At 44.5% G+C, this 72089-nt stretch overlaps 1 protein-coding gene across 1 annotated transcript; it reads left to right on the top strand.

Moving 5' to 3' along the window:
* Nucleotides 1-29244: 29244 nt before the first annotated feature.
* On the top strand, nt 29245-57686 carry LOC144483282 (adhesion G-protein coupled receptor G7-like). The gene is made up of 10 exons (XM_078202030.1): nt 29245-29370; nt 31570-31677; nt 34809-34972; nt 37583-37744; nt 41206-41312; nt 42230-42549; nt 47351-47420; nt 50493-50666; nt 54661-54811; nt 56654-57686. The coding sequence occupies exons 1-10, from the start codon at nt 29262-29264 to the stop codon at nt 56786-56788; spliced, it is 1500 nt and encodes a 499-aa protein (XP_078058156.1). The 5' UTR covers nt 29245-29261; the 3' UTR covers nt 56789-57686.
* The last annotated feature ends 14403 nt before the right edge of the window (nt 57687-72089 follow it).

Below are 72089 nucleotides of genomic sequence, written 5' to 3'. Positions count from 1 at the left end.
AGTATGAAGCCACAAACAGGCCATTCAGTGAAACCAATTCTGAACTGTTTGTGCTCCACATACGCTTCCTCCCACTCAACATCTTCTCCCTTTATCAGCATATCCTTCTCTTCCTTTCTCCCTCATGTACTCATCTAGTTTCTCTTAAACGCATCAATGTTATTCACCTGATCTCCCTCATGTGGTAATTAGTTCTAAATTCCCATTGCTCTCTGGGTAAAGAAGTATCTCCTGAATAACTTATTGGATTTTTAGTGTCCATCTTATATTTAAGTCCTCAGGTTTTATACTCCTTCATAAGTAAAACTATACTACTTTATCAAACCCCTTTATAATTTTAAAGACCTCTATTAGGTATTCCCTCAGCCTTCTCTTTTCTGGAGAAAATGCACTAGCCTGTTCAGTCTTTCCTTTCTGTTCAGACATCATCCAGTTCTCTGGCTCCTTTACCTTGGTCTTGTGGTACCAAGACCAATAATATGCACTGTACTTCAAGTACGGTCTGCCCAAGGTTCTATGTAAGTTTAACACCGTAAGAAGTCTCACAACACCAGGTTAAAGTCCAACAGGTTTATCTGGAATCACAAGCTTTCAGAGCACTGCTCCAGTCGCAGGTGAGTCTCATCTGATTAAGGAGCAGTGCTCCGAAAGCTCGCGATTCTAAATAAACCTGTTGGACTTTAACCTGGTGGTGTGAGTCTTCTTACTGTGTCCACCCCAGTCCAATGCTGGCATCTCCACTTCATAAGTTTAACACAACTAGCCTGCTTTCCAATTCTATTCCTCTTGAAATTAAAACCAGTGCTTTGTTTGTGTTATCACTCTGTCTGCCTGCTTTGCTACTTTAAGTGATTGGTGTATCTGAATCTTTAGATCCTTCAACCAAATTTAGGCTCTTATTTGCCAAGGAGAATATTGCCTCTACGTTCATCATACCAAAATGTATGATTTCGTACTTACTGAAATTGAAATTAAATTGTCATTCTACAATGACAAACCCATTCTATAATGTGGGTACCTAATTAGTGATCTTTTGAAATCCACTTCATCTGCTCCAGTATACAGGTCCACTATATCTGTTCCCTCTTAAAAACATTCGATAAGTTTGGTCAAGTATAATCTTCATTTTTGGAATCCATGCTGACTATTCTTTCTTCATTTTTTCCATAACTGCTTTGAAAGTTGTGTGTGTTATAATGATATAAGTGCACCAATCGCTCATAAGGGATTATGCAAAAGGTTTGTGGGTTCATTTATTAATTTGAGACACATGTGAACAGATGGATAGAAGGACATGGACAGAAAGCTTGAGGACATCAGAGCTGTGTGCATGTGCTCTGCTCCAGGCCAAAGTGAAACTGAAGCTGAATTACATGAAAGTGATTTCATGCTGCTATCCCTTAAAGGCATGTTTATAACATTGAGTAAATCTATAATTATATTTTCTACCACTAATATTAATCTAACTAGTTTATAATTCCCTGGACTTGTTTTATTTCCCTTTTTAAATATAGGAATAAGATTAACTGTCCTTTGACAATATTCCTTTTTCTAATGAACTAACACCTCTGCTATCTTTTCCTTGACATATTTGAAAGAATTGGCCATGCACCCATTCACTATTGTTCAACATTTGGTTCCATTCTTATTTATTCAGTCATATCCAAAGGGTCATTTGCAATGGTTTCTCTTTCTGCTCCCACGCCGTTACTTCTGACATTCCCAACGATCTTTTCTTATTCATGGCGAGAGGATTCAAGTACAGGAGCAAGGATGTATTGCTGCAATTATAGATGGCCACACCTGGAATATTGTGTGAAGATTTGGTCACTTTATCTGAGGAAATATGTTCTTGAACTAGAGGGAGTGCAGAGAAGGTTTACCAGACTGATTCCTGGGATGGCAGGACTGACGTATGAGGAGAGATTGAGTTAGTTTGGATTATATTCCCTGGAATTTAGAAGGGGGTGGGGGATCATTGAAAACAAAAACTTCCAACAGGCCTAGACAGGGTAGTTGCAGGAAGCATGTTCCCAATGGTGGGGGTGTCCAGAACCAATGACCACAGTCTGAGGATACTTAGAAAATAGGAGCAGGAAATGGCATTGAAATACCTCCAGAAACACAATGCTGATTCTACCTGTGGCGAGCCATAGCCTACTAACACCAAAGCTTTGTCATCTCCTACAGCTCTCTTCGTTTCATTATTTGTAGAACTCCATCTCCTTGCAAGCTCAGGATTTTCAGCATTACTGTCCCTCCCATAGTCACATTCCTTTCACAATATTTTTGATTTTTCCATGGTATAACTGGCAACATTTATTTCCCATCCATATCATCTTTGAGAGGCTGGTGGTGAGCTCCATTCTATGTGATGTAGGTACACCCACAGTGCTGGCAGGGAGCCTGTTCCAGGATGTGTATCCAGTGCCTTGGTCCATCGAGGGTGTTTTATCCATTCAGAAGGCAATTAAGAGTCAGCCACATTGCTGTGGATCAGGGAGTCAGGTGTAGGTAAGGTCAGTAAGGATTATAGATTTCCAACCCCAAAGGACATTAGTGAACTTATAGCAACATAGTAATTTAATGAGATTTCGCCAGCTGCCTTGGTGGCATTTGAACTCATGTCTCTGGAGTATTATTCTGACCCCTTGGATTATTAATTCAGTAAAATTACCACCATCCAATATTCCTGTTACTGGTTATGCATGACTTCTTAATTTACAAGTACAGAACACAATATTAAAGAACTTGCAATCAGGTGGATGTTACTTTTTCCTAAATGACTGCATGTACTTCACAATGATAAGATCTGAGGGTGCACTGACCCTTTAAATCAAATATTCTCCACTACCCAAACTCTTTATAGTTTGAGTTCTTGCAGTGCTAATGAGTTAACATGGTAGTCACTCTTGAGAGGGCATTGAATCTTATCCTGAACTGCGATAGTTCTTGGATTTGTGGAGATTTCATGAAGTCTCTCTTCAGATGCCTGAACCTCCCTCTCATGGGTCTTTCTGCTCTCATCGAGCTAGTTATTGTTTCCTTTTGGCCAATAACATCCATAGATGATCGGAGAATCTGGAAGCCCTTTGTGTTGTAGAACCTCCATGGCTGCTGATTCTTTGGAATTTCTTCATTGCGTCTAATGTTCTCAAAAATGGCACATCCCCGAGGAGCAGTAAATTGATTGAGTTTATTATTGCTCCTAAACCATCTCACTTACAAATTAGAATCACTGGTGGATAAATTGATGCTTTGCTCCGGAGTCATGTGGCCAGTTGTAAGTTGCTGATATCTTGGCGGCTGAAGGAAAATCCAGCCCCCTATCTCCTCTGAAGTGAACCGAGTTCACTTCTTTAGCATTGCTGCTGAGATTCGATATAAGTAAGCTTCAATGTGCAACATGCATTACAATTGGACAGACCATCGGAATATTGAATATTACAGAGTGCTGCAATACACAACAGGAGGATATTATGCACAATTGTCATTTGGTGCATGCTGCATCATTTTGCATTTTGGAAGCGACTCACAGTTGATGCACAGGAGAAGGATGAAGAAAAGGAAAGTAAAGAAAAGTAGCAGTTTTTTAAGCAGCTACTGGAGGTCCTGCCTCATGCAGAAGCCAATCCAGGGGAAGCCACTGGAAGCTGCCAGACAGTGGTATGAGCAGCAATAAGAAACAGACTCCCAAACAAAAGCTCTTTGCTCACCTGCAAATTAATCTGACTATCATGTTCCTCTTTTGATTATCTGTCAAGCTCTTAACAGAATTTCTCCTCCGCTCATCTTTCCTGTATACTTTTCCCCAGCCTGACCTAATTCAATGCACACATATTGAATCAATGTTAAACAGAATTTGATGACAGTATTTGTTAGATTATTGATTCAGAAGAGGTGATTGGAGAGATACAGTGAATGCAGGCAGATGTAATGTATGTGAAATTTAAGAAGGTGTTTGATAATAAATATTTTCTTCATCCCCGAAGTTTCGTTAAAAATTGCAAGAGTATTCATAAAGCTAATCAGTATCCCAATTATCAGAGGCTTATTATAGAAATACTTTAAAAACTTAGCCCAGCAATAGGAAGGAAACACTTGTCAAGTACAGTAACTTATTTAAAAACCATTAGTAGCTTCAGGTAAAGTTGCTGAAGAAACCACATGCAAGTTTACAGACTATGAAATGGAGACAGAAATACCTAGGCATTGGTTCAGTAATAAACTTAAGGGTAGATTTTAATATCTTCCTTCCCTGCCACCCATCTCATCTCCACACATATGATTGGGCAGGCGATGTCCTAGTGGTATTATCGGTGGACTGTTAATCCAGAAACTCAGCTTCTGTTCTGGGGACCTGGGTTTGAATCCGGCCATGGCAGGTGGTGGAGCTTGAATTCAATAAAAAAATCTGGAATTAAGAATCTACTGTTGACCATGAAAACATTGTCGATTGTCAGAAAAATCCATCTGGTTCACTAATGTCCTTTAGGGAAGGAAATCTGTCGTCCTAACCTGGTCTGGTCTACATGTGACTCCAGAGCCACAGAAATGTGGTTGACTCGCAACTACCCTTAGGCAACCAGGGATGGGCAATAAACGCTGGCCAGCCAGTGATGCGCATGTCCCATGAATGAATAAAAACAAAAGTGGAGTGAAAGAGGAATTAAAATGGCAGAGGTGGAATGGCGGGCAACTACTCAGTTATTCATTATGCTCAGTAATCCTTACATTTTTCCATGTTGTCTTCTAGAGGCTACATCAGCACAAGCTCCTACAATAATGACAACTCCAAGGCTCGCAGCTCCAACGTCAACAACTCCAAAGCCAACAATTATAAAGGCAACAACTCCAACTCCAGCAAGAACTCCATGGCCAGAAATTACAACAACATCTCCAAATGCAGCAACTCCATGGAGAGCAACTATAACAACAACTCCGTGGCCAGGAATTACAAGAACCCCTAATACCCCAACTCCATGGCCAGCAAATACAACAACAACTCCAAATACAACAACTCCATGGCCAGCAAATACAACAACAACTCCATGGCCAGCAAATACAACAACAACAACTCCATGGCCAGCAAATACAACAACAACAACTCCATGGCCAGCAAATATAACAACAACTCCAAATACAACAATTCCATGGCCAGCAAATACAACAACAACAACTCGATGGCCAGCAAATACAACAACAACAACTCGATGGCCAGCAAATACAACAACAACAACTCGATGGCCAGCAAATACAACAACAACAACTCGATGGCCAGCAAATACAACAACAACAACTCCATGGCCAGCAAATACAACAACAACAACTCCATGGCCAGCAAATACAACAACAACAACTCGATGGCCAGCAAATACAACAACAACAACTCCATGGCCAGCAAATACAACAACAACAACTCCATGGCCAGCAAAAACAACAACAACAACTCCATGGCCAGCAAATACAACAACAACAACTCCATGGCCAGCAAATACAACAACAACAACTCCATGGCCAGCAAATACAACAACAACAACTCCATGGCCAGCAAATACAACAACAACAACTCCATGGCCAATAATTACAACAACAACTCCAAATCCAACAACTCCATGGCCAACAACTCCAACGACGACTCCTCCAATGACAACAACTAAAAGTGATCCATGTGACTCTAATCCATGCAAAAATAACGGGAGATGCATGCAGACGACGTATGATTATGTTTGCATTTGCCTTTCAAATTGGACAGGAAAAGACTGCAGTGAAAGTAAGTGTATGAACCAATGGCTGGGATTCTCCCAAATAAAATCTAAATTCCCAATGTGCGGGAAGATGGGAGTAATTCCTGTCGTTTTCTTTAGCATACTTACCAGAGCGAATGACTGACAGTCTGTGCATTGCAGAATGCCTCAGCGAGATTCACTCTAGAAAGTAGGGAGTGGGGCCTGTTCCCACGTGAGAGGCTGACAGCATAGGGCTGAGCGAACCACTGCGCATACGCTGATATGTCAGAGTGGAGATTGGCGCATGCGCAGTGGCCCCCCATTGCTGGCCTCCTGATCGCTGGCCTCCAATCGGTGGCCTCCCCAACCTTCCTGGGTGAGCCACTATGTTCCTACCTCCCCGGCCAGCCCTAAACTTTACGAACCCCTCACCCCGGACAGTTCCGACCCCCCCCCCCCTCCCCCCCCGACCGACCCTGATAACCAGCCCCGATATCCCCACCTGCAACCAGCCCCAATTTTCACCCAACAGTGCTTGCCCCCTCCCCCACCGATGACCAGCCCTGACCTCTTTCCCCGGCAGCCCCCACATCCTCCACCCTAATGACCAGGCTCAATTGCCCTCACTCCCCTCCTCCCACACCGGACATAGTTATAGAGGTTTACAGCATGGAAACAGGCCCTTTGGCCCAACTTGTCCATGCCGCCCTTTCTTTTTTAAAACCCCTAAGCTAATCCCAATTGCCTGCATTTGGCCCATATCCCTCTATACCCATCGTACCCATGTAACTATCTAAATGCTTTTTAAAAGACAAAATTGTACCCGCCTCTACTACTACCTCTGGCAGCTTGTTCCAGACACTCACCACCCTCTGTGTGAAAAAAATTGCCCCTCTGGACACTTGTATCTCTCCCCTCTCACCTTAAACCTATGCCCTCTAGTTTTAGACTCCCCTACCTTTGGGAAAAGATATTGACTATCAGCTGATCTGTGTCCCTCATTATTTTATAGACCTCTATAAGATCACCCCTCAGCCTCCTATGCTCCAGAGAAAAAAGTCCCAGTCTATCCAGCCTCTCCTTATAACTCAATCCATCAAGTCCCGGTAGCATCCCCTAGTAAATCTTTTCTGCACTCTTTCTAGTTTAATAATATCCTTTCTATAATAGGGTGACCAGAATTACACACAGTATTCCAAGTGTGGCCTTACCAATGTCTTATACAACTTCAACAAGACATTCCAACTCCTGTATTCAATGTTCTGACTGATGAAACCAAGCATGCCGAATGCCTTCTTCACCACTCTGTTCACCTGTGACTCCACTTTCAAGGAGCTATGAAATGTATCCCTAGATTTCTTTGTTCTGTAACTCTCCCCAATGCCCTACCATTAACTGAGTAAGTCCTGCCCTGGTTCAATCTATCAAAATGCATCACCTCGCATTTATCTAAATTAAACTCCATCTGCCATTTGTCAGCCCACTGGCCCAATTGATCAAGATCCTGTTGCAATCGGAGATAACTTTCTTCACTATCCACTATGCCACCCATCTTGGTATCATCTGCAAACTTACTAACCATGCCTCCTATATTCTCATCCAAATAATTAATATGAATGACAAATAACAGTGGACCCAGCACTGATCCCTGAGGCACAACGCTGGTCACATGCCTCCAGTTTGAAAAACAACTCTCTACAACCACCCTCTGGCTTCTGTCAAGAAACCAATTTTGTATCCATTTAGATACCTCACCCTGGATCCCGTGAGATTTAACCTGATGTAACAACCTACCATGCGGTACCTTGTCAAAGGCCTTGCTAAAGTCCATGTAGATAACATCAACTGTACTGCCCTCATCTACTTTCTTGGTTACCCCTTTAAAAAACTCAATCAAATTTGTGAGACATGATTTTCCACTCACAAAGCCATGTCCCTAATCAGTCCTTGCCTCTCTAAATGCCTGCAGATCCTGTCTCTCAAAATACCTTCCACAATTTACCCACCACAGATGTGAGGCTCACTGGCCTGTAGTTCCCAGGCTTTTCCCTGCAGCCCTTTTTTAAACAAAGGCACAACATTTGCCACTCTCCAATCTTCAGGCACCTCACCCGTGAGTATCGATGATTCAAATATCTCGGCTCGGGGACCCGCAATATCCTCCCGAGCCTCCCACAATGTTCTGGGATACACTTCATCAGGTCCCCGGGGTTTATCTACCTTGATGCGCTTTAAGACTTCCAGCACCTCCTTCTCTGCCATATGTACACTCCTCAAGACATCACTATTTATTTCCCCAAGTTCCCTAACATCCATGCTCTTCTCAACAGTAAATACTGATGAGAAATATTCATTTAGGATCTCACCCATCTCTTGTGGATCTGCACATTGATGACCTTGTTGATCCTTAAGAGGCCCTACTCTCTCCATTGTTACTCTTTTGCCCTTTATGTATTTAGAACATAGAACATAGAACAGTACAGCACAGAACAGGCCCTTCGGTCGACGATGTTGTGCCGAGCTTTATCTGAAACCAAGATCAAGCTATCCCACTCCCTATCATCCTGGTGTGCTCCATGTGCCTATCCAATAACCGCTTAAATGTTCCTAAAGTGTCTGACTCCACTATCACTGCAGGCAGTCCATTCCACACCCCAACCACTCTCTGCGTAAAGAACCTACCTCTGATATCCTTCCTATATCTCCCACCATGAACCCTATAGTTATGCCCCCTTGTAATAGCTCCATCCACCCGAGGAAATAGTCTTTGAACGTTCACTCTATCTATCCCCTTCATCATTTTATAAACCTCTATTAAGTCTCCCCTCAGCCTTCTCTGCTCCAGAGAGAGCATTCCTAGCTCCCTCAACCTTTCCTCATAAGACCTACCCTCCAAACCAGGCAGCATCCTGGTAAATCTCCTCTGCACTCTTTCCAACGCTTCCACATCCTTCTTATAGTGAGGTGACCAGAACTGCACACAATATTCCAATTGTGGTCTCACCAAGGTCCTGTACAGTTGCAGCATAACCCCATGGCTCTTAAACTCCAACCCCCTGTTAATAAAAGCTAACACACTATAGGCCTTCTTCACAGCTCTATCCACTTGAGTGGCAACCTTTAGAGATCTGTGGATACAGACCCCAAGATCTCTCTGTTCCTCCACAGTCTTCAGAACCCTTCCTTTGACCCTGTAATCCACATTTAAATTAGTCCTACCAAAATGAATCACCTCACATTTATCAGGGTTAAACTCCATTTGCCATTTTTCAGCCCAGCTTTGCATCCTATCTATATCTCTTTGCAGCCTACAACAGCCCTCCACCTCATCCACTACTCCACCAATCTTGGTGTCATCAGCAAATTTACTGATCCACCCTTCAGCCCCCTCCTCTCAGTCATTAATAAAAATCACAAAGAGCAGAGGACCAAGCACTGATCCCTGTGGCACTCCGCTAGCAACCTGCCTCCAATCCGAAAATTTTCCATCCACCACCCTCTGTCTTCGATCAGACAGCCAGTTACCTATCCAATCGGCCAACTTTCCATCTATCCCACTCCTCCTCACTTTCATCATAAGCCGACCATGGGGGACCTTATCAAACGCCTTACTAAAATCCATGTATATGACATCAACTGCCCTACCTTTATCAACACACTTAGTTACCTCCTCAAAAAATTCTTTCAAATTTGTGAGGCACGACTTACCCTTCACGAATCCGTGCTGACTATCCCGGATTAATCCGCATCTTTCTAAATGGTCGTAAATCCCATCCCTAAGGACCTTTTCCATCAATTTACCAACCACCGAAGTAAGACTAACCGGTCTATAATTACCAGGGTCATTTCTATTCCCTTTCTTAAACAGAGGAACAACATTCGCCATTCTCCAGTCCTCTGGCACCATTCCCGTGGACAGCGAGGACCCAAAGATCAAAGCCAAAGGCTCTGCAATCTCATCCCTTGCCTCCCAAAGAATCCTAGGATACATTTCATCAGACCCAGGGGACTTATCAACCTTCAGTTTATTCAAAACTGCCAGGACATCCTCCCTCCGAACATCTATTTCCTCCAGCCTATTAGCCTGTAACACCTTCTCTTCCTCAAAAACATGGTCCTTCCTCAAAAACATGGCCCTGTAGAAGCTCTTTGAATTCTCCTTTGCCTTATCTGCCAAAACAATCTCGTGTCCCCTTTTGCCCTCCTGATTTCTCTCTTAACTCTACTCCTACACCCCCTATACTCTTCAAGGTATTCACTTGATCCCAGCTGCCTATGCATGCCATATGCCTCTTTCTTCTTCTTGACCAGGGCCTCAATATCCCGAGTCATCCAGGGTTCCCTACTTCTGCCAGCCTTGCCCTTCACTCTAAGAGGAATGTGTTTACCTTGAACCCTGGCTAACACACTTTTTTGAAAACGTGACACTTACCAGACGTCCCTTTGCCTTCCCACAGACTCCCCCAATTAACTTTTGAAAGTTCCTGCCTGATACCATCAAAATTGGCCTTGCCCCAATTTAGAATTTTAACTTTTGGGCCAGACCTATCATTCTCCATGGCTATCTTAAAACTAATAGAATTATGGTCACTGGTCCCAAAGTGATCCCTCACTAACACTTTTGTCACCTGCCCTTTCTTATTTCCCAAGAGGAGGTCAAGTTTTGCCCCCTCTCTAGTCGGGCCATCCACATACTGAATGAGAAATTCCTCCTGAATACACTCAACAAATTTCTCTCCATCCAACCCTTTAATACTATGGCTGTCCCAGTCAATGTTGGGAAAATTAAAATCGCTGACTATTCCCACCCTATTATTCTTGGAGCTATCTGTAATCTCCTTACATATTTGCTTCTCAATTTCCCGCCGACTATTTGGGGGCCGATAGTACAATCCTATCAGTGATTTCCCCTTTCTTATTTCTCAGTTCTACCCATATAGACTCAGTGGCCGAATCCTCGGATATATCCCCTCTCAGTACGGCCGTGATGCTTTCCCTGATCAAAAGTGCAACTCCCCCTCCTCTCTTACCCCCTGTTCTATCTTTCCTATAGCATCTGTACCCTGGAACATTGAGCTGCCAGTCCTGTCCCTCCCTTAGCCATGTTTCCGTAATTGCTATAATATCCCAGTCCCATGTACCCATCCATGCCCTGAGTTCATCTGCCTTGCCCGTCAGGCCTCTTGCATTGAAATAAATGCAGTTTAATCTGGATTTCCTTGCTCTCTGTCTTGCTTTTGCCTGATCTGTCTGGTACTAGGATTACTGACACTGCCTTTACTACTTAACGTGCTCTCTCTAACTTCTGTGCTGTCCTCACACTTCTCTTCTGTCTCCCTACTGCTTTGGGTCCCACCCCCTGCCAAACTAGTTTAAACCCTCCCGAGTGGCTCTAACAAATCTCCCTGCCAGGATGTTAGTCCCCCTCCAGTTCAGGTGCAACCCCTCCCTCTTGAACAGGTCAGCCCTTGCTGAGAAAAGATCCCAATGATCCAAAAATCTAAATCCCTTCCCCCTGCACAAGCTCTCAAGCCTGGCATTCATCTGCCTAATCCTCCTATTCATACACTCACTCTCCTTTTGCAGAGTCCCCTCCCCCTTGGCACTGCCCGGTGCCCAGTGGGCTGTGCCAGTTTTCCCCTTGGGCAGTGCTAGGGTGCCAGGCTGGCACTGCCCAAGGGTGTGGTGAACCATAGATGGTTACCACTATGGATACTTGTACATATGTTACTCTTGTTACTGTTGGGGTTAGGGTTGGGGTGTTCCACCTGTTATCATTGGTTATGTGGTACACTCCGTTCGGCTCCGCCTTCTTACAGGAGTATAAAGGTCACTGCTACTTCCTAGTAGCCCTTAGTCTGGGATAGTATTGTTAAGTAGTGTGCTCCAATCTTGTTGTGAATAAAAGCCTTTATTTCCGGGGTGTTCCACCTGTTGGTATTGTTCTGTGGTACACTCCGGTTGGCTCCGCCTTCCTATAGGAGGATAAAGGTCACTGCACTTCCTAGTGACCCTTTAGTCTGGGATTGTATTGTTAAGCAGTATGCTCCATTCTTGTTGCTAATAAAAGCCTTTATTTCCCGGGTACGTCCTAGCCTCCCGTGTGAATCAATCGCGCATCAAAGGGGCATCCTCCTTACCCCCGACCTCTCTGGGGGGGCCTCAATGGCCTCTGTTCCCTTCAGCGGGGTCAGGTGCCTGTTCCCTGTTCGTGGGAACACTGGAGGGAACCACTCCTGGCGGGGGGGTGGGGAGAGACACTAGCAGGCCTGGAGAATACCGTCCCAGGCCCCCTAATCCTATTGAAATGCTGATTTCAATATGATAATCAGCTCCGTGCCGATTTCTGACACAGAGGCCGTAGCGTCCAATGTGAATCTGCTGTGCTACTCGAGCAGCGCGGCAGGCTGGGAGAATCACCCCCAATATGTTTCATCAAGAAGACAGGTTTTGTGATCGCTTGCATTTAAATTGTTTTGCTCTTTCAGGTAAGTTGATTTCAATTTGTAAATGTATTCCTAACAATTCCACTGTTAAAGCTAGAACCATGACCTACATCTTTTGGAAGAAAATGAATGACATATTATTGAAAACATTAATCCTTATGTTAATAACAAAAAGTCTCATCCTGTAAATTTCTCTCATTCCTCTCTGCTCTCCGAATTTGTTCTTGGCTGCTCTCTTTTCATCTTCCCATTTGCCATTCTCTTGGGAGGCCCCTTGCAGTTTTCTCATTGTGATGTTTCTCTGCTTGTCTCTGACTGTTTTCCCATTTTGTTCTCTTAGTCTTTGTGTCATTTTACTTCTCTCTTCTTCCATCGAATGCAGGACTGCAGTCTCCACAGTGCACTGTGACAAAATCGCCTGCATACTATGCATTGTCTCCCTATACGGCTGCCCTGTGACAAACATACCTGTGCTATCAATTCAATACCCATGCCAGGCAATGATTACCAGTGTGTTGCAAAAATTGTACTTGGTATAATGAATTAACCAGATCTCCAAGAGTGTCAAACAAGTTACAAGCACATTTGTTTGAGAGCTTTGCTTGTTTCATACTTAGATCTAACAGCCCTGAGATTTTGATGGTTTGATTGGATGTAAATTCTAAAGTTGTTTGGAATTTTGAGTTACTCAGGTTATGACAGTTTTATACTTCATTTAATAACACCCCAAATATGAGGGAGAACGTAAGGAATGGCCATACAGATTCACTTTTTAAAATTCATTCGTGGTTCACGGGTGTTGCTGGCTGGCCAGCATTTATTGCCCATCTCTAGTTGCCCTTGGAGGGCAGTTGAGAATCAACCATATTGCTGTGGCTCTGGAGTCACACGTAGGCCAGACCAGGTAAGGACGGTAGATTTCCTTCCCTAAGGGACGTTAGTGAACAGATGGGTTTTTCTGACAATCGACAATGGTTTCATAGCCATCAATAGATTCTTTATTCCAGTTATTTTTTATTGAATTCAAATTCCATCATCTGCCGCGGCGGGATTCGAACCTCGGTCCCCAGAACATTAGCTGCGTTTCTGGATTAATAGTCTAAAGTTAGTACCACTAGGCCATTGCCTCCCCTCTAGGATATTATAATCTAAAATGTCATTATTACCCTCTGTGGGCACTGAACCATAGATGGTTATCACTATGGGTACTTGTACATATGTTACTCTTGTTACTGTTGGGGTTAGGGTTGGGGTGTTCCACCTGTTGGTATTGTTCTGTGGTACACTCCGGTTGGCTCCGCCTTCCTATAGGAGTATAAAGGTCACTGCACTTCCTAGTGACCCTTTAGTCTGGGATTGTATTGTTAAGCAGTATGCTCCATTCTTGTTGCTAATAAAAGCCTTTATTTCCTGGGTACGATCCAGCCTCCCGAGTGAATTAATCGCGCATCACCCTCCTAGGATTTGATCATTTTATGTGAAAGGGAGATTGGGACCAGAGTGAGGGAATTATCGTATTTGGGATAAGATTTGAACAAGACAGATAAATGCCTCCTGCCATTGGCTGTTACAAGAGTGGCTGTTTAGAACTTCCTTCCTGCCCCCTCTGCTGGGTGCCTCACTCATGCCCAGTGTAACACAGACACCCACCACACTCAGTTCAGGCGATCTCTCCCTGATATTGGGCAGGATCAGAAGTGAACGTCACCAGTATTCACTTTGCCAAGGTTTCACCAGATGATGCGGCTTTGGAGTTTTGGACCCATCCCCTTTTACTTCATGACGTGGAGTTGCTGGCGTTGGACTGGGGTGTGCACAGTAAGTAGTCTTACAACACCAGGTTAAAATCCAATAGGTTTATTTGGTGGAATGAGCTTTCAGAGCGTTGCCCCTTCTCCTGATGAGGGGCAAGGTTCAATACAGATATGCAGGGGACGTATTTTACACAGACGGTGGTGGGGGCCTGGAATGCACTACCAAGCAAGGTGGTTGAGGCAGACATGCTAGGATCATTTAAGACTTATTTAGATAGCCACATGAACAGACTGGGAATAGAGGAATACATATGGATGGTCTAGTTAGGAACACATGATCGGTGCAGGCTTGGAGGGCTGAAGGGCCTGTTCCTGTGCTGTATTGTTCTTTGTAAGATCTCAGTTAAATGTATAGACTGTGAAGCATAAAATAGTCCATTAACATTTACTTTCTAGATTCCCATTTCAGCAATACCCACTTGGTATTGAGGGGCAGCTGCTGCCCATGGCAACATACCACAGAATGAATTTGTACCTTCAGCAGAAGGAAGCAAAGGTGATGAGAGTAAAACCTATTTAATTCTCATCCAGCACGATCGAAGATATAGGTCAGAAATTACTGAAAATCTTACTGAGGAATTATCTTCTCTCCCCAGATGCAGTCTGCAATCAATCTGTATATCAATTTAATGGTGATAGTAAAGTGACATTTGACAAAATTAATTTGGGATCAATTGGATTTTCAAATGAGAAGTGTAAGGGAAACACTTCAAATGGTATGTAAATTGAATTCATTACCATTTATCCTTCACAGTATTTATTACTTTCTTCTATACTGTGTACAATTATCTATTTACTTGATTGCTGTATAACTTGCTATTATACCCCCCATTTTATGTGGACAGTCCTTGGGCAGAATTTTCCCAAACAATTTCTAAGTATGGTGAGAAAACAGGAGTCCTCCATGTCAGTCTCTCGGGCACACTCCACATCACAATTTTTTGACACTCAGTGCAATGGAAGAGCCTCCATGCGAATCACATCATTATGGAGGCTCAAGGTGCGTGATTCGCCCAAAATGGCCGCAGCTCTGCGTCGTTAACAAGGGGGAGCTGCATTTAAACACTTACGATACACCCACTGTCAGTCACGCCAGGAAGATGGCACCGTGTAAAGCAGCCCCGCGCTCACAGAGGGAGAACTGGGTGCTTGACGTAGGGGAGAGGAGGGCCATCTTCATTCCCCGAGATGCCCGACGATCCAGGGATTGGGCCGGCAAGGGGACTTGGGAAGCGATGGCAGCAGCTGTGAGTTCCCACGCACTGACATGGAGGATCGGGGTCCAGTGCAGAAAGAAAATTAGCAACCTTATTCGGGCAGCAAGGGTGAGTGTCCATCCTATCCAGGCATCAGTCCCGTCGTGTCATCCATCGCACCTGATATCTTCACTTCGATCCACTCCCTGACACTCTGTGGCTTTCCAGCAGCTGCCTCCAACCCCACTGGCCTCCTCCCCCCCCCCCCCCCCCCCTTCAAAACCGTGCCTGCCAAGGCACGGTGTCGACATACACCACCCGATTACCCCTTCCCCCAATATCCCCTGACACCCTGCACCCTAGTAAGAAGTCTCACAACACCAGGTTAATGTCCAACAGGTTTATTTGGTAGCACAAGCCACTAGCTTTCGGAGCGCTGCTCCTTCATCAGGTGAGTGGGATTTCAGTTCACAAACAGGGCATATAAAGACACAAACTCAATTTACAAAATAATGCTGGAATGCGCCCTTCCAGCCATCAGGCTTTCAATTCCCTCTTTGGTCCCCACAGGAGAAGATGGCCCATAATAGGAGGAAGCGGGAGAAAGCCAGTGTTAGGGTCCCTAAGCTGCGTCTCCTGACTCCCTTTGAGGAGCGTGCCATGCAGCTGTCAGGGGAGTCTGAGGATAGAGCCATGATTGACAGCCAGGTCAGCTTGCACCACAGAACTGGGGATCCACAAAACCTTCATTCAGGTGACTTAACTCAAGTAAGTTACAATCTGCCCAGATACTTGTCCCTCCCGTGCACTGAATCATGTGCCTGCTTTTGCAGCAGATGACCCCAGTGAGGCCAGGCCTTCGGGGGTTGGCACCACCCCACCCATTCCCACCCCCATGGCCCGTGCTATTACCCTTGTTGATACCTCTGGTAAAATCTCCGAGGAAAGCACCTACCAGTCAACACAGGTATCACACGTAACATCCACCGGCGCAGATACAGTCACCACGCTGGGACATGTTCGTGGTGAGGTTTCTGGGACTCTTTCTGGTGAGCACCACATGGCTGTACATGCGCATCGGTGGAGCAGGAACCTCCGAGGGACCAGGCAGGTGGAGGGTCCAATGATGATGAGAGCCTCTCTCACTGTCCTTCCCTGCCAGACCCTTGTCGCTGCCTGTCCTCCATCCTCCGGCTCCTCCTGGGCCCCATACTCCTCCTCCTTGGCCCAGTCCGTATCTTCCTTCTCCTCCCCCTCCATTATGTCTCCCCACTGCTGCGCCTGGTTGTGGTGTGCACAGCAGATCCCGATGATGGGGGAGACTCTCAGGGGGCTGTACTGGAGGGCACACCCAGAACGGTCCAGGCAGCGGAACCACATCTTCAGGAGCCCGATGCAGCGGGTAGCAGCGTGGGCCTCATTGTAGTGGGTATCTGAACCGGTCTTGGGCCTCCGCACTGGCATCATCAGCCATGGCTCAGCAAATAGCCCTAGTCCCCCACGAGTCATTCAGAAGCATAGGGTGGTCCTCAAAGAGCTTGGGGATGTCTGAACTCTGCTTTTGTGCACGCTGTCTGGCTGCCATGCTCATACATTCATGATGTTAGCCACGTGGTCACAGACATCTGCTGTACAGGGAATGGAACCCCTTTCAATCAATAAAGGGCACCCCTTAATCATACGGGCCACGCAGGGTGAGGTGTGTGCCATTGACAGCACTCTGCACATGGGGCATCCCGGCGATGGCAGCGAAGCCTGCAGCCCGGACATGCTGTTGGACCTGACCCACGTCAAAGTGAATGTAGTTGCCTGTCCAGGCGTACAGGGCTTCCATCACCTCATGAACGCACTTGTGTGCTGAGGACTGGAAAGTGCCGCAGCGGTTATCCACTCCGAGCGCCTCACTCCCTCCCAGCAACCCGTGTCCCCATGACTCTGGATGCTTGCAACCCGACACCATCCCCGGTGCCAAGTGCCACCTCACTGGGCTGCTGCATCCTCGCCATGGAGACTGTAAGGGTGGCTGCATGGAGGGTCCCATTGAGAACCCTTGAAGCATAGACCTGTGTGTGCACACCTGCATGTCTGGGCATTGGCTGGAAATTCGGACAGAAGGTGGAGGAGCACCCTCGTGACTTTCATATGATGGGTAGCCATTGTAGGGAGCACTGCAAAGTCCGTGCAGTGTGAGGAGTTGTGCTAACACATGTCAAGCTAGTTAGTGAGGCCTGGGCTGGAATGTCAGCAATAAACCACAGAGCCTGTCCGGCAGACAGATGGCAGGGTAACCAGTGTGACATTAGTGGGGTTGGGACTCCACTTGGGTTGTTCGTCGGCCAGGGGGAATGCACGTAACGGGAGCCCCAAATCTGAACACCCTCAGACTGGCATGAGCCCCCCGAAACCTCTGCACCCATGCAAGCCCCTAACCCCATTCAGCAGCTGCCACCCTCCCCTGCAGGTTGGTGCTCAGCAGCACTCACCTCCTCACTCACCTTCACTATTGCTGTGCCTGAACCACACTTTTAAAGAGCAGTACTGACAGCGCTGGCGTGACATCCCACCAGAGAAGTGAGAAGCCTCTGGGAGATGGGGCGATTACACTTTGAACTAGTAATAATATTGAAATCCAGTCAATCTCATGCTAATAAGCTTTGTGCCCTTTCTGGGTGTGAAGCATTTGGTGCCATTAAAGAGGGACAGGGAAGATAGCAAACCGTTTTGGATTTTTAGCTTTGCGCACTATTTTCCCAGCTTGCCAAACACACCACAGGGCACGGTGAAATGGTAAAATTGCGTCCAGATTTAGCACGCCTGTTATCCATGCTTCTGAATTCAAACTGATCTCTGTTCACTGATTCTCACCCATTTTTAACTGGGGTTGCTTCTCTGATAATCAGATCCCTGTTTCCTGATGTAGCTGAGAATTCCTGATCTCTGACGCTGGCAAGCATTATTGCCTCACAGTGCCAGGGACCCGGGTTCGATTCCGGCGTTGGGTGACTGTCTGTGTGGAGTTTACACGTTCTCACCGTGTCTGCGTGGGTTTCCTCCGGGTGCTCCGGTTTCCTCCCACAGCCCAAAGATGTGTAGGTTAGGGATTAGTGGGATAAATGTGTGGGCTTATGGAGATAAGGCAGGAGGTGGGCCTGGGTGGGATGCTCTGTTGGAGACTCGATGTAATAGTAGATGTAATTCAAAATGCCAAACGACATCGTTCTGCACTGTGGGGATCCTATGACCGCTTTGTGAGATCTGTAGTTTTTGCTGGCAGCACTGAGTTTTAATTAAGTGGGGGTGAAGGGAAAATCAGATGATCAAATTTAATAAAAATCTGCAGGTAACCCACAACTTCAAAGAATGCCATGTCATAATTGCTTTATTATTTGCTGCCTTTCAAAATAAGGAAAAGTCAAAAGCATGTCTCCCGATTTTTGTGAATGTTTTTGCCAACAATTTCAAACGGTTGTGTCACGTTTAATGAACAATTACATTTATTACCTTTCGTTGTTTATCAGCTGGTTCACCACTTGCATCACGATATTGTTTGTACAATGGAACCTTGAATCTGACTACGCCGAAGCGATTTAATTGTGGTATGGATCTGTCTGACCTCGTGGTAAGTCAATGTCAAGCACTGCTGCTTCACAGCTCCAGGGACCTGGGTTCGATTCCCGGCTTGGGTCACTGTCTGTGTGGAGTTTGCACATTCTCCTCGTGTCTGCGTGGGTTTCCTCCGGGTGCTCTGGTTTCCTCCCACAGTCCAAAGATGTGCGGGTTAGGTTGATTGGCCGTGCTAAAAATTGCCCCTTAGTGTCCTGAGATGTATAGGTTAGAGGGATTAGTGGGTAAATATGTAGGGATATGGGGGTAGGGCCTGGGTGGGTTTGTGGTCGGTGCAGACTTGATGGGCTGAATGGCCTCTTTCTGTACTGTAGGGTTTCTATGATTTCTATGACCAGGAGTCAGGCAGACAATGTGCCCTGGGAAGCAGTGGCAGCAGCAGTCAGTGCCCACGCACTGACACAGAGGACCAGTGGCCAGTGCAAAAATGAATGATCTCCTTTGGACAGCAAGAATGAGTGTCCATCCCATCCAGGCATCAGTCTCATCTGTTGTGCCTGGAGTGTCCATGTCGATCCACTTCCTGACACCCCACGACCTTCCAGCACCCCCGAACCTTTAGCTCTAGAGCGGCATGGTGGCACAGTGATTAGCACTGCTGCTTCACAGTGCCAGGGACCCGGGTTCAATTCCGGCCTCTGTCTGTGTGGAATTTGCACGTTCTCCCCGTGTCTGTGTGGGTTTCCTCCGGGTGCTCCAGTTTCCTCCCACACCCCAGAGATTCGCGGGTTAGTTTGATTGGCCATGCTAAATTGCCTCTTAGTGTCAGGGGGATTAGCTGGGTAAATACGTGGGGTTATGGGGATAGGGCCTGGGTGGGATTGTTATCAGTGCAGGCTCGATGGGCTGAATGGCCTCCTTCTGCACTTTAGGGATTCTATGATTCTTCTAACCCTTCTGGCACCCCCTATCAAAACTCTGCCCTGCCGAAACACAGACCAGACATACGCCACCCAACTGCACCCACCCCCAATTCCCCAAACATTCCACGCCCTTCCAGCCATCAGCCTTTCAAACTCCCCTTTGTCCCCACAGGAGAAGATGTCCCACAACAGGAGGGAGCAGGAGAAAACCATTGGTAGGGTTCCTGAATTGCATCTCCTGACTTTGTTCAAGGAGCGTGCACTGTAGCTGTCAGGGGAGGCCAAGGATGGAGCTATGACCTATGGTGTGTGCCAAGGGAGTGAGGAGCCACAAAACCTTCATTCACGACCTATGTGTTATGTATGTAGTTGGGCGTATGTCCCTTTAAGAGAATGGATCAGGTGACCCAGGGCACAAGCTTTACCCTGAGTGGAGCTTGCTAGGTCATTCTTGTACTGACTGCGCTACTGACACAACATTGAATAAACCATTCCTGTTTCTTTTACACCTACTTGCTTCGTGGTCTCTTAGTTCAATATTAGATCTCATATTTAACACTATCTCAAGTAAGTTGCAATCTGCCCAGATGCATGTCCCTCCCTTGCACTGAATTAAAATAAATCCCACATGTACCTTCATCAAATCCAGATTTATTAAAAGTTAGTAATAATCAGACAGGTATTTCCCAGTACAGAGTATGCACCCTGAATGCCAGTAATCCAGACACTCCACATTATTTGCAGGGCTTCCGGGTTCGACAGCATTAACTGCCTCAATCAGCAAGCTGATATTCTAACAGGTCCACCTCATGAACCTCGTTAAAGTCATTACATCCCTCCCCCTCTCGGTCCGAGGTGGGGTATAGGGGACCGGAGCTCGCCTCTTTCATTTCAAGCATCGACGCAAGGATCCACTCTCCATCGGGTAGTAAGGGTGTCGACGCAGCTAAGTACGCTTTGGACTCCAAGGTTCCAATGACCAGAGATGGAGGGCGAGAGCTGGCGGGTCCCGGAATTTCTTCCGAGGCTCCCAATGTGCTTGGTATAGATTGTTCCAGCGCAACCTGGGGCTTATTATGGCTTTTAAATGGCCTGAGTGTTTTTGTAGGATAGTAGGGCGGCACGGTAGCACAGTGGTTAGCACTGCAGCTTCACAGCTCCAGGGTCCTGGGTTCGATTCCCGGCTCGGGTCACTGTCTGTGTGGAGTTAGCACATTCTCCTCGTGTCTGCGTGGGTTTCCTCCGGGTGCTCCGGTTTCCTCCCACAGTCCAAAGATGTGCGGGTTAGGTTGATTGGCCAGGTTAAAAATTGCCCCTTAGAGTCCTGAGATGCGTAGGTTAGAGGGATTAGCGGGTAAAATATGTGGGGGTAGGGCCTGGGAGGGTTTGTGGTCGGTGCAGACTCGATGGGCCGAATGGCCTCCTTCTGCACTGTAGGGATTCTATGATTCTATGATAAAGTATCTCTCACACAGACTTTGTAGGAAATTGGTCCTGTCTTTGAGTTGACCGTGCTTTGTAACCACATGGGGCCATTACCATGATTCTTTAATAACACCCTGTTGCCTGCCCGCCTTTAGGTGTCTCTCCCACTTGCTGCCAGCACTGGGCTCCTTGATGCCTTTCCACTGGGGTTATTCCCACAGTTGCATGCGGGATTGTCCTGTAATCGAAAAGGAATCTGGACAGTTTGGTGTCTAAGGAGGCACTGGGCTGTTTCTTTAAACCTGCTTCTAACATTTGGACTCCTCTTTCCACCAGGCTGTTAGACGCTGAGTGATATGGCGCAGTCTTAATGTGTTGAATTTCATTTCACTTCATAAAATAAGCGGATTCTTGCTGGTAAAGGATGATCCATTGTTGGAAACCAGCACCTCCGGTCGTGAAAGAGGCACAAAGTTTCTCCACTGTCGTTTTTTGTGTTTGATATATTCACCCTGTGTATGTCCATCCATTTTGAGTGACATCTACCATTACAAGGAACATTGAATCCATGAATGATCCGTCATGGACAACATGTAGTTGTGTCCACGGCTTTTCTGGGTGCAGAGGAGATGCTGGTGATAGCTTCTGCCTTTGCTGGCGTTGCGGGCACTGAACCACGAGTGTGGCTATGTCTGTACCCATTCCTGACCACCAGACATAACGCCTTGCGAGCATTTTCATTTTTGTCACTGGAAAATCTCACCCTCAAAGGAAAGGAAATTATGATGCGATTAGGAAAGGAAATTATGATGCAATTAGGCGAGATTTAGCTTGCATAGGTTGGGGAAGGAAACTGCAGGGGATGGGCACAATTGTAATGTGGAACTTGTTCAAGGAACAGCTACTACGCGTCCTTGATAAATATGTACCTGTCGGGCAGGGAGGAAGCAGTCGTGTGAGGGAACCGTGGTTTACTAAGGAGGTTGAATCTCTTGTGAAGAGGAAGAAGGAGACTTATGTTAAGATGAGACGTGAAGGCTCAGTTAGGGCGCTTGAGAGTTACAAGTTAGCCAGGAAGGACCTAAAGAAAGAGTTAAGAAGAGCCAGGAGGGGACATGAGAAGTCTTTGGCAGGTAGGATCAAGGAAAACCCTAAAGCTTTCTATAGGTATGTCAGGAGTAAAAGAATGATGAGGGTAAGATTAGGGCCAGTCAAGGACAGTAGTGGGAAGTTGTGCGTGGAGACTGAAGAGATAGGAGAGGCACTAAATGAATATTTTTCGTCGGTATTCACACTGGAGAGGGACAGTGTTGTCGAGGGGAGTACTGAGATGCAGGCTGTTGGACTGGATGGGATTGATGTTCATAAGGAGGAGGTGTTAGCAATTCTGGAAAGGGTAAAAATAGATAAGTCCCCTGGGCCGGATGGGATTTATCCTAGGATTCTCTGGGAGGCTAGAGAGGAGATTGCAGAGCCTTTGGCTTTGATCTTTGTGTCGTCATTGTCTACAGGAACAGTGCCAGAAGACTGGAGGATAGCAAATGTTGTTCCCTTGTTCAAGAAGGGGAGTAGGGACAACCCTGGTAATTATAGACCGGTGAGCCTTACTTCTGTTGTGGGCAAAGTATTGGAAAGGATTATAAGAGATAGGATTTATAAGCACCTGGAAAGGAATAATTTGATTCGGGATAGTCAGCACGGTTTTGTGAAGGGTAGGTCGTGCCTCACAAACCTTATTGAGTTGTTTGAGAAGGTGACCAAAGAGGTGGATGAGGGTAAAGCAGTTGATGTGGTGTATATGGATTTCAGCAAAGCGTTTGATAAGGTTCCCCATGGTAAGCTTTTGCAAAAAATACAGATACATGGGATTGAGGGTGATTTAGTGGTTTGGATCAGGAATTGGCTAGCTGTAAGAAAACAGAGGGTGGTGGTTGATGGGAAACATTTACCCTGGAGTTCAGTTACTAGTGGTGTTTTGGGGCCACTGCTGTTTGTCATTTTTATAAATGACCTGGATGAGGGCGTGGAAGGATGGATTAGTAAATTTGCGGATGACATTAAAGTCGGTGGAGTTGTGGACAGTGCGGAGGGAAGTGGCAGGTTACAGAGGGACATAGATAAGCTGCAGAGCTGGGCTGAGAGGTGGCAAATGGAGTTTAATGCGGAAAAGTGTGAGGTGATTCACTTTGGAAGGAGTAACAGGAATACAGAGTACTGGGCTAATGGTAAGATACTTGGTAGTGTGGATGAACAGAGGGATCTGGGTGTCCACGTGCATAGATCCCTGAAAGTTGGCACCCAGGTTGATAGGATTGTTAAGAAGGCGTATGGTGTGTTAGCTTTTATTCGTAGGGGGATTGAGTTTCGGAGCCATGAGGTCATGCTGCAACTGTACAAAACTCTGGTGCGGCCGCATTTGGAGTATTGCATACGGTTCTGGTCGCCATATTATTGGAAAGATGTGGAAGTGTTGGAAAGGGTGCAGAGGAGATTTACCAGGATGTTGCCTGGTATGGTGGGAAAATCGTATGAGGAAAGGCTGAGGGGCTTGAGGTTGTTTTCGTTAGAGAGAAGGTTAAGAGGTGACTTAATAGAGGCATACAAGATGGTCAGAGGATTAGATAGGGTGGATAGTGAGAGCCTTTTTCCTCGGATGGTGATGGCTAGCACAAGGGGACATAGCTTTAAATTGAGGGATGAGAGATATAGGACAGATGTCAGAGGTAGGTTCTTCACTCAGACAGTAGTAAGGGCGTGGAATGCCCTCCCTGCAGCAGGAGTGGACTCGTCAACATTAAGAGCATTCAAATGGTGATTGGATCAACATATGGATGATATTGGAATAGTGTAGATTAGAGGGGCTTTAGATTGGTTTCACTGGTCGGCGCAACTTCGAGGGCCGAAGGGCCTGTACTGCGCTGTAATGTTCTATGTTCAATCAAATGGCTTTGATGCCAATGGTTGTAACTCTCAATTCAACTCTCAGATTCAGTTCTTTCATCCATGTTTAACCCAAAGCTGTAATGATGTCTGGGGGTGCGTGGCCCTGGTCAAACTCAGACTGATAATTGGTTAGCAGGTTATCGCTGAGTAAGTGCTGCTTGATAGCACTGACAATGATACCTTCCATCATTTTGGTAATGATTAAAAGTAGAATAGACTGATGGGACAGAAATTAACTGGATTGCATTTGTGCTGCTTTTTGTGAACAGTACATACCTGGGCAATTTTCCACATTGCCGGGTAGATGCCAGTGTTGCGGTTGTCCTGGAACAACTTGGCTAGGGGTGTAGCTAGTTCCTGAGCACAAGCCTCCAGTACTACAGTTGGAACATATCAGGGCCCATATCCTTTGCGGTGCCCAGTGCCTTCAGCTGTTTCTTGATATCTTGTAGAGTGATTGAATTGCCTGAAGATTGGTGTCTGTGATGCGGGGGATCAGGTTTGATCATCTACTTGACACTTCGGGTCGAAGGTCATTGCAAATGCTTCAGCCTTGTCTCTTGGTCTCCACCATCATTCAGGAAGTTCGTAGAGTCTGTGATTTGTTGTTTAATTTACCACTGAATGTGACAGGATGAAGGACTCATCATGTTATTAAACTTTACTTTCATCATGTCTCAGTTGTGATGGAAATTGTCTCCTGAAACGTTAATATTTTTATTTCTATTTGCTGTGTGTTTCTAGAATGTTATGATTTTTTTCTACTTTCTGTTATTTTTATACAGCGAAATTTGGATAACAATTCCCTCGTTAAAGAGACAGCTGCAAGTCAAGTTGTGATTCTGACAAAAGATCCACAAACCTTAACCATCGAAAATGTTACCTCAGCCACAAAAATTCTCACAGAAATAATGATCAATCCAAAGTCATTAAAAATAGAGGTCAGTTCTACATAGTTAAAGTGTAAAAAGATCTTTTGTTTGCTTGCTACATCAAGATAATCCTGACTATTGGCTCTCAACCTGGTCTTTCAAGTTTGATGCCACCGTTCTAAGCTCCTTAAAGTTAAAGTTTATTAGTCACAAGTAAGGCTTACATTAACACTGCAATGAAGTTACTGTGTAATTCCCCTAGTTGCCACACTCCAGCGCCTGTTTGAGTCAATGCACCTAACCAGCACGTCTTTCCGACTGTGGGAGGAAACTGGAGCACCCGGAGGAAACCCACACAGACACAGGGAGAACATGCAAGCTCCACACAGACAGTGACCCAAGCCGGGAATCGAACCCAGGTCCCTGGCGCTGTGAGGCAGCAGTGCTAACCACTGCGCCGCCCTTTTCTGGATGGTATGCTGATGATTTAAATTGCTTTACCCCTAGGCTATCCATAACTTCCCTGAATAACTTCAACGCAATATTGGATCCTTGATCTGATTGGATTTCTGTGAGCAGTCTGTATCTGGTGAAAAGCTTAAGTAACTCCTCTACAATCCTTTTAGTTGTAATATTATGTGATGGAATGGCCTCAGGAAATCTAGTAGACAGATCCATTATGGTTAACAAATTCTAATTCCCACTTTTTGTTTGAGGGAAGGGTCCCACACAATCAATTAGGACCCTCGTAAAAGATTCCTCAAATGCCGGAATGGATATTAAGGGTGCTAGTTTGCTCACCGCTTGAGGTTTCCCTGTTACCTGACATGAGTGAGATGTATGGCAAAATTCTATTACACTCTTATGCAGTCCACGCCAATAAATATGTTTTTTAAATTTTTGCTTGAGTTTTCCTTACTCCTAAATTACTTCTGGCTGGAGCCTCATGCACTACACGTAATTACCTCCTTCTGTAACCCATCAGTAATACAACTTGATGAACAGTTACATGGATCAGATGGGTTTAGAGCGATATGGGCCAAACCCAGGTAATTGGGACTAGTTTAACGGTAAAAGCTGGGCAGCATGGACAAGTTGGGCCGAAGGGCCTGTTTCCATGCTGTAAACCTCTGACTGTGTGACTCTATAACTTCTGTCTATTTTTCATCTGCCTGAACATATAAAGATCTCCACGTCCTCAATAAAACATCATTTTTAATGTAATATCACTCTGGTATACACTCAGATTCTTCTTCTGTGTATGCTTTCTGATGCAGCTGCTTTATCTCTCCATCTTTCTGTTGTAATTCAACTTTCCCAAACTAATGATATCCACTTTGTCCTCCACCTGTTCTTGTTCTTTCTTAACCATCTGGTCAAAAATGTTTTCTGATAATTAAAACTCAGCCTCCTTGTGAAATAATTATTCAGAGGCTGCTGTCCCTTCACCAGATTCCTTTTATTTGCAAATATATCTCCACGCCTAAGAGTGTTTCAGGTACAAAGTCAGAACCCAGAGTATAGGTAGGTCTGAGACTCATTATATATGCAGGTGAGATGTCCTGGTTGTGCAGGCAATCATCAGTCAGGGAGCTCATAATCCAAGAGGCCCACCTCATGGGCCTCGTTGAGGCCATTAAACCTTGGGCACGATCTTATTAGCTTGCTGCACCCATTGATCAGCATGGCGAACTGGGAAGATGGTGTAAAGAGGCCAATAATCTGATTCACCCCCGGCGCAAATCGGACAGCCATCTTCCCGGCCCTGTATTACTGGCGAGAGCAACTTTGTTTCCTTTCTGGGTACAAAGCTCATTTACATAGGATTGCCTGCATTTAAATGTACTTACCAAGTTTGGCACAGCTGCTTCCCCCCTCCCGGGTGCTTCCCACCTCGTCTACGAGAAGTCAAGCCGGCGAGAATCACTACTTCTCTGCAGTAGTGGGGATTAGATGCCATGGCCACGCTGGGGGGATTGGAAATCATTGAAGCCCCTCGGTGGTCAGGGGCATAGCTGAGTTGTGCCTGTTGGGAAGTGCCCACCTGGCACCCTGGGCATGCCTGGTTGGCACCCTGGAAGTTTCCGGTTGGGCACCATGTGTGCCGGGGCATTGCCAAGTGGGTGGGGCCTGAGTAGGGGTGGGGCTATGATTGGGGGGAGTGGTTCTACATAATGACGGGGGCTTTGCAAGGGAGGACTATGCAAGTGGGGTGATGCAAAGGGCAAGGTTGGGCCGTGGAGGGGATCGGAGATCCACCAGGGGACTCATCGGGAGGTTTCTGAGCCGGCGACCTGTGTCGATGGGGGGTGACAATACTGCCGATGATGACAGGGGAAGTCCGATGTTTGTATGGAGGGGGTGGGAGGAGGTCTCCTGGTTAACTGGCAGATTTGCGTGCCCTGTACAATGGCGCAAGAGTGCTCCGAAGCTGGCTTTCACGGCTTATTTAACCTCTGCCCCCCCCCCCCCTCTCCATCACTGTGGGGGGAATCTTACTGGTTTGTCCCGGGTTCACAGCCGGTTTTCCGCGCCTCGCGATTTTACCAGCCCTGTTTTAGATTTAAATTTCCACTCTCTGCAGTGCATTCTTCTCTCACAGTGTTAGTATGAAATGGAGAGTTTTGCCAGATACATTTGTATTTGTAATTTTTGTGATTTTTCCACAGACTGCCAAGAATGCAATACAGATATTCTGTAATATGCTAAAAACGAAACCTGACATTGTTAATCAAGTACTGGCAAAACTGTTACGGTAACGTTTACAGAATCTGGTCTTATGTGTTTCACCTGTGTTTCTTGAAAATCCATAATCCAATTCTTAAGTAGTTCTTTGAAAGCTTGAGCTAAAATATTAAAATTGCAGCTATTTTAATAATGTAAGCTTCACAATCTAGTTAGCTTAATTGTAACCTGGCTAGCCAGAGACACTGCGACAAGTTGGTGCATGCTGACACACATGGGAGACTACAACTAGGGGACACAGTTTCAAAATAAGAGGCCTCCTATTTAGGCCAGAGGCAAGGAGAATTTTTTTCTCTCAGATGGTCATGAGTCTGTGGAATTCTCTTCAGAAAATAGTGAAGGTTGGGTCGCTGAATTTATTCAAGGCAGAGTTGGATTGATTCTTGATAGACAAGGAAGTCAAGGATTATGCAGGGCAGACTGGACAGGGGAGTTGAGGCAACAGTCAGATCAGTCACAATCTTATTGAATGTCAGAATTGGCTTGAGGGCCGAATGGCCTATGCCTGCTCCTTTGTCCTGTGTTCTCTCTCCAGCCCCAGACAGCTACAAAGAAAAGCTGATTGCTTTGATTATGCAGCTTTCATCAGAGATTCTGTTATATTAAATCTGTAATGTGTATTTGCTTGGTGTATGTTATTAAATCACATCAGTGAGTATTCTACCAGCTCTGGTAAAGCTGACAAACATTCCTTCACAATATATCTTGAATATATCAAGGACATGCATATCCCATCTCATCCCAGTTCAAGCCCCAGTCCAGGACAAGTATGCATCAATTTCGGTTAACACTTCAGTGCAGTAATGTGGGGTTACTTTTACTTTTGGATGAGGCATTAAATAATGGGATCCTTTCACTATCTTATTATGAATGCCCCTATGGACTAAGGGTACACGAAGAATCAGGAGATACCTTGATAACTTGAACACTGGGAGCTCTTTGTTGAAGGTGTGCACTGATTCACAGAGAGGTCTAAATCTGCCCAACAGGGTCCTACAATGGGCGGAGCTAATTGCCCAGGGTCACCTGACCCACACTAGTAAAGGAGCAGTCTGCACCCCCAACGCCAACATATTTTATGCTGACTGGGAAACCAGGAGGAACACCCTGCTCTTCTCCAACTGATCCCTATAGGGATCAGTTGGAGAAGAGCAGGGTGTTCCTCCTGGTTTCCCAGTCAGCATTCATCCCTCATTCAACTCATCCAAAGCTGATCATTTATGTATATTTTATATTGGCCTATACCTCCGCATACGCAACCATCATAATCTTCAGCCCTAAAATGTAGCTCTTTTCAGGGCTGACGTATTCCATGCCAACAGTTTCAAAGTATGTGTGTAGAGGAAGCAAGTAGGGTGAGTGCTTTATGCAAATACTCTGACCCTAAAAATGTCAGGGGATTTTAATCTCGGTGTAAATGCCTTCAGCCACATTGCAACCTTACTTACAGCGTGAAGTTACATAGAAACTCAGGACCATGTTTCCTAAAACTCATAGTCCAAAAATGTGGTGAACAATTATTATAGTCATTGCACTTAATGTGAAAAGTGATTTTATTCAATAAATTGCTTTACCATTTCAGATTGACTGAACACCTTGAAAACATGACAATTTTTCATAGCCTGGATCAAGTGTGTCCACAAGTGGCAGTGAAATCAAATGGAATCAATTCTACTAGTAATCAGAATGGCTCGGGACTAGTTTCATACCAAAGTAAGATTTTGTAATAAATCACACAATCATCATTATCAAGTGATATTAATTACACATGATTTAGTAATACATTGCCATACTTCATGAGTTTTAACCACACATCATCGCTATGGACCAGCTCAGGTAAATAAATCATGTGTATTTTCTTTGTGGTGATGCAGTTAACAAATCCAATGAACAGTAATCACGATGGAACGGATCAACTAGATTGAAATTCTAGTGTGGATCCTGAAATGGAACAACACTGCCAATTCTAACCTCACATTGATAAAATATCCAGAAACAATTCTTCTATCCATGTTTGATACATCATTTGTACACGCATCAATGAACTCTGTTTAATAGAGTGTTATGATTAATTAAACTGGGGAGAGATGATTTCCATTGAATTGATAATGAAAAGATATAAGTTTAAACCATAACCAAGTGAGCAAAGAGAGAATTTCAGAAAAAGCTTTAAAGGGTGACAGCACGAAATAGTCTACTGGAAACAAAAATGCATAAAAGTTTTTAAAAAGAAGGAGGCTTAATATTTGAAAATTAATTTTTTTAACTTGTTCCCAAAATGCGCTAGGTGGAGAACTCTTTCAGAGAGTGCAGTGGGCTGAATGGTGTCCTATAAAATTACAACACCAGTCTGTCTACTTTACCAGTGCTAATGCAGCAGAACTCAATCCCTCCTCATTTCAGTGAATTCTGTTTCAAATCCCATTGCCGATGTCATTTACAAGATAGAAGAAGGTGTAATATACGTCTGAGTGTGTGCCAGCCATACACAAACATTGTACTAAACTAAGTGGCAGAGCAGGCTCAAGCTTCTGTAATCTTCTGATCTGTGGAGGAATGGCCACGAAGAATATCTCCTCTTCTGTCCTTCTGCTCCCAGTGGCTCAAGCTGGCATCTTTTGAAAGCTGGAATCAAGGACCTTCCTCCAAGATATTTTTGGCACCTTTTAGCAGGCATCAGTGGGAATCATGCTCCACAGACATGAATTCTGCTGAGACATGGAGATCATAAGGAATGGAAATCTTAGAGAAGCCACAGGGGATTCTCCAGTCCTGTCCACGGAATGCCTATAATCACTCCTCTCAGGACGATAGTACAATGATAAAACAGAGAATTATTGGATTCCACCTTGCTCCCACTCAGAATTTCAGGACCTTTAATTTCTTCCCGATAGTTTTTAGACGGAAGCAACCATGGATTTCTATGATTTCCATTACAGTTTAATTATCAGAGAAGTACTGGTAACACAGTGTGCTTTCACTTTGAAAAATGACAACACAATAATTATTTTGTCTTTGCATGTCATCCAGTAAAGTAGACGTTCCTCAAAAATTCAAGGTTTCCCACAACTGCCTTGTGTTTGTCTAATTAATGCTGACTCACTAAGACAATAATATTTAAACACATATTGATGCACGATTAATTCACTCGGGAGGCTGGATCGTACCCAGGAAATAAAGGCTTTTATTAGTAACAAGAATGGAGCATACTGCTTAACAATACAATCCCAGACTAAAGGGTCACTAGGCAGCGCAGTGACCTTTATACTCCTATAGGTAGGCGGAGCCAACCGGAGTGTACCACAGAACAATACCAACAGGTGGAACACCCCAACCCTAACCCCAACAGTAACAAGAGTAACATATGTACAAGTACCCATAGTGATAACCATCTATGGTTCAGTACCCATAGTGGTAACCATCTATGGTTCAGTACCCATAGTGGTAACCATCTATGGTTCACCACACATGTATAATTCCTTAATAAGATACCTATGAATTTGTGTTTTGAATATGAATAACCGGTCTGATCAATCCAGTTAGTAGAGCACAGAACGTTCTTCCACAGGCAGTAAATCCAATTGCCTGCAAATATTTCAGTCAATCAATAAAACCTGTAAAGAATTAAGAACTCATTCATAAATGTGCTCGCAGATCTTTTCTTGACTTGTGGAAACACAATTTATATAATCCCGCAAACTGCAACATATTTATTTTAGTTTTGCAGAAATACAAACTCTCAAATGGTTTGTTTGGGACATCTGTCCACCAGGATTATATGAAATGGAATAGTCAAGCTCACCTCTTGAGCCCGTTCCACCTCTGTCATTCAATAAGATCATATACGAACTATGGGGCAATCTTACTCAAAAAAAAATTTCTTTAAATGATTATTTTTCCATTATACCTCAGCAGATACTGCCACCGACTTGGAGAGAGATGCAATTAAATCTATTTCCAGGGCAGATGACATCAGTAACAACTTTGAGGCATACATCTTCATACCTAACAACTCTTTCAGTAAGGATTTTTCTGATCAAATAGTTTTAGTTTCTGTGTTTGAAAATATAAGACTTGCAATCAGAATTTATTGTAATAAGTGGAAATGTTTTGATTTGATAATGGAGACTATGGTTGGTGGACCGCTGAAATTGTTTGTCACGCATGTTGCGAATGTACAGTTCATGGTTAATGTGTTTTTGAAGACTATATTTTGTTTTGGGAATTGAAGTTTTGACTGTGGAGAATGGGGTCATCCGGTTGGGAAACTGATGAGCAACCCTGAGGTGAAAGCAACTCAAACAAGCTTGGAGTTTAAAAGGTTGGGTTGCTCATCTTACAATGTTGACTTCAGAGGTCACAGCTAGAAAGATAATATTATAAATAGCAGGATAATTAATCTGAGCTTTATAATGGTGTCAGTAAGTCTGGGAAGCTTTGTTGTGTCTTTATTAGAAATATGAGTTATTTTAGTAAATTATGTGGTTTGCCAGAGTCAAGAAATTATTTTGGAATTAAAAGGTTGTAAAAGCCATTTACCTCTTCAGATCAAAGGAAAAAAATAAAGTTAGGGATAATTAACCTAAAGGCTGATGTGAGGAAATTCACTGGAGGAAGAAGCTCCACATAAATCCTCATCCTCAATTGTGGAGGAGCCCAGCACATCAGTGCAAAAGGCTGAAGCATTGGCAACAAACTTCAGCCAGAAGTGCCAAGTGGATAGTCCATCTTCAGCCAATTCGAATTACACCATGTGATGTCAAGAAATGGCTGAAGGTACTGATTCCTGCATTGCAATGAGTCCTGACAATGTTCCAGCAATAATACTGAGGACTTGTGCTCGAGAAATTACTGCACCCTTAGCCAAGCTGTTCCAGTACAGCTACAACACTGGCATCTACACAGCAATGAAGAAAATTTGCTAGGCATGCCCTGTACAAAGGAACAGGTCAAATCCAACCCAGTCAAATACTGCCCCATCAGTCGACTCTCGATCATCAGTAAAGTGATGGAAGGGGTCATCAATAGTGCTATCAAGCAGCACTTGCTTAGCAATAACCTGGTCACTGACGCTCAGTTTGGGTTCTGTCAGGGTCACTGAGCTCCCAACATCATTACAGTCTTGGTTCAAACATGAACAAAAGAGCTGAATTCCAGAGGAGATGTGAGAGTGACTGCCCTTGACATTAAGGCAGCATTTGTCCAAAGATGTGTGTGTTAGTTTAGTTGGCTATGCTCAATTTCCCATTGGAGTCAGGAAGATTAGCAGGGTAAATACGTGGGGTTACGGGGATATGACCTTGGTGGGATTGTTGTTGGCAGGCTCAATGAGCCGAATGACCTTTTTCTGCACTGTAGGAATTCTATCATTCTATGATTCTATGACTGAGTATGTTATCAAGGATCCCAAGCATGACTGAAGTCGAAGGGAAGCAGGGAGAAATCATTCCACTGGTTGAAGGAAGGTTGTTGTGGTATTGGAGGTCAATCATCTCAGGTCTAAGACATCATTGCAGGAGTTCCTCAGGATAGTGTCGTGGGCCCAATCAACTTCAGCTGTTTCATCAATGACCTTCCTTCCATCAATTGAGTCAGAAATTGGGGTGTTCGCTGATGATTGCTCAATGTTCAGCATCATTTGCGACTCCTAAGACACTGAAGCAGACCATTTAAAATGTAGCATGACGTGGACATTATCCAGGCTTGGGCTGACAAGTGGTGAGTAATATTTGTGCTTCACAAGTAGCAGGCAATGACTATCTCCAACAAGAGAGAATTTAACTATCACCTCATGACATTCAATATCATTATCATTACTGAATCTCCCACTATCAACATCCTGGGTTTAGCATTGACCAGAAACTGAACTAGATTAGCCATTTAAAAACTGTGGCTACAAGGGTGGTTAGAAGCTAGCAATCCTGCAGCAAATAACTCACCTCCAGACCTTGTAAAGCCTGTCCCCCATCTACAAGGAGTGTAATGGAATGCTCTTCACTTGCCTGGATGAGTTCAGCTCCAACAGCACCTGAGAAGATCGACACTATTTAGGGTGCCTATTTGATTGGCACCCTAATAACAAACTTTCAATTCCTCTACGGTGTGTACCATTGACAAGATGCATTGTAGGAACTCGCCTTCCAAACCCATGACCACTACCATCTAGAAAGACAAAGGCAGCAGACACGTGGGAACACCACCAGGAAGTTCCCCTCCAAGCCACTCATTTGGAAATGTAGCACAATTTCTTCATTATTGCTGGGTCAAAATCCTGGAACTCCCTCACTAACAGGGCTGTGACTGTACCTACAGCTGCAGCAGCTCATTACCACCTTCTCAAGGGAAATTAAGGATGGATGATAAATGCTGGCCTAAGTCATTGACGGGATGTGAGGTAATGGTAATTACTAGGATATCGATATCAGCAGATACAGCAATGGCAATGCCATTGCATGTCAATGTCCCGATTTTAAAAAAAAATCTGCCATGGTGGGATTAGAAGCCAGGTCACCAGAGCATTACCCTAGATCTCTGAGGATTACTAGTCTAACAACAATATCACTGCACCACTGCAATCCTGAGGTTGAGTGACCCTCATTTAAAATTCCTTCTTGGATCTGAAGAAAGTAATTGATTTACAATCTTTCATTGTTTGCAGAATGCTTCTAAACTGGCTGTCATTCTCTAAACAAAACTTCTTTCTGGTCTGCCCTTACTTCAAGGATTGGAGAGGTCATGTCTCCAGTTCTTTAGCTAAGTAAGATCACCTTCTGTTATGATCTTGTCTTTTTAGCTGTTAATCTCAAGTCAACATGGCCCCAACATTTTAAGTGTAATAAACTCCAAGCTTGTTTTAAATACAATTATCCCATTTTCTACTGTTAACTTTTAGCTTTAGGTATTAAAGTTATGTTCTAAAACACTGCAACCATGATCGAGATATTTGCAAAAACAGTAACACGTCATATATAAAAACTGATCTGATTTGAATTGTACATCTTAAGCAATATCACATTTTGGAAGGGGGAACAGAATTAGCAACATTCTGCCTTTTATGATGAATGTAAAAAATGGTCTGTTGAATCCTAATTATTAATCATTACTTCTCAATTCAATTATAACTTTCTGCTTGTTTCTTATCCTTAATTCAGATGCTGATGCTCGCTTTGGATTTGTGCTCTATAAGGACTCTTCATTGTTTCCAACCCCGAAAAAGAAAGCCAGTATTATGTTGAAGACTCCAGTAATAAGTGGCACTGTGGGTAATCACACTGGTACCCTCAAGGAACCAGTAACAGTAAAATTAAGGAAAAAAGTAAGATCATTATTAGCTATAAAAGCTAATTATAAAATGCAAAAAGTGCAATTTGCCTTTCATCTAACTTAGAAAATTACTTTATGAATAGAAGTGGATGTGAACTAGAGACTTTAAACAGATTGTTCATTGGTTGGGCAATTTTATATCAAGGAGGGGAGACTTTCATTTATAAAGTATCTGATTTATGCATAGCAAGCTCCCACAAACGGCAATGTGATAATGAGGAGATATTCTGTTTTAGTGATAATGATTGAGGGATAAATATTGGTCGGCACATCCTGGATAACTCCTCTAATCATCTTTGAAATTCTACCATGGGATCTTTCACATTTACCTGAGAGGACAAACTCATCCTCAGTTTAATGTTTTTTTACCCAGAAAATAGTCGCTCCAACCGTGCAGCCCCCACTCTGTATTGCACCGGAGTGTCAGCCCAGACATTTATACTCAATTCTCTAGAGTGGGACACTCAGAGTTAATCTTTGTTCTCGCTGGTGATGGGCTTAGAAGTAGGAGCGGAATTTACATAGGAAGAGTAGTGGTGTACCTGAACCCATTGCCCTTCTACTGCCGCCAAAATTACGTTTTGAGTGGAAAGGTCCATAGTGAGCCCTCCCATCTCGCTGCCTAATGAGGCCAATTAGTGACCATATAAGGGCGTCATCCCATTGCCATTGGTATTATCTCTTTTGTGGGGGGGGGGGGGGGGGGGCTGTTGCCGTGTGACGTGCAAAACAGGTATAACTGTACGGTCAGCTTGTCACCTCCAGGGGAACCATTCCTATGCTCTGTTTTGTTCCACAAAATTGCCAAAGAACTTGTGTTTCAAGTGCTAATTTAGGTGAGTCACCTCTGTCACCTGTCACCTTTGAGTTAGGCCTTGGGTTCAAATCCTGTGCCAGATTAAATAGTAGTAGCGATTGAGTGGGTGCTGCAGTTCCAGGATCACCATCCTTCAGATGAGACTTTAAACTGAGGCCCCTATCTGCCTGTCCAACCGGATGTAAAAAATCCTGACCAATATTCAACAAAACTTCAACTTCAAAACAGTTCAAATGACCGTTCATTTCATTGTTCATTGTGCAATCTTGCTGGCTCAAGTTGGTTGTTGTGTTTGCCTGAAAAATAACCATACCTGAAGTTCAAAAATAACTCATAGGTTGTGAGCCACTTTAGAATAGTCACTAATTGTGAACAGAACAATAGAAAAACAAATTCTTTCTTATTCGTTATAAAAAATAAGTTGATTGCTTTTTTCACCAAATACTTGCCCCTGGTAATGTTTGGTGTTTATTTTCTCACAATATACCTGCATATAGTTGCATCCTCTTGCAGCCATTTCTTAGATGTAGTCACACCAGAATAAATAGTTTTCAGTTTCAGGAATCATGAATTAGCTCCCGTGTTGACCTCCATGTTTACTCAAGTTCCATCCAATGTAATCTGGACTATAATGCCTTGTGAATTTTCACGAGACATCCTTGTGCTGTGGACCATATAGCTCTCAGCCAACCCCTCATTGACTTGATGTTGTTTGACAACCGTAGCCTGTGACCATCATTTCCTCCAGCCAGTGTTTTCTCCCTTTACCTTTTCTCAACATGCCTTGGCAAGCTGATCCTTCTGCATTTGTAGCACTCCTTCACAAATGGACAATTCTAGGCCCAACGTTAGTCTAAGAACTGGTAACGGGGCATTTTAGTACACTCGCTGTTACTCACAACTGCCTTTTGCTTAATCAGCATCAAGTAGTTTACTTCAACAGATGATTGGCAGTTCTTAACTCTGACTTCTCTCAAGTCACATTACACCATGTCCATGAACAATGTTCTTTGAGAAGTTATATTTAAAGTTAATTTTGGCAATATTAGCAACTTACTATAAATGCATTCACTTTAAACTGCACACACATCTGTCCTGCAATGCTCTTGAAATTCTCCAATGTTACAATGAATGATAGCTTTCTCAGGGGCACGATAAAGTCTCCAATTTCCTCATTGGGAAACTGATTCCTGGTTGCAAACCAGTTGTGTTCTGCAATCTTCAATATCTTGGAACTATAGTGTTACTCAAGGTTACACAGAATATCAAAAAGCAGCCATTCTTTTGGCTTTCCTAAGACAAGCACATTTTTAAGAATTTCATACAGCTCTGGGTTGCCATCAGCCAGAACTAGCATCCTTTTGCTTTCCTCCACTGTCTGATTAACAGCCAGATTATCAGGAGTTATGAGCTTATTATTAACAATGAGAAACACTCCAGCTGCTCCTTGTGTGCTCTAAAGGGTTCTTGGACCTGACTGCATTCTCCCCATTGCCCAATAATACCTGTTAGTGCAGTTATCTTTGAAGGTCAGTCCACCCACACGCACAAACAACTTTTCGCTATACTCACAGAGCAATTGCTGCTCATTTTTGAACAAAACAGATAGGATCTTACTGGATATCCTGTTTGTTCATCCAAACTTGGAAAGCTTCTCATTGACACAATTTCCTTTCTCAATTTTGACATTACTCCCCCAGCTGAAAGAAATGAAATAGAAAAAATAAAAAGTGTTTGTGCTGTAATGGAGACTGCAGATTGAATTCCAATTTTTTTACATTTCAGGACCTGAATTATGGATTTTATTTAAATAATTATGAATGTGCCTATTGGAATTACACTGAGAACGAATGGCAGACAAATGGATGTGAGAAAGTGGATGAAAATGATAATGGAACACATTTTACATGCCGTTGTTCTCATCTGACAAGCTTTGCAGTTCTCATGGTGAGAAATAATTCACTTCATCTTTATTTTCTTAGAGCTAAGTAATAACAATAATAGCATGCTAAGGTAGGGCCTTCATACATGTCATGGAGGTACCATGTTGCACGTGTTCATGCTCATGAAAGATTACAAATTGACAAATGTAATCATTTTTGTATTATACAAAGAACAGAGAGAATTACAGCACAGGAACAGGCCCTTCGGCCCTCCAAGCCTGCACCGACCATGCGGCCCGACTGAACTAAAACCCCCTACCCTTCCAAGGACCATATCCCTCTATTCCCATCCTAATCATGTATTTGTCAAGACACCCCTTAAAAGTCACTATCGTATCTGCTTCCGCTACCTCCCCGGCAGGGAGTTCGAGGCACCCACCATCCTCTGTGTAAAAACAACCTGCCTCGTACATCTCCTTTAAACCTTGCCCCTCGCACCTTAAACCTGTGCCTCTTGGTAATTGACTCTTCCACCCTCGGAAAAAGCTTTGGACTTCTACTCTGTCCATGTCCCTCATAATCTTGTAGACTTCTATCAGGTCGCACCTCCACCTCCATTGTTCTAGTGAGAACAAACCAAGCTTCTCCAACCTCTCCTCATTGCTAATGCCTTCCATACCAGGGAATATCTGAGTAAATCTTTTCAATACCCTCTCCATTTATGTCAAGGACTGACTAGGGGACAAGCTTCCATTGTTCTTAGGTCCCTTTATGTGTGTTTTCATTTTTTGAGCTGTATCTGGTCTTGTCTTGTACATGCATCAGAAGGCCAGAACCACGCACGATGGTTCCCATACTTCCCTGTAATAATGTTATATGTAAGTACTCTGTGTATTTGCTATTCCGTGAAAATCATTTAAGTTCACTCTTCAATGAACATGCCTTTAGTGCTGTTCCTGTGGTAGCTGGTTTTTTAAAATCAGCTGTAGACATTAAACTTGGTACAACAGGGATGGGCTTGAATGTGGAGGAGGCAGTGTGTTGGTAGGGATGGTGGTGCTCAGTGCTTCTCTTTGATGGTTGGGACAGGTAAGTTGCTTTCCACAAACTGTGGGAGGTTGTAGGGGCAATTGGTGAAATGGCAGCCAATTGTGAGCAATACGTTTGCTGCAGATTAAGATTTTTCAGTGACGGGTTTTCTCCTCAACATTACTTTGAGTTTAATCAGCAGCATAATGTGCTGAATACAGACTTCTGAAGTGCCGGGAGTTGGCAGTATAATTGCTCCTTTATCCATCTCTCAATACGTGATGTTAACCATTCCAATTCCTACGTAACCAAATCACACAGTCTCTGCTGGGTACATTCCACTATTTGTGATTTTTACTATTTTTTAATTGGCGCTCATTTGTCGCAGTGTGGGCGTGTCCCAAGTTTTTAGGTCAGTTGGTTAGCAGAACATTTCTGTTACTCTGTTTCAAATTTAATACATTAGTTCTTACGGCACGGGGCAGCATGGTAGCACAGTGGTTAGCACTGCTGCCTCACAGTGCCAGGGACCCGGGTTCAATTACCGGCTTGGGTCACTGTCTGTGTGGAGTCTGCATGTTCTCCCCATGTCTGCGTGGGTTTCCTCCTGTTTCCTCCAGTTTCCTCCCACAGTCCAAAAATGTGTGGGTTAGGTGGTTTGGCCATGCCAAATTGTCCCTTAGTGTCAGGGGGATTAGCTGGGGTAAATGCATGTGGTTATGAGGATGGGCCTGAGTGGGATTGTGGTCGGTGCAGACTTGTTATGCCGAATGGCCTCCTTCTGCACTGTAGGATTCTATGATTCCCACAATGGCACTATTTGAAATCAGAATTTGAATGATGGAAGCCACACTAAGCAGAATATATGCTGCCTGTCTGTGCAGCTGTTACAATAACCGGCAACAAACTCAAAAGTCGACAGAAAAGAAATCCAGGTGGGATGCATAATCTCCAGCGAATCCACGGCCACTGTCGAAAATGAAAACCTATCCCATCGTATAAAACCAAAGCATAGAATCGTATGCCAGTTATTCCACATTCCTCAGCAAACTTTCCTCTGGTGGCCAGCAAGCCTTTATAGCTATTGTTCTGGATTATCAGACTATCACAGTTTAACTGGCTCTCTGGGGAAACCAGGGAACTATTTCTTTTGGTTAACATGCTAAACCATATTTTTAAAAATTCATTCGTGGGACTTGGGTGTTGCTGGCTGGCCAGCATTTATTGCCCATCCCTAGTTGCCATTGGAGGGCAGTTAAGAATCAACCATATTGCTGTAGCTCTGGAGTCACATGAAGGTCAGACCGGGTAAAGACAGCAGATTTCCTTCCCTAAAGGACATGAGTGAACCAGATGGGTTTTTCCCCACAATTGACAATGGTTTCATGGTCATCAGTAGATTCCTCATTCCAGATATTGTTTTTATTGAATTCAAATTCCACCACCTGCTGTGGCAGGATTTGAACCCGGGTCCCCAGAACATTAGCTGAGTTTCAGGATTAATACCACGAGGCCATCGCCTCCCCCGTTAATGTGGCAGGATGGTACAGCGGTCAGCACTGCTGCTTCAGAGTGTTAGCGACCCAGGTTCAATTCTTGGGTGACTGTGTGGAATCTGCATGTCCTTCCCGTGTCTGCATGGATTTCCTCCGGGTGCTCTGGTTTCCTCTGGGCGGCACGGTAGCACAGTGGTTAGCACTGCTGCTTCACAGCTCCAGGGTCCCGGGTTCGATTCCCGGCTCAGGTCACTGTCTGTGTGGAGTTTGCACATTCTCCTCGTGTCTGCGTGGGTTTCCTCTGGGTGCTCCGGTTTCCTCCCACATCCAAAGATGTGCAGGTTAGGTTGATTGGCCAGGTTAAAAATTGCCCCTTAGAATCCTGGGATGCGTAGGTTAGAGGGATTAGTGGGTAAATATGTGGGGGTAGGGCCTGGGTGGGATTGTGGTTGGTGCAGACTCGATGGGCCGAATGGCCTCCTTCTGCACTGTAGGGTTTCTATGATTTCTATGATTTCCTCCAACAGTCCAAAGATGTGCAGGTTAGGTGGATTGGCCATGCTAAAAAACCCCTTAATGTCCAAAGATGTATAGGTTAGGGGAATTAGCAGCTAATATGCAGGGTTATGGGGATGGGACCTGGCTAACGATACTCCGTTGGTGAGCCGGCGTGGATTTGATGGGCCAAATAGCCTGTTTCTGCACTGTAGGGATTCTATGGTCCCATGTGCTGGTAGCTGCCTTAATTCACTTATTAATTTAAACTGTGTTTATAAAATGTAGCAACATTCTTTCTTTGTAAATAAATATTGTTTCCATATAAGTTAGAGTATATTTCATGTTGTTCTGAAAGAATAATGAGTATAAAAACATTTAAACAAACTAGTAAAATCTAAAAATCTAATCTGGTCTTAGTTATTATTACTTTGACTTTTGTGATATTTAATAATAAACTGTTAGCTTGGGGATGAGAGCTAATTTTATTTAATTTTACTTCCAGACTGTTAACAGTGAGAATTTACAACATTTAGACATCATTTCATACATCGGGTGTGCATTATCTATCCTGGGACTCCTGGCAACAATTATTGCGCCAATGTTGATGAGGTAAGGAACTTTAAATAATTTATTATTATTCACGGGAATTATGAAGTTCCTTCAATAGAGACATTTGTGATACTATATATAAACAGTGTAATCATTGTTGTGGTCAATTTTGACGTCACCACGTCCATCGGGGGAGGGGTGGGGGGGGGGCAGTTGATAGAAGCATGAAGCATTTTCACACTTGTGAACTCCACCAGCAAGCTGCTCAGACATTTGTAACCACTTGCTGATTGGGCTAATTTTGGTAGCTCCTTCACAAGAGTCCAGTCAGGAAAGCTAACTAAAATCAAATGAAGACGAAAGGGCCAACTTTCCTTTTGTCTTGTGACTGAGAATTATTTCGGTGCAGCATGTCTGAAATGCATTCTGGCTGATGTTACCCAAACTCGCCGTCATTTCCGACCAGATACACCGCCGGTGCAGGACAGCCTCTTTGTACCTGCAAGCAGAGGCTGAAACCCCTCGGGTGTTTCCCTGCTCCGCTGTCTGAACATAGCAGCCAGAGAGATTTTAGATCAAAGGATTATTGCCAACTGCTGCAATGAGTAGTTGTTTGTTTCTCACCCCTTCTTATTCTCTGATCTGAAAGTAAGTGGGAGCGTGGTCTGAGCCTCTTCTGACTGGCACCTCATGATGGGTAGCCATAAGGTGTAAGAGGAGGAAAATGAGGGAGGATCAGTTATGAACTGTTTTGCTTCACTTGTATGGCCCAACTGCACTCTGCCCTATCCTCCCTCCAGGGCAACAGTAAAAAGTCCAAGTATCCAGTATAATAGAGAAAGATGAGATTAAACTGATTCTAACTTTTCACCAAACTCAATGTGAAATCAGACAAATAAGAAAAAATGCCAAGCAGAACAGTTTCTTGTTATCCTAACAACTTGAGCATTGTCTAATTCTCTTCATTTTAAATCAAGGGACTATCGTAAAAGTGTGAATGGAAAACTTCAAATAAATCTATCGGTTGCCCTTCTGGGGGTATACATCACCTTTCTAGCTGGGGCAATAAATTCTATCTGGGCAAAAGCTGGAGCTGAAAAGACAGAACCACAAGAGCAGAACACAACATTTGAAAACCCCTTCTGTACAGCATCAACATGGTTTTTACATTTTTTCCTTCTGGCTTCCTTTGCATGGATGTGTGTGCAGGGAATTGCATTGTATAGTTCGTATCGGCGTATTATTCAGCAAATGGAGACAAGCTATTTTGCGACAGTGTCAATGTGTGTGGCGTGGGGTAAGTAACTGATGCACCAGGTTAACATTAATTATATATAAAAGCTAATAATGAACATTTAAGTATAATCAGATTTAAGATTTCAAGAATCTAAATATGCAGCAATGGAATCTGGTTTAGGGTTGACTGAAGAGTTGCATCCTTGAGTTTTTCCATCTTTGGCATTTGGATTGAGGGCTAAGGCAAATACTTAAAATGAATAGATGGAAAATCACAGGGCAAAATCTGACCAAAAATGGCAGTCTTGTTTCTGGCACGAAAACCGGTGTGTTTCTCTCCACAGAAACCAGTCAGTTTTCTCTCCAGATTCTACCTCATCTACCAAAATGGAATAACTCCACAGAGGCTGGTATCTGTTTACCAGATTCCCTTTATTTATAAACTCAATTCCACTCCTTAATATGCTTAAAGTACGGAATCAGGATCTGGAGAGTCTGTCGCCCTAACACTCCTCAATTGTTATACAGGTGAGACTCCCTGATTGGGCTGGCAATCATTACCTCAATCAGGGAGCTCATACTCCAAGAGGCCAACCTCATGGGCCTCGTTGCGATCATACACAAAAAAATCAATGGGGCATGATTCAAGCTGTCATACAGGGGTGTGGGGCTGAAACACCCTGGCAAAACCCAGCTGCTCAGAGATCGGGGTGCCATCTTTAAATGGCGCTCCAATCAGAACTGCAACAAACCTCCCCCTTCCCCACCATGGAGGCCTCAGGGGCTCCCCTGCCCACCCCCAATCAGAGTCAGCATTCACTTCTCCCCTGTGATCATCTGCCCTTTCTCACCACCCCCCCTGCGATCATCGGTCCCTTCTCCCTCCTCCCCCCCCCCCCCCTGCAATTATCAGCCCCTTCTCTCTCCCTGCCCCCCCAAATGACCATTGCTGGCATCCCTGCTCCTTGGACCGCTCCCAACCCACAACCACATCTGCATGAATATCCCCCTCCTCTCCCATGAGGCTCCCATTAGGGTCCACCCTTTGGCACAAGTTGGCACTGCCAGGGTGGCACTGCCAGGGTGGCATGGTGCCAACCTGTGCCAAGGAGCAGTGCTGGGAGCATTGCCAGGGTACTGCCTGGCCATGTTCCATGCATCTAGGGGCTATACTTACCTTTGCACCCCTGGTGGGAGACACTCATGTAGATTCAGGTCTGTGTGAACCTGTTGTAAATCATCGGCACGGTTTGAAGACATGGTGAGAGGTCAAGATAGGGCAGTATGGACATGGACCTGATTATGTTGCCGGCGAGGGATGGGGAAGATCCGAAGTTGCATTCTTGCTGGCGGATCTTGAGCCCCCACAGGTAACCTCGTAAACGGTGAACATGGGCTCACGATACCGCCCACAGACTGTAAGCTCCTTGCTGTGATTGCCCAGTTTAGGAACTAGTCCTTATATCTGTGTTAGTGTAATTGTAATAGAAGTTGATGCCCACTATAAGATTCACAAACATTGATACAGGTTTCTCGGGGCTTTCTGTAGACTTTTCACCGAAGGTACAGCAGATAATCAGAATGTCCATGGTAACTCAGAACCCTAATCTAGAATATACTTGTGACTCTACAAACATTGATGGGATTTAAAGATTCTCCAATTTATCCCACGTTTCACACAATTATGGTATATTGTTCCGAATGATACATACCGGGAGGAATCTTATCATGTCTTTTCAGAGTGTCAGGTTGTAACTGAACCCCGGCATGCAGCTCTCCAGCTCAGTACAGTAAAGAAACCCCCTTCAGCCGACCCCACAGACACGGCCACCTGCCCCCCCCCCCCCCCCCACCTCCTTTCCCCCACACCACAATGCCATTAGCATCGAAACCCCCCCCCCCCACTATCAGCATCAGATCTCCTCCCTTCTCCTGCTCAGCATCAGAGCTCCCCCCTCACTCATCACCCTCCACCATCAGCATCACTCCCCCCTCGCCCATCCCCCCACTACCAGCATCAGAGCTCCCTGCTCCTCCTCCCCCCCCCCCCCCCCCCCCCCCCGCCAATCCCTCCCACCACCATCAGCATCGGAGCTCCTCCCCCCTCACCCCACCATCAGCATTGGCACTCCTCACCACACCCTTGCCATAAGCATTGGGGTACCTGCCACCCCAATCAACATTGGGGTCCCTCACTGCCACACCATCAGCGTCGGGGGTCTCTCCTCCCCCACCTTCATCCAAGACCAGGCAATATCCTCAAATAGGTGAAAACCAAAAACCAACCCAGGCCAATTTTGCGGGAAAATACCTGGAAAACCCCTCTCTGACCCGTGTAGGTGATCACTCTGGCCCTGATTTTCCTGCAATATCTTCCCTTTCTCAAAAGGCCCCAGCCAGAAACAGGTGCAGTTTTCACTTGAAGAAATTGTGTGAATTTGCCTCGACCACATTCCCATAATGCAAAAGTAAGAGTTCATCATCAGAAGACAGAATGGAAAGAGAAAGCTTTGTTGGACTCAATGAACTATGGGAACAACTTTATTTCATTCCATTGTCCCCACTGCTCATCAATAGCTCAATTATGCTGTCAAAGGAGCGGTGAAGCTAATAGTACTCACAATTATTTGCCATAAATAGAATAGCAAGTTCAGGTAAGGAGCAGGTGTATGGTTAAATGCAAATACCCCAAATTTGCTGTCCAAGTTTGTTTTATATGTGATTCTGTCTCTTTAAGACAGCACAGCAGAAGGGAGTCACCTGACTTGAGGAACAAATGGGGAACCGAGAGTGAGTGACCACTCCGAAGGTCCTCTCTTGGGAAGAATACATTTAGCAGCCATGTAGTTAACATCATAAAGCCAGTCTCCAGGGCAGCCTAGAGCTGCAACTCCTGTATCCAGTTCCTCTTATCAATAAATACCTTTTGTTCCTAACAAAGTTGACAGATATGGTTAAAAAACAATCCAAAGAGATTCTTCAATATATTATGGGCGAAACAGTAATTAGGAGAGAATAAGGCCCCTTAAAAATCAACAAGGTCATTTATGTGTGGAACCACAGGAGATGGGTGAGATCCTAAATGAACATTTCTCATCAGTATTTACTGTGGGGAAAGATGTAGAAGTTAGGGAACAAGGGGAAGTAAATAGTGATGTCTTGAAAAGTGTCCAGAATACAGAAGAGGAGGTGCTGGTGGTCTTAAAACACATTAAGGTAGATAAATTCCTGGGACCTGATTAAGTGTATCCCAGGACATTTTGGGAAGCTAGGGAAGAAATTGCAGGGCCCCCAGCGGAGATATTTATATAATCGACAGCCACGAGTGAGGTGCTGGAAGACTGGAGGGAGGCAAATGTTGTGCCATTATTTAAGAAAGTTAGCAGGGAAAAGCCAGGGAACTACAGACCGGTGAACTTAACATCAGAGGTGGGTAGGTTGTTGGAGGGGGTTCTGAGAGACAGGATCTACACGCATTTGGATAGGCAAGTACTGATTGGGGATAGTCAGCACAGTTTTGTGCATGGGAAATCATGTCTGACAAATTTGAGGTTTTTTGAAGGGGTCAGACAATATAGTTAATGGTGGGGCCCTGGGAAATGTTGTTGAGCAGAAAGACCTAGAGGTGCAGGTACATAGTTCCTTGAAAGTGGTGTCACACATAGACAGTGTGCTGAACAAAGAAAAGTACAGCACCGGAACAGGCCCTTTGGCCCTCCAAGCCTGTACCGATCATGATATCCTAAATAAACTAATGTTTTTTGAAGGGGTGACCAAGAAAATGGATGAGGGCAGTGTGGTGGACATCGTCTACATAGACTTTAGCAAGGCCTTCGACAAAGTACTGCATGGTAGGCTGGTCAGTATGGTTAGATCACATGGGATCCAGGGAGAACTAGCCAACTGAATATAAATTTGGCTTGCCGGCAGGATCCTGAGGGTGGTGGTAGAGGGTTGTTTTTCACACTGGAGGCCTGTAACCAGCAGTGTGCCATTGGGATCGATTGCTGGATCCACTGCTGTTTGTCATTTATATAAATGATTTGGATGAGAATATCGGAGGCATGGTTAGTAAGTTTGTGGATGACGCCAAAATTGGTGATGTAGTGGACAGTGAAGAAGATTATCTAAGATTACAACAGGATCTTGATTAACTGGGCCAGTGGGCCGAGGTATGGCAGATGGAGTTTACTTCAGATAAATGTGTGGTGTTGCATTTTGGTAAGACAAACCAGGGTACGACATAGTTAATGGTGGGGCCCTGGGAAGTGTTGTTGAACAGAGGGACTGAGGGGTGCAGGTACTTCGTTCCTTGAAAGTGGCGAGTACAACACTGGAACAGGCCCTTTGGCCCTCCAAGCCCTTGCCGATCATGATACCCTAACTAAACTAAAAAAAACTTACTCAGTCTGTATCCCTCTATTCCCTTCCTATTCATATACCCATCCAGATGCCTCTTAAATGTTGTTAATGTGCCTGCTTCCACCACCATCTCTGGCAGCCGTTCCAGGCACCCACCACTCTCTGCGTGAAAAACTTCCCCCGCACATCTCCCTTAAACTTTCCCCCTCACCTTGAACCTGTGTCCCATTGTAATTGACACTTTCACCCTTGGAAAAAGCCTCTGACTATCCATCATGTTAAAACTCTGTCAGGTCTCCCCTCAGCCTCCATCTTTCCAGTGAAAACAATTCTAGTTTATTCAACCTCTCCTCATAGCCAACACCCTTGAGACCAGGCAACATTCTGGTGAGCCTTCTTTGATTAACAAGGCAGAAAAATAAAGAATTGATGCCTTTAACAATAGTATAAAGTGGTAAAAAAGGACCGTATTCTAATCAGATTTTTCTTCCATTCTGTAGGTGGAGCAGCTGTTATTGCAATTATAACAATTGCTGTAAAATTACCAGCTGGTTACAGACAAGAGATGATGTGAGTGCCACTAAAAATACCTTTTTGACAGGTTATACCAGGAATGATGGCTACCTAAGGACAGGCCTGTCACAATTTCTGGGACTGGAGATGAATACCAGGCCTTTAGATAAGGTTTCTAAACTTCGAAGTAGTTTACACAAAGCCAGGGTCTAAAAGGGATGAAGTTTATCAATATTTTGACAGAATCCCAGATCTCACCAAAAGTTAAAGTGAAGAGTAAGTAACAAGGTAAAGGGCAGCACAGTGGTGAGCACTGCTACGTCACAGCGCCAGGGACACGGGTTTGTTTCCAGCCTCGAGTCACTGTCTGTGTGGAGTTTGCACATTCTCCCTGTGTCAAATGGGTTTCCTCTGGGTGCTCCGGTTTCTTCCCACAGTCCAAAGATGTGCGGAATTGGTTGATTGGCCATGCTAAATTGCTCCGAGTGTCAGGGAGATTAGTAGGGTAAATATGAGAGGTTACAGGAATAGGGTTTGGGTGAGATTGTGTTTGGTGCAGCCTCGATGGGCTGAATGGCCTCCTTTTGCACTGTAGGGTTTCAATGAAAAATACAATCTTGCCTCAGTCCATCTCACCAATTCGATATTAAAAAGTGGCCATCCAAATTTTCATCGCAGCAACATGCAAATCTTAAATACCAGTTATCTTGAGTCCGCCCCTCCACATGAACACCTCCTGGAAACCTATCAGACACAAGGTGGATTTCTCCGATGCTGCCTGTTCCTCCCACCCCAGCAGCATCAATGCCGGGTAGAGGGGGAGGGGGGAGGATGGGGGGGGGGGGGGGGGGGGGGGGGTGGAATTTGGCAGGAGGCTTAAAAGTTTACAGTGGGAGCTTCTGATGCTGCCCACCATGGCGGATCGGCATGGAAACCAGCAAGAAATTGATTTGCGTCCTGTTAATGGCCTTCACAGCTTCCTGGGGGAAAGAATTCTAAAGATTCACCACTCTTTGAGAGGAGAAATTCTTCCTCAAATCCACCTTAAATGAGAGACCCCCTTATTCTGTCACAATCCCCTCTGGTTCTACACTCTGCCATGAATGGAAACACCCTTCCTACACTTACCCTGCCTAAGAACCTTATACTTTTCAATCATATCACCTCTCGTTCTGCTGAACTCCAAGGAATACAGACTCAACAGGTGGGATTCTCCCCAAAAGAATTCTGTGTCGAATTCATGTAAAAACTGGAGTAAATTCTGCTGGTTTTTTCCATGGGATTTTCAAAATGGATTTCCCACACTCTGTGCACTGCAGAGTGCACCAGTGTGAATCTCATTATAAATCAGGAGGCGGGCCTATTCACGCTGGAGAGGCCGGCAGCATAGCGCTGAGCGGGCCACTGCGTATGTACTGATCTGTCAGCGATGATATCGGTGCATGCGCAGTAGCCCCACACTGCCAGTTTGCCGATCACTGGCCAGCCCTGCGACCCCACAATGCTGGCCTTCCGACCACCCCCGTCCCGACCTCCCCCACAGCCCGATCGCTGGCCCCCTGGACATGTCAGGGCTAGCCTGCCCCATCTGCCCGGTCCACCTTGATCCCCCTCCCCCCACGGTAGACCGGATCTCCCAATTCTCCCCCCCTCCACCGGCAGTCCCAAACCCTCCCACCTGCAGTTCTGAACCACCCCCCCTCTACCCTCTCAACCACCACCCCAAAGTCCCAACACCCCCACCCCCGCCTGATGCCCAGCCCCGATCGCTGGCCTCCCTCCCTCGGTCACTGATCCCTCTGTAGAGTGGCAGCGGGACCCCCCCCCCCCCGCCCCCCCTGATCGCCACCCCTATATGCCCTGTCCCGAGGCCCAGCCCCCTTGGCACTGCCTGATGTGCAGTGGGCAGTGCCAAGGTGCCCCCTGGGCATTGCCACTTCGCCCATTGGGCAGTGCCAGGAGGCCAGATGGGCGGGCACTGCCAAGCATTCAATGCCCAGGGGACACCCCTCCTTACCCCTAACTTCCTGGGGGGGCCTTCATGGCCCGCCTTTGCGCCAGCGGGGTCCAGCCACTAGATCCCCACAAGTGTTGAGCTGTTGTAAACCCCACTGGATTGAAACACTCTGGGGGGAGTGTGGGCCTCCAGTGGGCCTGGAGACTTCAGTCCCGGGCCCATTAATTAGATGTAAAATATATTATAACCAGCATTTACATAAATTATACAGCTCTGTGCCGATTCCTGGTGCAGAGTTGACGGTGCCGGAAATCCGGCGGCTGGAGATGCATGGAAGTCGTGGCGTCTAGCGGGGTGCCTGCTAAACGGTCTCCACTTGAGTGTCCCAATCCAGTCCAGTGAGCTGGGAGAATCACCGTCAATCTGTTTAATCTTTCCTCATATGGCAGTGCCTCCATACCTGAGATCATCCTTGTGAACCTTCTCTGTACTGCCTCCAATGATAATATATCTTTCCTTAAATAAGGGGACCAAAACTGTACATAGTATTCTAAATGTTGCCTCACTGGTATCTAGTACAGTTTCAGCAACACCTCTTTACTCTAATACTCCAGCTCCCTTGAAATAAAAGCCAGCATTCCATTTGCCTCCCCTATTATCTTCTGCTTCTGCATGCTTGCTTTCTGAGTTTCATGAACAAGGACCCCCCAAGTCCTTTTGTGCTCCAGCTTTCTGCAGTCTTTCTCCATTTAAATAATAATCCACCTTCTCATTCTTCCAAAATGAACAATCTCACTTCCTCCCACACTGAACTGCATTTGCCAATTTTCTGCCCACTTGTCACCTGTCAATCTCTCTCTGTAAACTAAATCCCCCCCAAGTTCCTAACAATTTATTTCAATACCTTCCCCGAGGTACCGACGGTGGTCTGAAACACTTATAGTTTCTTGGTTTCCTTCTTCAAATATAAATCTGCTTTGAGGAAATCTCTTGAGATTGAGGTAAATCTGGATGTTTCTGCTCGGCAGTGGAGGGAAATTGTTGTGTAACTCAACTCAAACTCATTTTTAAGTTTCCTTACTGGGTCATGCCACACTGTTATCATAAATTAAGAGTTTATGCATTACGATTACAATATGTTTCACTGTAATATATGAATATTCCAATTTCAGCTGCTGGCTTGCTATCCCCAAGGGTTCAGATGCCAAGTTTTTCAGTGGAGAAAACGTACTTTTCTGGGCATTCATGCTTCCAGTCGCTTTGATGCTTTTGCTGAATTTGGTGATCTTTGGTTTGATCATGTCCAAGATAGTTTGCAACAAGAAAAACCTGAAATCTTACAGAGGGTGAGCTTTCGCTATAGTTTACATATTTCCCTGGGTTTTACATTGTAGCTCACAATTCAGTGGAATCTGAATAAGTAATACATACAATAATGTAAGTTTCCTTAACAGGTGGCTTCCCACCACAGTGGAGTCTGAGATTAAGAATTTGCTCAGAAGTTTAGCATGTGCAGCACTGTAATGATATTAATATGTGAACCCTTAATGAATTGGTATAACATTTAAAGACAATTCGGTGAAATAGCAAAATGTGGAATGTAATATTCCACATATGTGCTGTAGAGAAGGTGTATGCTGTGGAGGGATTGTCTACAGAGTCTCTGTGGGTGGAAGTTCGGAGTGGGAAGGGGTCGATCACTTTGCTGGGAGTTTTCTATAGGCCGCCCAATAGTGACAGGGAGGTGGAGGAGCAGATAGGGAAACAGATCCTGGAGAGTTGCAATAATAGCAGAGTTGTTGTGATGGGAGACTTTAATTTCCTAAACATAGATTGGAATATCCCTAGGGTAAGGGGATTGGATGGGGAGGAGTTCGTTAGGTGTGTTCAGGAGGGTTTCCTGACACAGCATGTGGACAAGCCTACAAGAGGAGAGACTGTACTTGATCTGATACTGACCAATGAGCCTGGACAGGTGTCAGATCTCTCAGTGGGATAGCGATCATAACTCTATCTCCTTTTATGCTTGCATTGGAAAAAGAGAGGATCAGGCAAGCTAGGGAAGCGTTTATATGGAGTAAGGGGAAATATGAAGACATAAGGCAGCAAATTAGAGTAGTAAATTGGAAGGAGGTATTCTCGGGGAAATGTACTGAAGAGAGGTGGCAGTTTTTCAAGGAATGTCTGTCTCGGGTTCTACAGGACAATGTTCCGAGCAGACAGGGAGGAGTTGGTAGGTTAAAGGAACCGTGGTGCACGAAAGCTGTGCGGGACCCAGTCGAGAAGAAAAGGAAAGCATACAAAAGGTTCAGAGAGCTTGGTGAAGATAGGGATCCAGATGAGTATATGGCTTGTAGGAAGGGACTAAAGAAGGAAATTAGGAGAGCCAGAAGGGGTCACGAGAAGGCCTTGGCAAGCAGAATTAAGGAAAACCCTAAGGCGTTCTATAAATATGTGAAGAGTAAAAGGATGAGACGTGAAGGAATAGGGCCTATAAAAGGTGAAGGCGGGAAAATCAGTACGGAACCAGTAGAAATGGCAGAGGTGCTTAATGAGTATTTTGCCTCAGTTTTCACAGAGGAGAAGGACATGGGTGGATGTACTGTGGGCTTGTGGTGGACTGAAAAGATTGAGTATGTGGACTTTAACAAAGAGGTTGTGCTGGAATCTTTGGATGGCATCAAGATAGATAAGTCGCCGGGTCCGGATGGGATGTACCCCAGGTTACTGTGGGAGACGAGGGAAGAGATTGCAGAGCCTCTGGCGATGATCTTTGCGTCGTCGATGGAGACGGGAGAGGTGTCGGAGGATTGGAGGATTGCGGATGTGGTTCCTATTTTCAAGAAGGGGAATAGGGATAGCCCTGGAAATTACCGACCGGTGAGTCTAACCTCAGTGGTTGGTAAGCTGATGGAGAAGATCCTGAGGGACAAGATTTATGAGCATTTGGAGAGGTTTAGTATGCTCAAGAATACTCAGCATGGCTTTGTCAAAGGCAGATCGTGCCTTACAAACCTGGTGGAGTTCTTCGAAAATGTGACTAAACACATTGACGAAGGGAAAGTGGTAGATGTGGTTTATATGGATTTTAGCAAGGCGTTCGATAAGGTCCCCATGCAAGGCTTCTAGAAAAAGTGAGAGGGCATGGGATCCAAGGGGCTGCTGCCCTGTGGATCCGGAACTGGCTTGCCCAAAGGAGGCAGAGAGTGTGTATAGATGGGTCTTTTTCTAAATGGAGGTCGGTCACCAGTGGTGTGCCCCAGGGATCTGTTCTGGGACCCTTGCTGTTTGTGATTTTCATAAATGACCTGGATGAGGAAGTGGAGGGATGGGTTGGTAAGTTTGCTGACGACAGGAAGGTTGGTGGGGTTGTGGATAGTCTGGAGGGATGTCAGAAGTTACAGAGGGACATAGATAGGATGCAAGACTGGGTGGAGAAGTGGCAGATGGACTTCAACCCAGATAAATGCGTCGTGGTTTATTTTGGCAGGTCAAATGGGATGAAGGAGTACAATATAAAGGGAAAGACTCTTAGTACTGTGGAGGATCAGAAGGACCTTGGGGTCCGGGTCCATAGGACTCTAAAATCGGCCCTGCAGGTGGAGGAGGTGGATAAGAAGGCGTATCGTGTGCTGGCTTTTATCAATCGAGGGAATGAGTTTAGGAGTCCGGGGATAATGATGCAGCTATATAAGACCCTCGTCAGACCCCACTTGGAGTACTGTGCTCAATTCTGGTCGCCTCATTACAGGAAGGATGTAGAAAAGATTGAAAGGGTGCAGAGGAGATTTACAAGGATGTTGCCTGGATTGAGTGGCATGCCTTATGAGGATAGGCTGAGGGAGCTCGGTCTTTTCTCCTTGGAGAGACGTAGGTTGAGAGGAGACCTAATAGAGGTATATAAGATGTTGAGAGGCATAGATCGGGTGGACTCTCAGAGGCTTTTTCCCGGGGTGGAAATGGCTGCTACGAGAGGACACAGGTTTAAGGTGCTGGGGGGTAGGTACAGGGGAAATGTTCGGGGGAAGTTTTAACCAAAGGGTGGTGGGCGAGTAGAATCGGCTGCCGTCAGTGGTGGTGGAGGCAAACTCAATAGGGTCTTTTAAGAGACTCCTGGATGAGTACATGGGACTTAATAGGATGGAGGGTCATAGATAGGCCTAAAAGGTAGGGATATGTTCGGCACAACTTGTGGGGCCGAAGGGCCTGTTTTGTGCTGTAGTTTTCTATGTTTCTATATAAGCATTTTAAAAATATCATACTGATGGACTTAAGAGACAGGAATATGGTATGTAGCACATTTATAGCTAAGATCCCTGATTAAATGTGTCATGCAATAGGAAGAGATAGCGGGCCGAATTTTTGCTATTGGGCTTGAAGGTGCCTTGAGTCGGGAAATTTCTCAGCCAGCAGAACCGTCTCGGTTTGAAGAGTCCAGTTAGACCCGAGTTTTTGCTCTGGGGCTTCAGGGCAGGATTCAGGCTGGTCAACCCCAGAAACAGATTGTAGGTGGCCATGGGGTCAGCTGAATGCTGAGGTGGGTTAGTTAGGCCCACCTCGACTCTCTGGAATTCTATCTGTGGCTTTAGAAGGTGTTAATGCTCTAGCCCTTACCTCTCATGCCCTTTCACCTTTCATGGCATCCCAATGTTCCCTCACTGCCAATTCATGCCACCCATGGATAGAAAATTAACAATTTACTATGGTTGTAAGTAATCAGCAATATACTCAAGGCCAATTGCTGCCTCACATCTGTCTTCTATGTTTTATCTGCATTAGCACTCAACGTGAATTAAAAAGAAATCATGGCCACCTCCATAGCCACTTACCCAATAGCCACCTTTCACAGATCTCAGGAACCTGTGGTGATGAAAATTAATCACATTTAATACTCTCACTTATACATTCTTGATAGTGAAAGAAATTCCATTCATAAAACCTATTCAAAGTTTTTAAATCTTCACAACTCTTCAATCTCTTATAAAAAAAATCTAAATAGTATCCAAATCTGCAGCTGATCTGATTCAAAATTGAATTTAACATGAGCTGGAAACCTTCAGAAAAGCTCTTTGTTTTCTCCACAATTTGCTGTGAAACTTAAGCAAGAAACAGGAAAAAATGTTCCGTATGATTATATCTGTGTTTGTTTTTGGAATATGACTGTGCAATCTGCAAACAAAAATTCTTGCAACTCAAAATAAATACTTGTACATTGAACATTTCCAAGAGATATGGTATAATACCATGAATTTAAATGAATGTACATCTTTCTGTTTGTCTTTCACATATAATTGTATCAATTATAAAATGGGAGTTATTTATATTTATTTTCTCTTACAGGAGCTTTAAGGCAACTCTCCGGAAGCACTTTGTTGTAGTCTTTACTAATACAGTAACATTGGGTTTGTGCTGGGTCACTGGTTATTTGATGCTTATCAAAGGAGCGTACACTTTTTTCAGCACCATTTTTTGTATACTAAACTCTCTACAGGTAAGGGAAAGGAATAAAGAATGATAAAACACCAACTTCATAGTAAGAGGAATTACAACTCTTAAACTCTTTCCTAACTCCAATTAGTTGGACTGATGAAGCATCATCATCACCTGAAGCATTAACTCCTTTTCTCTCCACAAATACTGCCTGACCTGCTGAGCATTTCATTCCTTTATTTCAGATTTCCAGCATTCTTTGTATGGTTTTATCAGTTGTCAAAGTTTCTTCAAGCTTTTGGTTCCAATCTTCCAGTCTTTTCTTTCACTGGCAATGAACGTGCTTCACTCCTTTCACTCCGAATGACCCATGGTGCAGTGTGAACATAACATCAGTGGTCCTCATTTCAAGTTGTTTAAATTAACTGTACGCGATTTGGTGGGTGGATAATGATGAAGCCCCAACAAGCATTATAATCTGTAATGCATGATTTGAGATAGAAATCTAGCGGAGTACTTTTCTGCTCTAGTGTTAAGACCTGAAATATTATACTCTTTCATCAACAAGGATATATCAAAAGCAGCAAGTAAATTTAGGGCCAGTGGAACTTCTAGAAAAGCAGCCACCATTCAGTGGTGCAGTGGTTAGTATTGCTGCCTCACAGCACCAAGGTCCCAGGTTCAATTCCAACCTCGGGTCACTGTCTGTGTGGAGTTTGCACATTCTCCCTGTTTCTGTATGGGTTTCCTCCGGGTGCTCCAGTTTCCTCCCACAGTCCAAAGATGTGCGGGGTAGGTTGATTGGCCATGCTAAATTGCCCCTTAATGTCCTGGGATCATAGAAACATAGAAACCATACAGTGCAGAAGGAGGCCATTCGGCCCATCGAGTCTGCACCGACCACAATCCCACCCAGGCCCTACCCCCACATATTTACCCGCTAATCCCTCTAACCTGCGCATCTCAGGGACAATTTTAACCTGGCCAATCAACCTAACCCGCACATCTTTGGACTGTGGGAGGAAACCGGAGCACCCGGGGGAAACCCACGCAAACACGAGGAGAATGTGCAAACTCCACACAGACAGTGACCCGAGCCGGGAATCGAACCCAAGACCCTGGAGCTGTGAAGCAGCAGTGCTAACCACTGTGCTACCGTGCCGCCCATGCGTAGGTTAGAGGGATTAGTGGGGTAAATGTGTGGTGTAGTGGGGGTAAGGGCAGACTTGATGGGCCAAATGGCCTCCTTCTGCACTGTAGGGTTTCTATGATTCTAGGTCCAATACTAGCATTTCTTTCATCACGGAAACATTAGAATAGAATAAAATTCCCACAGTGCAGAATGAGGCCATTCGGCCCATTGAGCCTGCACCAACAACAATCCCACCCAGACCCTATCCTCATAGGCCCATGTATTTACCCTGCTAATCTCCCTGACACTAAAGGCCAATCAACCTAACCTGCACATCTTTGGACTGTGGGAGGAAACTGGAGCACCCGGAGGAAACCCACACAGACACAGGGAGAACATGCAATCTCCACACAGACAGTGACCCAAGGCTGAAATTGAACCCGGGTGCCTGGTGCTGTGAGGCAGCAGTGCTGACCCTATCTGAAAGAGTTGCCGGCCTCCACAATGTCCCAGGCTCATGGCTGAGGCTATGTCAGAAATGGAAAAGCAGTATAATACCTTCTTCCATTGATTTATATAGCACACTTATAACAAATGTGAATAGCCTTGCTCAGACCCAATGTGAACATAGATATGTTTTGAACATTTGAAAATATATTTATTTTAAAAAGTCATTCACACTAGCAATGGAAGAGAAGATACAGTACTTAATAAGAAACTTTTATTTTCACTTTGTGCAATACTAATATCTTGATATTATTTGTGCTTCAGGGTGTCTTTATCTTCCTCTTGTGCTTTATTCATTTGAAAGAATTTCGAAACAGGATGAAGCAGCCAATGAGTATATTCAAACAGAAGAAAAAGTCCAATATTTCGATGAACAGTCTTATCATTAAAGGGAATTAACAGGCAACAGTTGTATGAAAGTTATAACTTCCGGATATTACAGTAACAAGCAAGTTGCACATCTTGTTCAGTCTCTCCTGAGATTACCCTCTCAGGATCCTTACTTGTCATTTTATCTTCTCTTCATGTAAAAATAAGGTAAGTGAATTGCCACAGCTTTGACACCAATGGTGTTGAAGTGAAATGTCAGCAAAAAACATTACGAACAGGAGTTAGTTCTGCAGATCATATTTTGGGTTTATTTTGGTGACCCTTGCAGCTGAAACAAAAGCATCCCAGAGAGCAGTAAACCACCACAATGTTGCAAACAGCCGACTCCAGTGAAGGCAACCCCCCAAGATTGCTCTGACATCCCCAGGAATTGAAGATTAATCTCCAGGATACTATGATGAGCAACCCTGGGGAAAGATCATAGGCTCATTAAAAACAAATCATGGTTTAAATTTGAGTTGAACGCTTCCATCTATTCGTTATAAAATTATTTTCATTTGACATAAGGAGGTTGGCGATTATGGAAATTGACTTATGAAGAATCCAATGCTGTGGAACATGGGGCAGGATGGTTGGAAATAGGGGATAACATGTTGGCACCTCCAGATGTACATTCACCCAGGTTGGCAACCTTCGTCTGCTACTTAATGGCGTGCTTATATGCTATTATTCTTATGTCATCAAAGCAGTCTTGAAGCTGTGCATAAATCAGTGAATACTATAAATGACAATCAAAAGTCCATACAAAAAAATCTGAAATCTAATAAGGGGAATGTGATTACTTTTGAGTTATTGTAATACAATAATATTTTGCACTCAGTTTTTGAATATTCACTATGAGTAAAATTGTTTTTACTTGTGATGACATTGTATTGTGGATTGTTAAATAAAGTATCGTTAGTGATGCACCTCTGTTTGAATCAGGAGTATTTGACTCACCAGCTTAGCAGCTACTTCAGATTCACTTATGATCTGCCTGTGTTCCTGGGAATAACTCCCACCCACTTTCCACATCACCTCTTATGTAGCTGTGCCATCATGTTCTCACATAACCACTTGGTCTGCATCTTCCCTGTTTAGTTTGAACACCCAGTGTGCAACAGTACAGACCATTGTGTAACATACAAGTTAAACTAGCTAACAAGGCACAGCTATTTACATATATAATGAGGCACGAATTGAGCCATTGCAGTTGTCGCATAGCCCGTTGTGTCTCCTCCCCAACCCCCCCCTCTCCCCAATCTTTTCGTAGAAGTGCAGAAGGAGGCCATTTGGCCCATCGAGTCTGCACTGGCCACAAACCCACCCAGGCCCTATCCCCACAGCCCCACCACAGCCCCATGCATTTACACTAGCTAGTCCCCTTGACACTAAAGGGCAATTTAGCATAGCCAATCCACCTAACCCGCACATCTTTGGAGATGTCTTTTCTTGTAGAAAGTTGAAATTCTAAAGCCAGTTTAGACTAAGTGGTAATAAAGTCCTGGAATCTCATGTCTGGTTTACTCAGGTACCCAGGGTGTGCAGTAATGCTGTCCTAAGTGTGGGCAATCTGGAATATTACATCAGCATGTTCTGTTTGTGTAGGGCTCAATTTGCTGGTCTCTGGAGGAGTCTGCATGTCCATTGGTGCAGTGGGCCTGTGCCACAGGCCCAATGCCTGAAGTGCTGTGTCATCTGTTGGTGCTGGTTCTGATGCTTGTAAAATGCGCTGCTGGTTGCGTACCTAATGGGCACCATCTAAGGCTACCACATAACTTCAGTTGTGGGGCATGACTGTGTACCACCGCCAAATGGTCATGGACTTGTGTGGTCTGGATCCTAACCCTTTGACCAGTTAGAGGGCTGAGTCTTTGGGCATCTTGATTGTAGTTCATTTGGTTTCTCAATATGCATTGCATAAGGACATCATTCATGTTGGTTTCAAGTTTAGTCTGCAGCAGAGTCTTCGCAGTAATAACTGTGACCCTGGTTTACCTGGAAGAATATCATTGTGCTGACGAGGGCAGGCCCTGTTGTGGCAGATTTGGCAATCTGTATAATCCCAGGCACATTTCTCTACGGGTTGCTTGGCTGAGTGTGTGTGGCAAAGTGTCTCTTGAGTTTGATGTTGACTGTGGTACTGGTCATTTTTGGCAGGTAATTGAGTTCAAACCACCAGGAAAATGAATCAACTTGGACTAATTGTTATTCACCATTCCACTTGAAGGTGTCATTTGCTGTGAGTGACCATGGGAAGCCCGGGACCTCGTGTCAATGCAGTGGTTCTTTTGCTTGATGCGGCTTGAGTGCATTGCATAGTGCACATCTGGATACTTCCCTTTCCATGTCAGTGTACATGGAGACCCAGTATCATGATGATTCCTTGGCCCTGTGTCTGGTTGCTTCCAATCCCGGGTGCTCCAGGTGAAGTTTTTGGGAGTAGTAGCTCTGACACGGGTAGGGATGATAAATCGCTGGCCACACAGTATTAGTCCATTCTGTACAGTTATTTCATGTCCAATTGGTGAAGAATGTAGGAGTGTCAGTAAAGTGAATGAATTGGAGTTCAACCAAAGCAGTGAAGCTACAGAGTCTTCAAATGCACTCTATTGTGACAGTGTTGATAACACCATAGGAAAGAGTGAGATCCTCACCAATCTCAACATAATTAACAGTAACGCCAGACTTAAAGTCGAGATTGATGCTGGAGTGAAGGATAATGTACTATCCAGCTAAAAGTAGCAGGAAAAAGACCCATATGCAGCACCAGATCCCAGCACCCAGATGCAGCTCGTGGCTTATGGCAGACAGATAATCCACACTGAAGATACTGCAACCCTTCATTGCACGCAGCAAAAAATTTAAGTTCCATATAGTCGACCAGAACATAAAGCCGCTTCTAGGGATGCATTGAGTGACAAGTCAAGAAAGGTACAAGCTTATACTTTATTACATTTAGTGGGTCCCGAGGCCGTCAAATAATTCAAATCATTTTTTTCCAAATGGAAGAGAAAAAAGAGGACACCAAAATAATCCTGAAGAAGTTTGAGAACATCTGTCTTCCGGTAAAAATATAATCTTGGATAGACATACGTTCAGTTCAAGAAACCAAAGAGTGGATCAATTAATACAGTCATACACGACCACCCTGAAAATAATAGCAAAACAATGTACGTTTCGAACTCTCATCAATCAACTAATGAGAGATTGAATAGTTTGTGGAATTCATAGCGATTTACTATACAACCAGCTATTGCGGGAGAAGGGCCTAACATTACATGGAACCATTAGTATCTGTATGTAAAATGAACAATCAAAAAAAAAAGCAGAGATTTTAGGTGGGAAACAGAAGTATTAGCATTACAGGAAACGCTCTACTCCAAACACAGTGACCAGCACTCTCTGAACAGTGTCCTGCAAATGGAAAAGATGCAACAACTATGGAAAATGGAATCACTTCTGGTGCTGCATATGGGTCTACTTCCTGTTACCTTTGGCTGGATAGTACACGATCCTTTGCTTCAGCATCAATCTCTACCTTAAGTCTGGAGTTACTGTTAACTATGTTGAGGTTGGTGAAGATCTCACTCTTTCCGATGGTGTAATCAACAATGTCACAATAGAGCGCATTTGGAGACTCTGGAGCTTCACTGCTTTGGTTGATCACCAGTTCATTCACCTTACTGACACTCCTACCCTTGGAGGATCGAGCAGCTGCCATGATGCTGATGACAGAGGAGGTCTGCTTTGGTTCGGATCTGCAGCATTTAACAAAGTGGTTCCATTTACCACATTTGGTGCATTTTTTTAACATCTGCAAAACAAGCTGTTCTGTTTGATGGGTGCTAGCTGCTCGAGTTGGAGCATGGCGCCCTCTGGACTGTGAGCACTTCAGTTTCCCGCCTATAATCTTTGCTTCGTTTCTCAGATTGCTCATTTAATGTGCAGACATTGATGGCTGCTTGTAATGTTAAGTCATTCTCTCACAGCAGCTGCTTGCGGACTAAATCGTTCTGGTGTTCTAGTGCTTAATGAATACTTGTTAGACATTCACAGACTACTCGATCCCTCATTATATCTTCAGTGAGAGTTCCGACCACGCATTCCTTTGCTAATATTTTGAGGGTGGTCCTGTATTGACTCATCTGCTTTCATGGTTCATGGAATTAAACCTATGTTTATCAAGGATTATGTTTTTTATCAGAAGGCAAATGTTTTTGAATTGTTTCAAGATATTCTTGGGATCTTCCTTTTCCTCCTTTGGAAGACAAATGGCTCGAACTTTTCAATATCCTCGGGACCCATGAGGTTTAACAGGGTAAAAGTCTGTACCTATTTTGACTTGTCAGAGAGTGCTGCACCACAGTAAATATGTCATTCCTTCTGGAACCCAAAGGTATCCACAATATTTTCATCGAAGACAAGTGGGTTGCTGCAGCAAAGTCCTTGTGCCATACTGCTAACTCCTGACACCATGTATAATATTGTGTGTTCCTCAAATCACCAACACCAAGGACTTCCAACAAAGGTAGAGTATTAAAGATACAAGGTGCACTCGAGGAATTCACCAAGGCTCCTTAGGCAATACCTTCCAAATCCACGGCTGCTACCATCTAGGACAAGGGCAGCAGACAAATGGGACACAACAACTTGCAAATTCCCCTCCAAGTCACTCACCATCGTGACTTGGAAACATATCTCCATTCCTTCACTGTTGCTGGGTCAAAACCCTGGAACTCTCTCCCTCACAGTATTATAGGTGTACCTACACCTCCAGGGGTGCTGCAGTTCAAGAAGGCAGCTCACTACCACCGTCTGAAGGGCAAATATAACTGCTTCCCCAACCATATGAATCAGAAATAATATTATGTTTAATCTTGCTTATATTAATGCATTGCTTATGGCATTAATGTATTGACTTATCAAGGCGTCCTGAAGATTCATACCACAATCAAACCGTTCTGGTGTAGTCAGAACTAAGCTTCCATTGTCCAATCAATGACAATGTTGCAAGTGCTAATCCAGCTGATAAACAGTAAAAGGTAATAAATGTAATTTCATTCATTCAATGTGATGCAACCATTTGAAATTTTTGCCAAAAACATGCACAAAAATTGGGAGATATGAATTTTGACTTTTCTTTGTTTTAAAAGGCAGTAAGTAACAATAAAAGTGATGGCATGAGGTATTCTTTGTCATTTCCTGCAAAGAAATTGGATTATTTAGACTCTTTTACCAAATCTGATCATATAGTAATCTTTAAATAGTTTCCAGGCTTGTAATAGGTCCAGACTACATTCTACCCCACTTCATGCTGATACTCTTTGCCCATTCAGAGAGTGGTTGGGGTGTGGAATGGACTGCCTGCAGTGATCGTGGAGTCAGACACTTTAGGAACATTTAAGTGGTTGTTGGATAGGCACATGGAGCACACCAGGATGATAGGGAGTGGGATAGCTTGATCTTGGTTTCAGATAAAGCTCGGCACAATATCGTGGGCCGAAGGGCCTGTTCTGTGCTGTACTGTTCTATGTTCTCTGTTCTATGTTCATTCGGCCTTTCACCAATTCCTTCACTTTGTTTTTGTACATCCCTGCCCCCATTTCTCATCTCACCCTTCCCAATTCTTCCCGGCGTGTTTCCTCTCTTTATTTGCCAGTTCATTGCGGTTCTCTTGCCCGTCTTTCATTCCAGTTTACGCTGGTGTACCTCTTCCTGCTATCAGCTCACGGCAGTGTTCCTCTCTAATCTAACCCCTTTCACTTCTTGGGTGTCGCTTTTTGGATTCTCGCCCCTCATTCCCCCATTCACCCCCTGCCATCCTCTGAATTGATCAAAGCGAAACTTTCATTCTCCCTCTCCATCTCTACCGAGTCCACACTGACAAAGGCTTTGGATGATTTTCCTTTCCCTCTCACTTGACTAAATCTCCATGCTGCCAGCAGAGATTATGGATGGAATTCTCTTGTGTTCAGACTAGGGGTGGTGCCTTTCCGATAGGCCAGAATGACGGGATCCTGTGGGAGATTCTGTGTTTGGAACCTCCTAAATTATGCACAGGTGATTCCCCCCCACCCCCCCCCCCCCCCACCCCCCCCACCCCCCACCAAATCACCTGGCTGATTCATCATCTGTCAGCTTCGAAGGTCCTGCCGCCATATTTAAACACCAGTGGAGCACACTCCAATCGCTCTCTCCAGCCCACCTATCTTCAGCAGACCATGCAGGATGTCAGCAACCCAGAGAGAAAGGACTAGAAGCCTTAAAAGGAAGTCTGTTTCTCAGTTCAACCACCCTTCCCCCAAGCCCATCTGGAGACTTTGTGCATCCCCTTCCAGTAAACGATCTGGGAGTCCACTGACCTCCTTGTTTGTGAACTTTTTATGCAGCTTTGTCGGGGTCCAGCTTCCCTCCTCCGGATCTTCCCTCTCCCTTCCATTGCTTGACTTTTTCATCCACCTCCTAGCCCCTCTGCTTGCCAACATGAACCCTCGCCGTACCACCCAGCTCCTTGCACAGCCCACTTTCCACTTTGCCCCCTTGTCTTTGTTAGGCCACACCTCTGTCATCCTCCAGCCCACCTTGCACTCCATCCCAGTCGAACAATTTGTAAGCTGACTAAGAACCTAATCGGCTCCTTCCCTGGGCTATCATCAGGTCCTGGAGTGGCATTTGAAACTGGAGGCTTTTAGTTCAGAAGCAAGTGCGTTTCTAACAGACGCAACCCTTTACTTCCACAAACTGGCATGCACCAGAGATTCTGCTTTCCATGGACACACAGAAGTTGGGATGTGCCCAAATTGGTACTCCTAGTTGCTTGCATGTGGTGTCCTCCTACTGAGCCAGCAAACATTAGCCAGGTTAGTGTTGGAAAACCCTGCAGACCTTCGACCCCAGTTCAATAAAGGTAAAGTTATTTGACTTAAGTTGATCCTGAAAGATTTGTTGGGGTCAGCACTGCTGCAGTTTGTTAGGAAGAAATCCAAATTCCAGCACTGCTGCGGAAAACAATCTCGCCATACACTTCTTTGTTTGGTGATACAAATGCTGAAAGTGCATTCAGATATTTGAAGCATTCAGTAAAATTTTAATTCCAAGGACCTAGCTGACTCAGACATCCTCAGCCCAACAATTTTCAGCTGCTTTATGAATGATGTTACCTCCATAATGAGGTCAGAAGTGGGAATGTTTGCTGATGATTGCACAGTGTTCAGCACCATTTGTGACTTCTCAGATACAGGAGTGCGTGCAGCAACAAGACCTAGACAAGGTTCAAGCTTGGGCTTATCACTGGCAAGCAACATTCACATCACACAAGTGCCAGACAAAGCCCAACTCCAACATAGAGAATCTGACCATCTCCCCTTCATATTAAATGGCATTACCATTACTGAATTCCCCATGATCAACATCTTGGGGGTGACCATATACCAGAAAATTAAGTGAACCAGCCATATAAATAATGTAGCCACAAAAACAGGTTTGAGGTTTGGATTCTGCAGCATGTTACTCACTTCCTGACTCCCCAAGGCTTGTTCACTACTTACAAGGCACCAGTTAGGGAGTGACAAAATACTTTCCATTTGCCTGGATGAATGCATCTCCAACTACACATGAGAAGCTCATCACCATCCAAGACAAGGCAACCTACTTGATTGACATCCCATCCAACATCTTAAACATTTAATCCTTCATCATCAATGCACAGTGGCAATGTAGTACAAGACGCACTACAGCAACACTCAACACTCATTTGACAGCATTTTCCAAGCCCATGACTTCTATCACCTATAAGGACAAGGGCAGCAAACACATTGCAACACCATCCACCTGCAAGTTTCCCTCAAGCCAGAAATCATTTTAACTCAGAACTACATTGCTGTTCCTTTACTGTTGCATCAAAACCTGAAACCCTCTTCTTAATAGCACAGTGGATGTACCTATACCTCATGGACAGTTCAGGAAAGTGGCCCATTACCACCGTCTCAAGGACAATTGGGGATGGGCATAAGACAATGTTGTCTTTCAAATGCTGGATAAGCATGTTTTTATTATGCCCCTTAATGGCTTCTGCTCCATAACTTTGTTTATTCAAGTTGTCATGCAGACTTTCCCCTGTAATATATTCATTTAGTCTCATTGAAGATTAGTTTTAACCAGCACAGCATTTACATTGTTTTCATTTTTTATTTGCTACTGATAAGTAAAAATGTTCTTCTCAATTTCACTTTCTATCCATTTTAAAAGTTAAATAGTGTTCAGTAACATCAGAAACATCGTTATATTGTTTTGGCGGCAGTGTCTCAGTACAAGTGGATGATCTTTGGAATTCTCCATCCCAGAGAAGAAGGTGTAATTGGTGTTATCAGCAAGTTTGCGGATGACACGAAGATGGCTGGACTTGCAGATAGCGATGAGCATTGTCGGGCAATACAGCAAGATATAGATAGGCTGGAAAATTAGGCGGAGAGGTGGCAGATGGAATTTAATCCAGATAAATGCAAAGTGATGCATTTTGGAAGAAATAATGTAGGGAGGAGTTATACAATAAATGGCAGAGCCATCAAGAGTATAGAAACACAGAGGGACCTAGGCGTGCAAGTCCACAAATCCTTGAAGGTGGTAACACAGGTGGAGAAGGTGGTGAAGAAGGCATATGGTATGCTTGCCTTTATAGGACGAGGTATAGAGTATAAAAGCTGGAGTCTGATGATGCAGCTGTATAGAACGCTGGTTAGGCCACATTTGGAGTACTGTGTCCAGTTCTGGTTGCCGCGCTACCAGAAGGACATGGAGACGTTAGAGAGAGTGCAGAGAAGGTTTACCAGGATGTTGCCTGGTATGGAGGGTCTTAGCTATCATCATAGAATCATAGAAACCCTACAGTACAGAAAGAGGCCATTCGGCCCATCGAGTCTGCACCGACCACAATCACACCCAGGCCCCACCCCCATATCCCTACACATTTTACCCGCTAATCCCTCTAATCTACGCCTCCCAGGACACTAAAGGGCAATTTTAGCATAGCCAATCAACCTAACCCGCACATCTTTGGACTGTGGGAGGAAACTGGAGCACCCGGAGGAAACCCACGCAGACACGAGGAGAATGTGCAAACTCCACACAGACAGTGACCCAAGCCGGGAATCGAACCCAGGTCCCTGGAGCTGTGAAACAACAGTGCTAACCACTGTGCTACCGTGCCGCCCCACTCGTCAGTAAACTAAAAGCTTTTCCCCTCCCCAATCACGGTCAAGAAAGTGGGCACCATAATATCTTCAGCTACTTTGTTTGCCTGCGCAAAATAATCAAAGCGCTCGGTACAAGAGCTCCTGCGCAAGGATGACACGCAAATTCGTGAAGCGTTCCATATTTTTACCGCAGGGGTTGGGGTGCGTTATCGACCCTAATAATCACATTTTAATTTGATGTTTTTAAGTTTCCTTTGTACTTTGATTTCTGTTCGGGCTGTTCCCCCTCCTTTTTGGGGAGCTGCCCCTTTTACTTTGTCCTGACTTAATCTGAGTTTGTTTATTTGGTTTGACCTAAAAAAAACAAGAGCTCCATTGCTACACATTTTCATCAAAAGGTATCACGATGCTAAAAACTCCCACCATTATTTCACTTGAGCAGGTTTTCCGTATGCACGTTTCGTACCTGTGTTTCCAGCAGCTATCTCGATTTTCTTACACACAAGCTTCAGCCTCTTATTTATCATAGGCAGCTCTATAATCTGCTTGTAGAGTATCATTTACTCATGTCCACCAAGCCCGTCAGTCTCTGCAGCAAGTGTCACTGTTTTCCTTTTTTATTACATTTCCTCGGTTAATTTCTTCTTTCCAGGTGGCTAGCAAGCTCACGTCCATAGTCCTGGTTGCCAGTTTTTGTTGTGTATTGGGGACATAATACGCAGGACAGACTTTAGTTAAAAACAAATGGAACTTTGTGTGATCTCTCCTATGGCTCCTTCTCTCTCTGTTTCCCACACTAGGTCTATTACATCATTTGCGATGCACAAATTAATACAGCATAGCTCTACGTGAGCCAATAGGAATAAATACAAATATATAATAGATGGTGACCAGCCTTTCCATAACAGTAACATTCTCGGCTGCTTGCTATCTTGTGTGCTTGCTCAGCTGTCATGTTAGACAGTCGAGTTGATGCGTTTAGCTGCAATGCTTCTTTTGCAGCCAGCTCCATGGAGGTTGCAATCTCTTTGGATTTCTGCAAGCTGATGGTGGCCTCCGTCAGGAGGCATTTCTGGATTGCTTCATTACTAAGGCCACAGACCAATCTGTCACGGAGGATATCATTCAATATTTCATTGAATTGACAATGCTCCAGTGAGCTTTTTAAGCACCGAAACATGCTATGCAATTGTTTCTCCCTCTTCTTGGTTCCTTTGAGAAGGTGGTGAGGGAGGCATATGGCATGCTTCCCTTTATAGGACGGGGCATAGAGTATAAAAGTTGGGGTCTGATGTTGCAGATGTATAGAACGTTGGTTCGGCCGCATTTGGAATACTGCGTCCAGTTCTGGTCGCCACACTACCAGAAAGACGTGGAGGCTTTAGAGAGAGTGCAGAGGAGGTTTACCAGGATGTTGCCTGGTATGGAGGGGCTTAGTTATGAGGAGAGATTGGGTAAACTGGGGTTGTTCTCCCTGGAAAGACTGAGGATGAGGGGAGACCTAATAGAGGTGTGTAAAATTATGAAAGGCATAGATAGGGTGAACGGTGGGAAGCTTTTTTCCAGGTCGGTGGTGACGTTCACAGTGAGGGGTCATAGGTTCAAGGTGAGGGGGGGAGGTTTAACACGGATATCAGAAGGACGTATTTTACACAGAGGGTGGTGGGGGCCTGGAATGTGCTGCCAGGCAAGGTGGTGGAGGTGGGCACACTGGGAACGTTTAAGACTTATCTAGACAGCCATATGAACGGAGTGGGAATGGAGGGATACAAAAGAATGGTCCAGTTTGGACCAGGGAGCGGCGTGGGCTTGGAGGGCCGAAGGGCCTGTTCCTGTGCTGTATTGTTCTTTGTTCCTTTTGTGAAATCTAAATATTTCTGTTACGGCAAAAGGTTTAGGGGAAAAATATGTCTCCAGGACATTTATAAAGTCCTCATATGATTTTGAGCCAGGTTTTTCAGGTTGCACAATAAGCCAAATGTTTTTAGGTTTTTAGGTCCCATCACACTTAAGAAAGTTACCACCTTTCATTTTCAATTGCATTTGCAAAGGCAAAAATACTGAACGTTCAGTGTGGGAGCACCACGGTTCATCACTGTCATCAAAATGTCCCATAGGTCTGGTAAGTGGTTATTTTCAACCTGTTATTTTCTCTTTGCCAGTTGCTGTTTTGAATGTGTTGCCGTTTGAAGAGCTGGAACCAAAGTTTTTTTTTACTCCAAGCTGTCACTGTAGCTGCCAACTTTCTCTGATGCGAGTTCCCACTCTTCCCGGGTTTAGGTGGGCTCACTAGTAACATGGCCTCCTTTTGTTTTAAAACGTTTCAAAATTTCTTTGTTGCTGTTTAAAGTGCAGCAATAATCTCTGTTTTTTTCGTGATTTGAGAGGTTTTTTTTTCCATCTTACCTAGCCCACTGTTTTCCATGCTTCAAGAACTCTGTTGGACTCATAGTGCGATCGGGAGCCATTGTTTTCATGAGTAATTTCTTTTCATTAACTCTTTCCTACGTTTTTAATGTCCCGGGTTTATTTTTTAAACTTAAAGCAGCAGTGTTCCTGATTGCTGTGTTTTAAAAAGAAAATCTGCTGTAATTTTTTTTAACCATACCATACCTTTTATTTTTTTAAATCTACACATTTCTTACACTGCAGGTTCCTATATTTAACTGTTTGCATTCCAGTACAAATCCAACCTGCGGTTCAGCTGAAAGTGACATCATGCAAACATCAATTGTCCTCATTGCCAGTTTGTTACACATTTGGCCCTGGTATCTTCCAAGATCAATCAGTACACATGATGCCACAGGAGGCGATTAAGATTGCAACTGTCCTTTATTACTTCAACAGAAGAATTAAAAGAAAAGATGGATCCTGTAATCCCATAACGCACTGGCTTGGGAAGTATGGCAAGCCAGACAAGATATACAACACATAACAGAAATGTTAATCAGTCTCCTATGATATTAGTTGAACCTTAACAACATGTTACTTGGGAGCTTGAGCAGGGAAGCTGCCATAACGTTTCTGCCAGGCTAAACCAACTCAGAATATGCTGGGAAGAAAAGGCCACAAAGGGAACATTTTAAACTCTCTTTTTGTAGGAACAGGAGGATGCTCCTCCAGGCCACAAAAAGACATTTGTATGTTCCTCTGGCCCAGACCCACCCTCCCCCCTCTCCTACAAATCAGACCGTCCGGCATCACTTACTTCACAGGTACTTAATCTGACTTTTCCAAAGACTAGCAGCCTGTCCAATTTCAGCCTGTTCTCAATGACATACTGATGACACTAAAATTTAAATTGTCATGATCTCATTTGCTGGAAACCCACTTGCAGTTTAAGAAGTTGAGTATTTTGTGCTTTTGAGGTTTTCAAGCTGATTGGCAAAAGAACCAGAGGTGACATGGGAAAACTCTTGGGGCTAAAGGGATCAATGGATATGGGGGGAGGGGGAGGGGGGGAATGTGGGGGAATCAGGATATTGAATTTGATGATCAGCCATTATCAAGATGAATGACAGAGCAGGCTCAAAAGGCCGAATGGCCTTAGCCTACTTCTAGTTTCTATATTTCTAAAACATTTTTTTTTAAAGCTAGTCCTTGGTTACCCGAGTTATTTGCTTCTTCCAGGTGCCTCTGACTGGGCACAGAAAACTCTGAAAATGCACAGCAAAGACCAACGGTCGCATCTTTACACACTGAAACAACTGGAAGATGGGCAAACACATGATCCCTTGTGGAATGCTGCACAGGTACATATCGGAACTAACAAAGTGCCCTCTCAACTCTTCTGAACACGTGCAGTTTGCATTTTTAAACTCATGACTTGCATTATGCTGGAAATTCTCCCAATGAACTGATAAAGTTGTCAGCAGCCTGTTTATTTCAATGTGTGTGCTCCTGATTTGTATTTTGTGGAAGTAACTTCAGACACAATATTCTCGTGTTTAATGAGCATTAATGCCATAACTTTAATCAGTTCTGAAAATAGAAGGACATAAAATTCATAAGTTCCAGAAATATTAATAAGAGCAGCTTCCTTGTTAGTTTAGAGGTTAGTATCCCACCGTCCTGTGGGAGACCAGGGTTCAATTCCCCAACTGGGAGCTGCCAAGTTCCATGACAGAAGGGAGGGGGGGGCAGTGACTGTTTGGGTGTGGCACAGTAGTTAGCACTACTGCCTCAGTGCCAGGGTCCCAGGTTCAATTCCGGCTTCGGGTCACTGTCTGTGTGGAGTTTGTATTTTCTCCCCGTGTCTGCCTGGGTTTCCTCCCGGGTGCTCCAGTTTCCACCCACAGATCAAAGATGTGCCTTCAATGTTTGCACCTTTTACTGTTAAACCTTACAGCAGTGCAAAGGAAAATAATATGACATGTGTTATAATATTGATCATTGTCCAAATGATTTTCATGATACACCTCAAAGACCAGCAATTCAAGAATAAAAGATGACCAATAGCATCCTGTAGCATCATTGCAATTATTGTATCTTGCATCAATTATGCTCTGGGTGAAATTTGTGCTGGATTTAGGGTAGTTTAGTGTTGTGCGTCCATAATCATTGGGAAGTCAGTTATGACTGTCCAAATTAATTTCACGTAACACCCTACAGCCAATGAACTTAGGAGATTTTCATCTCATCAGCCTTGGTTGGTTCTGAAGCCACAAGACTTGTAGTTATCAAGTACTCAATGTTAACAGACAACTCGTATTTATCTTCTGCTTTCTGGGCACTAATGGGCCAAATTCACATTGCACAATGCTAGTAATGGGCATATTTTATATGATCATATAAAATGTCCCTGGCCTAAAATTTTAAGATAATTTAAACCCATGTAAAGTAAATAAGTTGACACTTTTGTTAAAATGGTAGACAAGGTAATTTCGTATGAGAACTTCATATTTCACGCACTACAATTTCAGCCCGTAAATCTAACTCTGCCCATTAGTTCCCCTTTTCCAAGAGTAATTTAAACATGTTTCTGTCATTTTTGAAGGCTCAATATCTTAAAACCTATGTCAACCAAATTCTGAAATTAATTTTGTGGTTTCTCCTTTTTTATATTCTTGGGTCTTTTAGACTATCAAAAACTAGTCTCACAGATGCTTGCTGCAAAGAATTCCAACCTACATTTGTAACATTCCAGGAACTGATGGATCTTGATATAAGTCATAACAAATTTACAGACAAATCTGTTCAAAGCTTTTGTGACTTCATTCTGGGTTGTGCCAATTTAAAGACCATAAGGTAAGGTGTCACCTCATTATTAGTTAAAAGACAAAATCAAACGTTGTTGCTGCTAAATATTTTTTAGTTGCGGTGTATTTCTAGACAGAATCTAGTTGTGCTTAAGAACCCTATTACATAAAGTGCCCACCAAGAAGAACACCTTCTCTTTTACTTTTAACATGATTAAATTATGCCATTTTTTTATCATATTAAATCACCAATAGTCAAAATAACATTCGATAGGAATCCCATGGTATTCAGTACTGGAATGGCATGTTGGACAAAGATTTGAAATTTGCTTACCAAATTGCACTGTGAACATTGGACACACTTCTACTATTCTGGCTAATCTGGTGGGTCATTGAATTTCTGTCTGCACTGAACACTGGAATTACTGGTGGTAGCACTCATCCAAGTTCAGTTCTCAGCCTAGAGGTGGGGCCTAGGGGGCAGGGCTTAGGGGCAATCAGTGGGGGTGTGGGGTCCTGCTGCCACTCTGCCATTGGGATCGTTTGGGGCTAGAGGGAGGCCAGCGATCAGGGCGAGCTGGGAGCGGGGTGGTCTGCCAAGGGAATCTGCCTCCCATGGGAGGGAGGGTCTACCGGGGTGGGGAGGGATGGGCGGGATCGTCACTGCTGGGAGGGGCTGGAGATTGGGGTGTTCCGGGACGGGAGGGGGTTGGGGCTGGCCCAGGAATGCCCCTGAGGGCTGATATCGGACCCTGGGGGAGGGTTGGCGGGGGGGGGGGGGGGGGGGGGGGCAGCACTGTGAGGGTCCCGGGCTGGCCAGCGATCGAGCTGACCAGCAAAGTGCAGGCTGACAGATCAGGGCCACTGCACATGCACAGAGTTCCGAAACTGTCAGACTGCAGCATGAATAGGCCCCGCTCCCCCGAGCTTTTAATGATA

This window comes from Mustelus asterias, chromosome 3 (genome assembly GCF_964213995.1).
Source record: "Mustelus asterias chromosome 3, sMusAst1.hap1.1, whole genome shotgun sequence".
Classification (NCBI taxonomy): Eukaryota; Metazoa; Chordata; class Chondrichthyes; order Carcharhiniformes; family Triakidae; genus Mustelus; species Mustelus asterias.
Note: the sequence above shows the minus strand (reverse complement) of the source record. Positions and strands in the feature narration are given on the sequence as shown.

Excerpts from the sequence above, each read along its gene's own strand:
- LOC144483282 (XM_078202030.1), top strand. The coding sequence starts at position 29,262 with ATGACAATTTTTCATAGCCTGGATCAAGTGTGTCCACAAGTGGCAGTG. Across the intron at positions 41,313-42,229 it reads ATTGCGCCAATGTTGATGAG|GGACTATCGTAAAAGTGTGA; the intron begins GTAAGGAACTTT and ends TTTTAAATCAAG. Across the intron at positions 54,812-56,653 it reads GTATACTAAACTCTCTACAG|GGTGTCTTTATCTTCCTCTT; the intron begins GTAAGGGAAAGG and ends TTTGTGCTTCAG.